Below are 70,130 nucleotides of genomic sequence, written 5' to 3'. Positions count from 1 at the left end.
TGTACAACCTTATGATGTATACAAGACGAAATTTAGAACACACTAGAGACATTATGAATTCTTGTAATGTCATTTGGGTTGCAAAATGCTCTTTGAATACATAAAACAAAATTCGGATTATCAACTAAATAGACCCTAAGCTATTGGATTATGATTTTACTATCAAATATAAACAATTAGAGAACTCAACAGTTGATGCCTTATCTCGATTACCACCATCTTATGAATTGGAGTTATTATGTGTAATTGGTGGCCTAAATACTTAGGGATAGTTTGGGCCTAAGAGTGAAGTGGGTGGAGTGGGCTATAATAGCCCATTTCATGTTTGGGGCTCCAAATATTTTTAGTTGGGGCTCCAAGATTATGTTGAAAATAAACCCTAGTGAACATTGTTCCCAACCCCACAAATTATACCTCCTTCACTATTTGCAATCTCTCCCTTTCTTCTCTCTCATCTCTTCCATCTCCTTTCTTCTCTGATCGAAAGAAATGCTCAGATCCAAGATGTTTTTTCTTCTCTCTTTAGTTCTCCGTCCATTCCACTTCTATTATAACTTTTTTGTTCTATCTTCTCTACCGATTCCACTCCTCAAATGTGGTTTTTGTCTCTTTCAGGGATATCAGTGTTGTTCTAAACTTTTCCATTCATTCTTTCCCTTACCACTCCAAAAAAATATTATCTTTTTCCGCTTCAAACCTTTGATTCCCTTTGCTGCATCACTCGATTTTCTCACTATGTCGTTTTAGCCTAATTTGTTTGGTTGGGGGACGATTGTGCTTGAAGGGGGGGAGGGGGGGATTCAAAGGTAATCGTCTTTTCCATTTTCCAGTCGATGGTAAGGCTCTAATCTTTTTTTTTCAATTTTATCTCAAAATTTTATAAATTATTCTCTCTGTTTATTGTTTGTCCATTATTTGTCCATTTTGTAAATTTTGACAAAATGGAGAAACATGTGTTTTGGGCTGTTGCTTCTTGGGTTGATTTTAATGTTACTGCTTATACTTATCATGTGGGGTCAAAATGAAGTTGAGTTTTGAAGATTCCTGTTGTTATGGATTTGCTTCTTTGTTTTTTGTGCTCTTTAGGTATTTGATGAATTACCCACCTTAGGGTTTCTTTGTTTTGATTATGTTATTTTCATTTTGTTGATGAAGTAGGATTTACTCTGTGCAGTGTCCATTGTTTGTCCATTTTGGTCTCTGTCTATCTATTGTTTGTCACTTTTGGCCTCTGTTTGTCCATTGTTTGGCCATTTCCGTAAATTTTGATATCTATTTGTCCATTGTTTGTTCATTTCTGTCTCTGTTTGTCCATTGCTTGTCCATTTTGTAACTTTTGGTCTTTGTTTGTCCATTGTTTAATTTATACTGATGGACAGTGATTGTTAAGTACTATTATTGTATTCATCATTGCCATGTCCCCTGTTTTTAGGATGGTTTATTGTATATTGATTGACAGTGTTTGTTAGGTATTGTTTATTGTATTAATCATTGTCATATCCCATATTTGTAGGATGGTTTATTATATATTGATTGACAGTGGTTGTTAGTTACTGTTTATTGTATTCATCATTTCCATATCCCTTGTTTTTAGGATGGTTTATTTTATATTGATTGACAATGGTTGTTAGTTACTGTTTATTGGGTGGGTTTTTTTTTTGGCAAAATCATCGACTTTTATTTATATATGGGTCTCACTTAAAAAATTGATGGGCCAATAGTTCACACAACTATTATTATGAGTCTCATTTCACTACAACTTTGGGCCAAACTCATTCCATTTACTTACTTAACGCAATTGGTATGTCATTTCTCTTGTCTCCACTATTTTATTATCCTATTCTTCATTTCACATTACCATGAACTTCTGTGCATCTTTTGGTTTTTATTGTTTCCATTGTTCGTCTCTAATTTTCAATTCTTTTTCCTTGAATGAAATGATTTGCCATTGTTTTTCTTTGAATTAAAATCAATTGTTGGTCATTCTATCTATATTGTTGATTTCTTATTTACCATTATTCATGATATTATCCAAAATTCAAGTTTCAATTAATAAATTTCATCACTCTAAGGCTGGACCCTATTTTGTTCATTTGTTTTTCACTTTATAATTATGGTCTCGCTTATCTTCAACTATAAGGAAAAACACATTTCATCTACTTCATAAATACAATTAGTATGTTGTTTCCCTCTTTCTCCAACATTTTGTTATCACAGGTGTTGAATAGTGCCTTCCTATCATAACTTGTTTCGTATAGTACAAATGTTCTTTATTGTAACTTGTTTTAGGGTTGGTCTTATTACGAATCAGCTGCATCAAACACTGTTACCAACTATATCTTGCTAAGGTGATAACTATCTATCATTATTATGGAATTTAAAAGTACCATTCTGCTTTATGTAATTCTTTACGGGGTTTAGGTTACACACGTTTCTTTCTTACTTATGTTTGTTGCTAATCATTACTTTTTGCGTGCTCTTGTCAGGGTGGACTATTAGCATACTCGAGTATTGTGTGAGGTTCGTTAGCATGAATTTATAGTTGTATGGATGGATATTCATATGTTCCTGTTTATAGATGTTTGTATGATGAAAATATTTGTATATGTTTGTTTCATATGTATAGCTGCTTGGATGAATAACATGAATTTATAACTGTTTGGAGGAATATTCATATACCCTTCTGCTTTATAGAAAAAAGGTACTTTGAAGGCATGTTGACTTCTATTTTCGTTACAGTACTGAAAGATGAATTTATAGTTGTTGCAAAATTTGTTATGTTTGGATGAATAACATGAATTTATAGTTGGATGAATATTTGAAGGATTTTTATATTTGGATGAATAACATGACTTTATACTTGTTGCTACGTAGGAATAACAAAAATTTTCTTTTAGGAGTACTCGATCATATTTTACATAGAGAAAGTACCTTTGTTGTATTTGTCTTTAAAAGGACATAAAAAAGAACATAAAATATCAGTGTTGTTTAACATGGCATAAAAAAAACACAAAAAACTAGTTTGTTGTATATGTTTTCAAAAAAAAGATTACCAATCTATACTATATTCGTTTTTAGAATAACATTAAAAAAACATAAAAAAAAATTAGTTTGTTGTATTATTTTCTTAAAAAAGATTACCAATATATAGTGTATCCATTTTTAGAATAACATGAAAAAAAGAACATAAAAAATCAGTTTGTTGGATTTGTTTTTTAAAAAAGAGTCGCAATCAATAGTGTAATCATTTTTAAAAGACGTGAACAGAGAACATACAAAATCAATGTTATTTACTATGGCATAAAGAAATAACTGAAAAAATTAGTTTGCTGGATTTTTTTTAAATAAAACAGTACCAATCAATAGTGTATTCGTTTTTAAAAGAACATAAAAATAGAACATTAAAAAAAATATATTGTATGACATTAAAAAAGAACATAAAAAATTAGATTTTTTTTTTTTTAAAAGAATAGAGTATCAATCTATAGTGTATTTGTTTTTAAAAGAACATGAAAAGAGAACAAAAAGATCAGCATGATAATTATTTTATGATCTAAAATTTATCTTTCAAGACCATATCCAAATTTTTTAGTACATAATGGACCTAACAAAATTAGTTACGATATTAATAGTATCCACAACTTCACAATGTTAGTTACTTTTAACATTAAAGTTATTATTGAATGACCATAGGAGGATAGAAAATACAACATACGATAATAGACATCGTATAAGACAGTTAGCATACTTTTGACTCATTCATGAGTCCGACTTATGTTGTCGTCAAAGTACAAGAATGGATAGAAGATGTTGTCATTCTATGTCATTTGCTTAAGACAACTAATAGATTAGTCGGAATTGAAGTGATGTAGAGGAGATGGTTTCCATGTTCTTGCATATCTTAGCCCACGATGTTAAGAATCAAATAGTTCAAAGAGAATTTATACAGCCTAGTGAGACTATTTCTAGGCATTTCAACTCCATTTTATTAGTTGTTACGATTACACGACATGTTGTTAAAAAAAAAAACCCTTTGTCGATCACAAACTCATGTATAGATCAGAGATGGAAATGGTTTGGTGTACAGTTCAACTAAACCAACATTAGTTCAACGTGACTTATTTGTTAGATGAATGTATGTGATATCACTGAAAATGTGCTATCTAGCTCCACTTAATTTGGGATTATTCTAGGATTTTCTGTGTTTATTATGCTATTTTATAGGTATCGAGCACTTAAAAGGTAGAATCGAACATTTGGAATCAAACGGGGTTAATTTAAAGTAATTTGAAGCAAACATTAGCATCTGGGCTCCATAGGAGGAAAAATTACCAAAATGCTTCTGACTTGAGCATAGCAACCCTCTACACAGCATAGCTTTATGCTCAAAGACAGTATCATTTGATCGCACGCAGCGTTGCAACCCTATCGCTACACTACAACGCTATGCTAGAAGGAAGAATGCTTGAAATATAGGTCAACGTCGCAACGCTGATATGCTACGTATATTGTCAAAAATTCAAGAAATCTGTGCACGCGCCTCATCTCAAGCCAACATAATGCCAACGTTGTTACCTTTGCCCTATGCTTGAGGTTCAAATGCGGTTGGAGTGTTGCAACGGTCCTATCAGCGTCACAATGTTGCAGTTATGGCTATAAATTGTTGCTTCGGTCAAGAAGAGGAGAGATTGAGCGATTTGTACACCATTAGGCTCAGTTCTAGCCATTCTTGGCCAAAACCCAAGAGATTTCTTCATATTTTGCTCTGTAATCTTTATTTTAGTGTCGGAATTCATGTATTGATGAACGGTTAAAGGTCCAAACGCCGTTTGGAGGTTTATTGGACACTTTTTATGGTTTAATGAGATTTTTCTTGTAATGTTCATGAGTTCTCTGTTATGTTCTTTTTCTATTCCTTAATTTAATTTCTAGGATGAGCATACTTGTAGATTTAATTGACAACTAAATCGTAAATACTTATATGTTCATTCGCCCTATACTATGCATGTTGTAGGTATCCTTCATTGTATCAATAGCATGCTTAATTTTAGTAGTAATAGGTTTCAATTATAGTTATGGTTTTGATTGCTAGCTTTTCTAAGATCACCTAGTTATGAAAGGTAATGAAACCTAGGAATAGAAATGCGTTATGTTAGATTTGACCAATTTGATCTAATGTTCTAATCAATCCAAGTGCTCAATGCGATTAGCTAAGTGAATAGGTTTGCATGACAACTCTTAGTTAATTTAGGAATCGACATCCGCATTGGTTTTCCTTAGGGAGCTTGTTTTGCTTTTCCAGACATTTGATTAGACTTGATAATTAGATAACTTATGAACCTTGCATGATAAATCAATGAATTAATCCATAGAAAGTCCAACAAGCTATTAATCGGAGAAGGTAATATCTCTCTCAACCTATTTTATTTTCTGCACTTTTAATTCATGAAATTTAGTTTTCCTGTCAACCCAATCTCAAAACCCCCAATTTTTACTCCTTTCCAAAGATTTATTTAACTTAGAGAAGTTTCATCTTAGGTTCCCTGTGGTTCGACCCAATCTTGCCATTGAGACTATTTGTTAGTTGAAGTGTTAGATTGTGAAAATAAATATTATTTAATCGGTAGAAAGCCTCAACAAATTTCCTCCACATCAGTATGTGCATGAATATTTCTTAGTTTATTAGATAGCACGTACATCATGGTAAATGTTAACGCAACTAATCGCCCAAAGTATAGGACGAGGAAGGGTGAAATTGCAACAAATGTACTTGTTGTTTACGATATAAATGGCGACTTCATATTCATCTTATCAGGGTAAGAATGATCCGCAGCTGATTCTCGAGTTCTCAGATATGCAATATTACGACCTAACGAGCTGCAGGTTCTGAAGAGTAACTAGTTACACATATATCTCTTTCTACTCATCATTGTATTACTAGGATAAGGTATGAAACGTTTTGATGTTCAACAGGGTATTATTACCTATGTGATGTCGGGTATCCAAATGCAGAGGGTTTCTTGGATCCATATAAAGGCGAAAGATATCATCTTTCAATGGCGTGGAGGAGGTAATGCACCAATAACTCCACAAGAGCTCTTTAATATGAAGCATCCTTATGCACAGAATGTCATTGAGAAAGCATTCGGGTTGTTAAAGGGTAGATGGGCAATCTTACGAGGAAAATCATACTACCTAGTGCAAATCCAATGTTGAACCATCATGACATATTGCCTTTTGCACAATCTTATCAATAGAGAGATGAATAACAATGAATTGACCGAGGATTTTGATGAGGTTAACTTCAATCTTGCTACAACTAGGGGGATGAAATCAATTATATTGAGAGTTCAAATGAATGGACCCAGTGGAGGGATGAATTGGTAGAAGTATGTTTTCTAAATGGAAGTTACATAATTATTTGTGCCTTTTTGCTTCTTTAATCAATAAGAACGCTTATTTTTATTTATCGTGTATATGAAAATAACTTGATTTGGATTTCTCTTACTATCATTACATTCACTAAATTTGGTACTTCATTTCACCAATTATTATAATTTGTAATTGTTTATTGTTTAATTGTATTAAAGTGTGTATATGTATACACTAGAATGTCAAGTTCCTCTAGAGCCCTAAAGCACACTTGGACAAAAGAGGAAGAAGCGAAGTTGTCAAGTGCTTAGTGGGCTTAGTCGCATATGGTGGATGGAAGTCAGACAATGGGATGTTTCGACCTGGGTACGTGGCACAACTGCAACATATGATGGCGGAGAAGTTGCTCGGTTGTAATATCCAAGGATTGCCGATTATAGATTGTCGGGTCAAATTCCTGGGAAAAAAAACTTACCAAATTATCGCGGAAATGAGAGGACTAGCTTTCAATGGATTAGATTGGAATAACGAATTCCAATGCATCATAGCAGAGTGGGAGACATTTGATGGATGGGTGAAGGTGTAATTTTGTCTAAATTGTTTTAAGAATATTGGTAACCTACTCATAACATTCACTTTATTGTTTGGGCAGAGTCATCCTGCAACAAAGAGGCATCTACACAAGTCTTTCCCATACTATGATGATCTGGCATACGTCTTCGGAAAGGATAGGGCTATGGGAGCACGATCAAAGATCTTTATAGACGTCAGGTCTAATATGCCAAGACATATGAATGATGGTGTTCCCATTGAGTCACAAGATCTGAACATCCCTACGATGTCTGGTCAGGAAATGGACATGTCATAGGATGAGATGCATGGAACACGTATTGGTTGAAGCATTGAAGGAGGAAATGCTTCCAGAGGAAGTAAAAGGAGAAGTGGATATGAATCTGAAACGGCAGAGATTATTAGGAATGCGATGGACTTTGCAAATGACTAGTTGAAAGCAACTACAGAATAGTCGAAAGAGAAGCATGCAGAAATCGTGAGCCAACTCCAAGATATTCCTGAATTACATAACCGACAGAGGGTGAAGCTTATGCAAACCATATTCCGCAGTGTGCAAGATAGAGCTTCTTATCCATTCCCACAACCCTGAAGTTGGACTATTGCAGCCTCATTCAAGAGAATGTGTGATCAACCTGTGTTTTAGACTACTTTTTTATAGTAAACAATGATTACTTTGTTTCAATTATGCATTTAAATTTGTAGTAGATTTGGTATGTAATCTTGATGATCAATATTTTAATCATGCAATTATGAGTTAGTTATTTTGTTTTAGATATTTTTTGTACCTCTAAAAAAGAGAGTTGTACATATGAAATACATGAATTGCATCCTAATGTAATGTACTTTTTTTTCCTTTTTGTCCATGTTAACCAAGGTACCTCCCAAAATGAAAAAAAAAATATTCAGCTTTTAACGTAAATTAAAATCCAATTAATTTTGTATAAATTGGTGGAACATATAGTTTTAATTATATTTTCAAAATATGATATTTCATATGCATAATTATTTGTATTATAAAAAATAATAGTAAAAAAAAATTACACACGATCTAAAATAACCTACATTCAAATTACAGGTAGTTATAATTCAAACTATAATAACTTGCACTCCAGACAGAGACTATTATAACACATTGTAAAATAATTTGCAACCCAAACACGGACTATTTTAAAATAGACTATAATAATTTGCACCTCAAACACAAATTATAATAACACACGTTTTATTATAACCCACAGACTATAATAACCATAAACCATAATAACCTACTCTGCGCTCCAAATACCCCTTAGTTTTTCGAGTAGGTAAGTGCAAACATCTTAAGTGGAATTCACTATAATTTATTAAACGGGAGTATCTCCAAGATATTCTTTGAAGGGTGAGTTACTAAGGCCCTGTTTGGTAACCATTTTGTTTTTTATTTGTATTTTTGAAAATTAAGCCGATGGACACTACTTCCACCTCCATTTTTTTTCCTTTGTTATCTACTTTTCACCAATTGTTTAAAAAATCAAGCCAAATTTTGAGAACTGAAAAAAATAGCTTTTAAAAAGTTAGTTTTTGTTTTTGAAATTTGAGTAAGAATTCAACCATTGTACTTAAAAAATATGCACATCATCATAAGAAATTGAGAAAAAAATTGACTTAATTTTAAAATACAAAAACCAAAAACCAAATAGTTACCAAACGAGATGTTAGTTATCAGGGCAAATTAATGTTGAATGTTGAAGTATTTAATGTTGGCTCTAACAGGACTTCTACGGGCTTTGTCTATTCTGACAAAGTTTGGGTGGTTATTACGATGGACTTCGTGTAGCTAAATCTAGGGGATATGACATAACTATGGTGGTGGTGGATCGGCTACCATCTAAATATGTTCATTTTCTACTCCTAAAACACATGTTTATGGTTGCTCTTTTTTATTAAGGAAATTGTTCGGCTTCATGATTGGTGACATTGTGTCGGATCGGGATGAAATGTTCGGTTTCGTCCATTGGGCACACAACTACGTCATAGCAGTACTACCTATCACTCGCAAACAAATGACTAAACACAGATTGTTAATAGAGGCATATAGATGCATCTACGATATTTTTCTATGGGCACACCAAAACAATAGTCCAACTGAACTTATTTATATAACACTCCATTCCTTACGTCTCTGACCATGTGATCACTTCGTGTTTGAAGTCTTGTAGGGTTGACTTCCACACCGTGATGTTGTGTTGACTAAGTTGAACAACGTATGACTTGCACTTCCAGTGACAAGGGACAGAATGTGTAGTTTGAATTAAATGATTAGGTGTATTTAATCTCAACGACATAAACATCATAAGCTTGTCCCTCGGTTTGTTAGGCCCTTCCGCATTAGTGTTCAGGTTAGACCTATTGCTCACCGTGTCGCCTTGCCTCCGAGCGTTGAAATACACTCCGTTGTTCATGTGTCACTGTTGCAAAAACCAGTCTGTGGCCCGACGAATATTGTTAGTTAGATAGGCTTGAGCGAGGGGTATGTAAACTGGTGTGGTTGGAGAAATTATCTTTTTGTTGTTGTCATGTAATTATGTCTCTTATTACTTGTTGATAAATAATTGAGTTTGAGACTTTCCATATACAAACATAGACATGCATATATTAGAGCTTATTTATCCACAAAGAACATTCATCAAGTCTCATATATGCGTCATTTTTCTTTAGTCAACTAATAGTCCACGAACATTTTAAAATCATTTACTGAACTTCAGAGAATAGGGATTCATTTTAAACTTTCAATGTGAAACTTCATACAAATGTGCGTTTTTAATTTTATTTTTGAAACACTATATTGCAAGTTTAGAAAAAAATGAAGCATTTTATACGATTTCAAAATATAAAAATGGTTGGGTTCTAAAATACTAACATACCCTAAATCTTAATCAAAATATTATATATTATATAAATTTTTGTCCAACTTATTAGACATTTTTTTATTTTAATTCAGGATTTATCAAACATAAAATTAATAAGTCAAAAAGACCTATTAGACAACTTTGTATGTTTGGCACAAAACTTATGAATCAAGTTACAATTTTAGTATGTTATCTGTTTGAGACGGAAAGAAAAGGAGAGGCATTCTGAAAGAAAATAGCAATTCAAAATTGAAAGACAGATGAAGATAAAATTACAACTCTAGAGTACTTGGCTAAATTGTGAACCAAATCCTTCACTCTTTAATTTACGAACTAAAACTATATATAAAAAAGAAAATAGAAACAAGAAGCTGCTTTACTACAAAAAGCTACATCTCAAAGGCTTTCTCCATGGGACGTTATGAGTTAGTTCAATCTTGTTGCTTTAAAACTATAACTATCACCGATAATCTCGTCGAATTCGCCATAAACATCTCTCGAGTTCAATAATAGAGCAAACTGATCCTATTTCCTGTTGAACCAATAGGAAAAAAAGGTGCAACTTTGTAAGAAAGTAGTGCTTGAGCCTTCATAGATGGAGTGAATTGTGAAAATAACTAATAACTAACCTTCTGCTCTTGGCAGTAGGAGCAATTATTCCTCTTTTCTCTAAGCTCTTATACCTGTCCCTCACAAGGGTGCAACAGCCCTATATATTTATACAACATAACAAACCACAATTTTCTTTTAGTTCACATCTCTATTTCAGAAACAACAATTTTGATATAGAGTATTCAGGGAGGACGAGAATATGGAAAATTAAATGAATGCACCTTCAGCTTACGTAACGATCCAGTTATTTCCTCAGATAGGAGAACTTGAACAGGTGCGGGCTCAAACCTGAAAGTAACACCATGCAATTCAAAACAAAATTTTCTTGTTTTAATATTGTTCTGGCACAAGTCATTTGATTCTTATGAGCCAGTTTGATAATGTTATGGTGGTTTCTGATTTCCTGTTTCTAGATTTTCAGACATAGAAGCATTATGTAGTTTTTTTCCTGTTTTTTTTTTTTTTTTTTTTTTTTTTAATTTAGAAACATTTCCAAAATGTGTAGAAATTGTGGAAACAACAAAACCATGTTTTTTGTCTCAGTTACCAATTTTTTTTCAAACCATAATTAAAAGTGTCACTTCATCATTCTATCTCTAAAATGCATAATAAACGTCTAGAAATAAATATAAACATAAATCTATTTATATTTAAACTTTAAAAACTTATTTTCACATAAAATTTTACATTTTGAAGTTACAATTTAAGAGAACAATCAAATAATTGTGTTCTAATAAAAAAAAGAAACGACCATCAAACATGTTCCAAATTTTTTTCTAAAAAAAAAACAAAACAAACAAAAAAAAGTTACTGAACGCAATTCCATAGCTCACTTTTAGAAAAGGGAAACAAGAAACAATTCATAGGAAACAGAAAATACTATTTAAAAGGTAATAGTAGTGACATGAATTATATCAAATTATCAATATAGTACATACTTGTGCTTCCCCAAGCGAGGTGGGCATGACCTTAATCTCTCCTGTTTGGCTATTGTTCGACGGATACGTCTATTTTCTCTCTCCTCATCCTCTTTGGCTATTTCTTGAATGATATCCGGCAAGCTACATCCACAAGAGCGAAAGCTCAGTTACATAGAACGTTTGTCTGTCTTTTTTTAATAACACCTTTCAACTTGTGGATGTTTCATAACTATGGAGGACACCAAAGATACTAATTTACCTGTCAATCTCTTTAGAAATTCCTTCCAACTTCTTTGCTTCAGCTTCCTTTCTGACCTTTTCTTTATGCCTAGCTCTCTTATTCAACTCAACTCGAGTCACCCTTCTCATCTTCAAAGGCCTGAGCAACAAGCTTAATTTATTTAAATAATACCAACTCGAAATTCACCATCATTACATTTAAGAACAATTATTATTGACAGCATAAAAACATAAGAAAAACATAGAAAGTCCAGAGGTCCAAACCCAACATAAAGCCCAGGAAATAAAATTAAAATTAGAATAAAAGGTGAAGAAAAGAAACTCTCAAACTAGTAGTTACCAAAAGAATAAGATTTGTTTGCAAAGGAAAATGACCAAGGTTCACAATGATCTCATCTCTACCCAATCCCAATCTCTCCAGTAACCTTCCTATTCTTTATAATACTAGAATGTCAGTGAATAGAATTCTTAAAGAATTTTATTTTCACTCTTACAAAAACACGCAAGTTAGAGAGATAAACCATCAAGGACAAATCTGTTCAATCCCAATCCCAATCATAATGAAGAACATAAGGTTTTAAGTTCTGATAAATCCACACAGTAAATCAATGGTGTATACTCAAATAGAGAAAACTATGCAAAAGAGAGCCAAAAAAGTCCAAAATACTTGGAAAAATCTGCAATCTTTAAAATAGTTTAGATCCCATAAACAAAACCTTTTTTCTAATTCATGATCTTCGTCCTGATCCATTTCGTCCAAATTGGTTTCATCATCAGTGTTGTTATCAACATCCAAAAACAACATCTGCAAAACAGGAAACGAAAAATAATCTCTTAAATCAAGAAAAGTAACTAAAAGGGAGAATAAGATTTTACGGATAAGTATCCCTATAAAATTCAAGTTAATGGGTCAATTTACTCACATCTTCTTCTCTAATAACTTCTCCTGGGACTGTTAAAGGAACTGGCGCAGGCCCCAGCTCATTCCGATATACTTTCTGCATTTCTTGTGCAACAGCTTGAGCAAGTACATCCTGAGTCATGAAACGGGAAATTTAGTAAAAACAGATATGGTATAGAGTTTGAAGGGGAAAAGCACACTTTTAACGATCTATTATCAAAACATTACTCAACAACATTGTTTAATTTCTTCAAGAAACAATGCTTGGAATTGTTACATCTTACCTGATGACTCTCATGCGATGGATTGAACGAACATCCTGGGTGCTCAACTTCTACTGCTGGAATAATGGATGGCTTTGATTTCTGTCCAAGATTGCATCAACAATTACATTGTTACATTCCTGCAACAAAATCCATGTTTTCCCCCTTTTTTTTATAATTCTTCTTTTCCAACATCCTCTTTTCTTCTTCCCCCCTCCCCCTCACATAAGGACATGTCTCTTTTTATAAATTGATATAACTATATTTGAGACCAATGACCTCTAACTTATGACATAAACAATATACAATAAAATATAAGACTCGTTATCAATTAACCAAGTAAAGCAGCATACCTTATTGATTTTTTTGCTTCTAACCTCACCTGCAGTGCACCAAAAACAAGTAATGCAATGTTTGATTATTACATTATTTTCAATAAAAATGGCTATTAAGAACAAAAGAGAGATACGCATAACAAGAGTAATGAAAGGAAAAGAAAAAAACCTTCATCATCCCACAGATCAAGCATGCCAACCTTAGAACCATCTTGAGAGGTTTCTTTAACTAAGGAAGCCTCTTCTGGTTTTTTCTTGGATTTCTTATTTACTGAAGAAGGCACAGCTTGGACAAACGGGTTCTTCGTTAATATGCTGTCACAGTAAAGAACTTTTTCCCGTTTCTTTTCTATTTTCCGCTTCACTGAAAGATCTATAAAGAAAAACAGAGAAATAATAATATTTAGTGCAAACAATGACAAATCCTTCCTTTATCTACGATTATAAAAATTCAATATTCTGTTGAAGGAAGTCAGCTTATACTCTTAAGTGAAACAAATATACGTTTAATCTAGGCTCAAGTTCCCAAGTCAAAGCAAACAAATACATTAGAAGGAAAAGCACATGACCAAACTCTCTGCCCATGTTTATCATAAAACCTCAATTAGGATAACATCCAATCATCAGTTATTGAATACAAAAAGGGTCCAAGACTAACATGCTTTATCTCCTATTAGAAAGAAATAGATTCTTCTTTCAAGCCTAAGTGCAAATCGATACAGAATTTAACATCTCTAAAATAATGTAATTGTTTATGCACGAATATCTTGCTTAATTTCAATTGGGCACTCAAAGTTAATGCATACAAGAAAAACTATTCAAAATTCTCAAATATATGTACTCCTTTACAACATATGGGTGAAAATATGATGAGCTCTACAGGCTTAAGCTGAAAATTGATTCAGTTCAACATCAAACAAAATCTTAAAGACCTTTAATGACTTTTATGGATACATTAGTTAACATCCTCAAAACCCGACAGAAAAAAAGCAAAAAGAAAAAAAAATTCAAAATCAACTAAGAAAGCAGAACCCAAGAGCTAGAAGAATAACAGAAACCGGCGAAGTGAAAAGAGGCATGGTTATGGAGTGGGGGAAACAGAAAGAAAAATAGAAGGGACAATACCTCGAGACTTGTCGACAACGAAAAGAGAATCGCTGGGAAGGGCAGAAAGAGAGCCACCAGAGAGAGCATCCTTTGTGGACTTCTCAAAGAAATCCTCAATTTCGGCAGTGCTTATGTTTGCTCTCCATGCCTTCTTCCCCTTCCTTGACCCCTTTGATTTCTTCCCCATTGCTCTGAAACTGAAGATCGAAGCTTGAAGATTGAACGCACTGGGAGAGAAGGAGGAGAGGAAAAAGTGAGAGTAGGGTTTTGGTTTGTTTCCTTTTCTTTCTTTTTTTTTTATTTTTAAAAGAGACCTATCTTTTTTTTTTCTTTTTTTTAAAAAAATCCTATTTTGGTCCTCTAATATCTGAATCTTATTCTATTTTAGTAAATAGAAAAATTGATAAAAATTTTCTATTTGGAATTTGATTTTTTATTTTTGACCTATTTTTGAAAAACAAGTTTTTTTTTACCCACAATTTTGAAAATTAAGAAAATTACCCTAATACCATTCACATTTCAAAACTCACTCAAACTCTCACTCTTCTTTTCTATTTTTACTCTTCTCCATTTCAAAAGTCCTCAATCTCACTCCATTTCACTCTTCTCATTTGAAATTTATGTTAAATCTATGTTTCTGAATAAGTTTGAGCCTAAAGTGCCTTTTCAGAAATCGGTCTTACCCGGCCGGGCGTCATACCATTGTGACCAGGCGGGCAAGTTTGAGGTTGCTTTGGGATAGATTTAGGGAAGATTGTGCCCAGTGGTAGACTGATCAGGTAATATGTGTATTTCGACCAGGTATGAGCGGAAAAGAGAGGAGAGGACGAGGGGGAAGGGGGCAAAATCGGGTAGGAGTATGTGGCGTTCGACCGGGCTTCAAAGCACTTGAATCGAGTACGTGACTAGGCCGTGTAAGTGGATATTCTGGAATTGGCCCGGTCCCGGCCTGACCGGGTATTGGACCGGGGAGGGGGAGGGCACTGGGTAGAGAGGGGGCACGCGTGGAAGTATTGGAAATTTGGCTCGGTCCCGGTCCAGTTGGGTATTAGACCGAATAGGGAGAGGGGACCGGGTAGAGGGGGCGGGCCATGTAGGGGATGTTTCGAAAATTTGGCCCTGCCTCGCCCGACCGGGTATTGGATCGGGTAAGGGTATTTCAACAAAGCAAGCATAAATCAAACTCCAAAAAGGTCATTTATTTTTGTCAAATTTTTCAGAAATTATCGAACTATTGAATACATACTTTTATACAGAGTGTACACAATTACAACTTCGTGAAATACAAGTTTTAGACTTGACGAAAGACTTTTCATTTTGGAAATAATTTGGTGAAGATAACTTTTTGTGGAGTTATAAATAAATTAAATTTGATGGAGAATTTTTTGTATTGGGATGTGAAAAAAATTTTGTCAATTAATTTTGGATAAAATGATTTTTTGTGAATAAATTTTTGAGGTGGGGAATTTTTTTGTGAATTAAGTAGGTTAGTTGTTGAAATTGAATGTGAGAATTTAATAAGGGGCATAAGAGTAATTGTATAACCAATATTTTCCATGCTTACATCATTTTCATCATAAGGGGGTCAAAAAAACAAACTTTTTAAAAAGGGTCCAAAAGTCAAAATCAAAACTTGAAAATTGTTATTTTTGTCAATTACCTTTAAAAATAGTCATTGTAGTCCTTAAATTTTTAAAAGAGTATTTAAATTATGTTGACTCTTAAACATAATGGTGAGATAGTCCAAGATTTTGGTCATTCATTATTTTGGCACATTGGTTGTTGATATGTTATTTTACCTTTATCTTGTTCAACTCATGTTAAATGCAATTTCACCCTTAAATAGATTTTATCTTAAAAAAGATAAGATAATCTTAACTGTAGGGATCAAAATAAATATTTTTTAAAAGTTTAAGAATTAAAACGAATATTTTTAAAATTTTAAGTACCAAAATAGAATAAGATTTAAAGTTCAATGACCAAAATAAGATTTAAATTACGGAGCTTATAAATGGATCGTTTAGCTTGTTGAAAACTTTGAAACTAGCTTAGGGATTGTCCATATATGCTTCTCTTGATTATGATATTATTGTAAATAAACAAAACTTATTTAATTTATGTGCGAGAGCAGTGAAAGTAGAAAAGAAAAGGAAAAAGGGACAACACACCCAACCCTTCTTTAAAATGTAGAATAAATCCAAAGTCATTGAATTACACACTTAATCTCAAATAACATATTTTTAATTCGCATTTGCCGTCTCTGTCCCCATGGGGATTTGTAATCTCCGTCTCTGCCTTATTCATTGTTTTAGGGAGTCGGGATAGGGAATCCTTGTTCGGGGATCGGGTCCTTGTAGAGAAAATTTCTCCATTTATATTTTAATTTTAAATTATTTGTTTATTTAAAATCAATTAAAATTTGATGTTTATAATAAAATTGTAAATATTTTAAATAACAAATTAATATTATTATTGTATTATTTATTTATATGAAATTTAATTAAAAAAAGTTTTAAAAAATAGAAACAATAGCTACTGTTTTATATTTATATAAAGTTAATTCTGTTATATATATTAAATAATAATAAAAAGTAATATATATACACATATATACATACATTCAAAATAATAATAAAAAATATTCGGGTAGGAACCAAGATTTTGGCCAACCTTATTTATCTGCCATTCATCTTAATGAAAAGAAAGTGATGGTTCAATTTTTAGGCAGAAGCGTGTTCTTTCTTTGCTAGAGAAGAACTACAAACATTGCGTGCACTTAATATCATACACCAAGGCAACTAGAACATCCTGAGTTCCGAATAAATTGAGGTTAATTATCTTAAATTGTTGGACTTTAATTTCGTTTAGTTTTTGGATTTTGGAGCCAACTTAAAACCATTGAGGAGATAATTAATTTTATGTGATTTTGAATTGATTTAAATACTTGGAAGGATTTAATTTATATCAAATGGATGGATTTTATGCCCTTTAGTTTTGATTTTTGGAATCTAATTAAAATGATGTAATTTAAGAAGTTAATTGATTTATTAATGTGAACTTAGATGGCCAAACAGAACAGAATAAATTGAAAACAATAAAGAACAAACACTACCAATTTGGTCTGTTTGAATCAATTTTATTACAAGCAATGAGGAATTTACAATTACAAATAATCAATAATAATCACCAATTTGTAATTTTGATACTCACTGATACCGAGAGATTCACATACGTCATCTCTACCTGCTACGAAACAGACGGCCACAGGCTGAAAAATATTGCCCGGGAAGCTCACCTTGACAGGTCCAAACCGGACCCTATGTGGCTAATTGGAACCCACGCGGCCGCTTCAACCGGACCGGAGACCCACCGCCAGATACAAACCCACACCGGACGCCCAGCCTACACGCGAAAAGAACCGCCTCTGACCTGCACCGGCCAAAGAATGCCCGTGGCGTATGGAGTCTGTCGCCGCTCTCTCTCTCTCCCTGCGTGTGTACCGAAACGGCTGCCTCTCTCTACCTCACGGTGGTCTGCGATTTTCGACTGCCCCTCTCTCAAAGTGTTTCACGACTTTCAGTCCTAAACACAAAGAAGATGGATTAAATACAAAATTGTCATTTGCTCATAATTACTTGTCACTTAGTTATTTTTTACAATTAATTTGATAAAATTTTTAGAGATTTTAGAGATATTGTGATAAAATATTTGATTTATCTTTTAAAATTTTAAAAAAAAAATTGGGATATTTGAAATTAAAGAAGAGTGAAAAGAGGCAGAAAATCGGAGAGAAGACAGCAGTTCCGTTTTTTATCTTCAACAAAATTGTCAATTGTCAAAGTTTGAACCATTGGATCATACTGAAATTTGGTCAGTTTGTTCCAGGTATTTAGGGTCTCGTTTTGAATGGTTGGATCGTTGTTTGAAGCTCTGGTTTGTCTATAATCGCTGCTGAATAGAATCTATAAAACTGGAAACCCCTTTTCTCTCACTCTCGCAAACCCTCCTCATGCAAGACCCACTACACTACCAGCTGCTAGCCTAAACAATTTGCGCCGTCCGACTGCAATACCCGTCGCTTTTCTATGGTTGTCGCTGCCGCCGCTGTCATTAGCACCATTGTCACGGGAATTGATATTTTGGGTAAGTTATTTTGTGTTTTATGGTTTTTCTTTGAAGATCTTGAATACCCATCAAATTTTTATTTAAGTTTTGGTTTATCCATATTGTTTTGATGTTGAAATCGAGTTTTACAGACTCTCAAAGTGCTTTCTGACAAGATTAAAATTGTTTGACATCCTTTTTTTGTAAGGTTTGGAGTCTTTGTTGAGAATTTTTGGATACCCACTAAGTGTCGGCTTAACTGTGATTTTTGGAGGTTAGATTAGAAGATCTAAAATTGTTGTCCATTAAAGTTAAAGGTTGATTTTGGTGATATAGTTGTTGGATCGTGTTGATTTGAAGCTTCAAAGTGGTTTTGGATCAAACCACATTTTAGGTAAATTGTTGGGAGACATTCAGGTTAAGTTGTGATTGGTATTGTGCCCTAAACATTGGATTTAATTTTGATTTATGTTTTTGGATTTATTAAGATTCAAGGTTTTGCGAAGTTAAATTGCTAACTATTTTGACTTAATTTCAAGGTAAGTGATTTTACTACTAGTTCGCCCTCAAACCAGTCATCCTAACTAAGTTGATGTTAAGATTGTGTATACACGTGAAATATTGTAATAGAATGATTTGCTAATGGATTGACTGTTGAGAGTGTTCCAAAAACCTATGAGTTATATTACTAAGATCATGATAACATGTTCATGGTTTGATATGAAATTTGGATGTTGTATGTTGCATATTGCCATGTTATAAAATGTACACCGATGCCCAAATAGAAAGGCTGACAAATTCACCTAATGGGTTTAGTAGTGGGTCACTTACTGAGTATTTCATATGCATCCTTTCTTATTATATGTTTTTCAGGTAAGGGCAGACTGACGAATGACAAGAAGAATCTGTAACCGTGCCATTGGGACCAGCCAGAAACTTCTGCTCATGTTTTCATGTTTGAAACAAGTTTTGATATTTGAAATTCTAGAACTTTTTATGTTAAACTTTTAAGTTCTTCGATGTTTTTAGGAGGACCTCGAACAAATGTTTTGAGTTGTGTTAGTGAAATTTTATTAATTTTATTTGACATATGAGATCATTTTATTTTTATTGGAAGAAAGAAAAGCACATGCATGTAAGCATTCCTATTATCGTGTTATATGCAACAATACCAATAATGTCATCTAAATTCTTGTTCGTGATATGTAACCAAACCACAACCAATAATAACAACTCCCTGCCAGTAGCTTTACGCAGAAAGAAACCAATTGACTGCTAGGTGATTGGCAGAGCAAACTTCCCATGAGCTATATATAAACTTAACAAGGTTGTGGGTCATAACCTTTGGTGTGGGATTAGTAGCATTATTAGCAAATGATCTGTAAAGATTGGGACAAGCAAAGGCTATGCTTGGGGCTAGTTTAATGCTCAACAAATTGAAGATCTTCCATCAACAAAATTACATTCATCAATTTAGACTTACAACTAGAACAGTTACCAGTGCGCCATTGCACTGGAGACCCATTTTTCAAACCAGAAACCAAATAGTTTGTTAGCTTTTTTTAACCTTTAATCTCAAATTAATTAATGTTTTGAAAAGTTTATTACGTAAAACTTGGATTAAAGATTTCAACGCAATTTGAATCACTCAAATTGAAGCTCAAATGAAGAAGATATAGCCGAAACAATTTTAACGAAAAAATCTCGAACTGATGGTGGTTCTTTTGATTTTTGGAGTAAATTTAAAAAGAAAATAAATTGAATATTGTTTTATGTTTATGTCTAATGACTAGTTTTGGAGACATGGTGGACATTTGTTTTTTGTGAGGTTTTAAAAAAAAAGATTTTAAAAGATAAATATTATTATATTATTTTTTGTTTATGTCTAACAGCTAGTTTAGTATAAATATCAATCATTCAGTTTTCTTTTACTAACATCCAATGGTCTAAATTGAATTTGGTTTTCACCTACCCCATCTCTTTTTAAACTATTCATCTTCTTCAATTAAAACAACAATTTCACATCTTTTTACAATCCTCCATAATTCATTAAGCCACCATTGTTATCTCTCTCCAAGCTTCAATTTTCGTCTTTTCATGTTATTCATTGAGAGAGATATTTTATGTTGTGGGGATTGATTCATTGAGTTCTAAATTTGAAGATCCGCACTTTTAGAGAGTTTGTCGAGTGTGCTATTTATGTTTCCAAACTATCGAAAGGGTTGCTTTTGATCTTGGAAAAAGAGAGGTTGTAACGGTTTGATCCTCAACCGTGAAAAAGATCGAGTTTGTTCTTGCGTCCGAAAAAAAATGTTATACGGTTCGACTCTAAGCCATGGAAAGAGTCAAGTTCGTAGTAACGTACCCAGTAGGAGCTTGGGAAGCGGATGTTGGCCGGTTGTGTCAAAACACTATAAAATTCTTTGTGTCAATTTCTCTATCCCTCACCTATTTTATATTTTATTGCTTGAAATTAATTGCAATTTTTGTTCTTCATATTAATTACTCATATTGGATTATTTTGATTGATTGTTCTTGAATTTCTATATCCATTATAAATCTTGTTATTAAAATCGAATTGGATGCTTTAAAGTAGTATTCTTAACTTCTTGATTATTTTGGGTTGAATTTATTTGCAAGAAATTATTGTTTAAATTACTTATTAACAAAAGTTTGTTAATTTGTTTATTTGGGCTCACATTAGTAAAAAGTTTTCACCACGTTAATAAACCCTACTCATTCCTGTTTGCACGAGGGTTCCAGAGAAACTTGTTTTGTGGAGTTGAACTTGAGTTTGTGTTGATGTAGATGTTGATTTGATGCATTGTGGTTCGATCTCTGACACTTGAAGAAGCGAAGCGCGTGAATGTTCTTGAGCTTAGAGTCTTAGAAGGAGACTTGTGACTTATGTCTTCTGCAGTAGTCTAAGAGTTTTCTGATTGTTAGTAAATTCTCTTTGAACTATCTGGAATATAGAATTGCCGACCCCACAAATGAAAAGAACTTCTTTATTTATAGAGCTCTCTCGTGGGCGGGTTTAGGCTTGGTTGATCCATGGGTCTGGCTCTCGGGACCAAATAGTTGGATTTAGACTTGATTGATCCATGGGTCTGGCCCTTGAGCCCATTTAATTAGATTTGGGTCGGATTTGACATTTGGGTCAAATTCAACCTATCTTCGGGCTTAGTTGGACTTTAATCCAAATAATATTAAATTGGACCAAATTAATTTCATCTTATTTGACAGTCATGATGAAAACTTCAATTTTAATTTGGGACGCAGGTCTAATCGGTCTCAAATTTAATGATTTGAAATTTCTTCATTAATTTAGGAAATGACATGGCAATTTGAGATTGACCAAAAATTTATCCTTCAACAAATGTCTTTTTCGATATTTATGCACATTTACGGGTGGGTGAATCTCGAAAAAGATGAAGTTGGGATTGGAATACAAGTAATTTATTCTTGACTTCGATATTCCCAATTTAATCAAACCATGAATTTAGTACATAGTTTAATTAAAGTTTGTGATAAAGTATAGTTAAACTTTAATTTAAGAAAGAAAATTCAAGTTTTATCCCTAATTATATTAGGAAATTTAAGTTTTATCCCTAATCAAGTTTAAATTTCGTTTTAAATTTTTTATTTTAAATTCAAACTCTTATATTAGGAAAAAAAATTTCAAGTTTTATCTCCAATTTAATTATATTTGGAGATAAAAACTAAGTTGGATGATTTGAATTTGGCATAAAATTTGGAATTTGCTTAAATTTGAATTTCTCATAAATTTGAGATTTTATCCTCCATTTAATTTGAATTTTGGATAAAAATTAGAATGTTGGCAAACTTTAATTTGAGATAAACTTGGGGCATTATCCAAAAATCTAATCCGACTTAGAATAAAAACCTACCCTTGAATGAGTTGAATTTAGGATAAAATTTAAAATATAACCAAATTTTTTAATTTAAGATAGATTTTCGGTTTTATCTCTAATTTACTTTGGAAAAAAAAAAAACCTACTTGATTTACTTTGATTTCAAATCTCTTTGGGACTGTTTGGGGGCACAATAATGAGATGGTATAACATGGGTTGGTATATCATCTGAGTGTTTGGGGGCCGATTATCCTACCTCACAGATTTGAATTATTTATGGGCCCATTTTCCTTCTGTGTTTCTTATCTCACCATTTCATTTTCCTTCCATGTAACCTATGTCACCGTTTCTCTCAACCATTCTCTGAAACCCTAGCTGCTTCAATCTCTCCCCAAGCTTGTCCTTAACTACGTCTCTTTCTCACGCGTATCATATGTCACCGTTTCATTTTCCTTCACAGATCTATTGTGTTTTTCACAGATCTAGTGTTTTCCCTTTTCCCCCTAGCCGCTTCAATATTCTTCTCATCCATGTCCTTGCCGCTTTGACGGTCCTCCGTTTACCCATAATCCGTTGTACGGTTTGTTTTTGGTCCTCGGTGTTGCTTTGATCGTTGATCGCTGAATGCATGGCAGGGATTAGTTGAAGAAATTGCAGTTTGGTGGGGGAGATTGTTGTCCACTTTAGATTCATTTTCTAAACCCTAGATCAGCCAATAATGAGTTTTTCTCTTGAAATTTTAGTTTCATGCCTTGTTTTGATTTTCCAGCTATTAAAATTGTAGAAGATGAAATCTCAAAGAAAGAATTACTCGATCATACTCGATCATTCATACTCGATTATTCGTACTCAATCATGCTTGAACATGCTCATTCATACTCGATCATGCTTGAACATACTCGATCATATTCGATCGTTCAAACTCGATCATGCTTGATCATACTTGTTCAAACTCAATCATGCTTGATCATACTCTATGAGAAACATTATATTTATATATATATATATATAAATATAATGAAAAGATGAAAATATGAAAACACGATAAAAGAACTATATAATTCTTGTTACATGTTAAAAGTTCCATATATTTTAAAACTTTTAATTAAAATTATGAGATTTCACGTGCATAACACGTGTTTTTAAACTAGTTTTTCTTAAAAGTTGGCGAATCCTAAATTATCAAAAAAGACAAAAAAATTACGCAAAATAAAAAAAATGATGAAACTAAATTTTGGATAAATATGGTTTAACATAACTTTATTGAAATTTACAATTTGGAAGTGATGTGGATACTAGTACCTCCATCATCAATCCTAGAATTATCAATCCCCAAAATCCACTTCCTTGAATAAATACCAACTTCTTAGAAGCCTAAATAAATACAATGTTTAAGTGTTAGGTTATTTAATCGTGAAATTGTTTAGGAGGTTAATCAAGAGAATTTTTCTAAAAAAGTATCCACCATAAACTTCAGGCACTCAAAATTAGTCCAAATCTACACATAACTAACTTTCACTAGCCAAAAAAATTAATCCAACACACTTTAATAGAGTTTGCCACAGTTCAAGGGATCAAGTTAAAAAATATGATGGATTTTCAAATTATTGACAAAATGGGATAAATGGGAAAGTATTTTTAAAAATAGGCGGGAATGGAAAATATTGACAAAAGTAAGTTGGTTTTGGTATGAAGGGAAATTGTGTAACGGGTACACGATTAGCATTTAATCCAGTCAGCACCACGTCGGCTGAGTTGGTTGATCGATCGAAAAGAAACTTGTGGACTAGGTCCACAATTTTTTTCCTTTTTTTTTTTTTAAAAAAATAGATTGACTAATTATTTCTTTTATCGGAGATGTACAACAATAATAAGACTTTAGGATCGGGTCCACAAATTCCTTCATTATTAAACTTAATTATATATTTAATCTACAATGAAAACATAATTATTCTGCACTTATATTAAAATATATATATATACCATGATACTAAGGAAGATTTACAATTAGTTCCTTAATTTGAAAATAGAAGTTTACATGAAATTTAAAGAGGACCCCTTGGATCTTACCCCACATGGGGTTGTCTTCGTGTGCCTCTAAATTAGCTTCACCATGTTGTCATTGTCGTCTACGACGAATACGTCTTCGATCAGTGTCAACAACATTGAGTCGTCTTGTTTGTTGAATAATACTTTTATGTTGACCAATGTTTGGTGACACATTGAACCCAACTCTGGTAAGTTGCGTTGTATTGAATATTGTTGTACATCTCCGATAACATCATTCTGTACGATGAAAAAAAAATATTAAACAATATTTATATCATATATTTGGAAAGTGTCTGATTTTAAATCCCTTACCATGCAGTAATAGTAAGTGCCATTAGGTGTGATAAATCGTTTTGTGATTGAATCGTACTAGGAAAAATAGTCATCTGATATAGCTGGCCCATTTGTTATTTCTCCCTGTGCACAACGATCAGGTTGTCCATGCCAGTAGGATATATATTCTGCATGAATTTGACGCTAGTCTTGGTTGTGCTTACCTCTCAAATCAATCTGGTGTAGTGCTGAGAGTGTATAGGACAACGAAGGTATCGTTTTGTCGCAGACCGAACTGTCTCAACACATGATCTGGATGATGTCACTTTACTATATGGAAGCATATAAGAGGGCTAATGGTCAACCAGATGGCTTCACCATCACGACAGTAATTAGGTAGTGATGACCAAATATCTTATGTATGGCGTCCAATTAATCTGAAAAAAAAAAAAAAAAAGATAATTATACATCCAAAATGTTTTAAATATTCATTTATATATACATTTGTTACCTGATTGTGCGTCAATCGGTCAAATATTTTTCGGTATACTTGCAACATATTTGCTGACTGTACAGAGGCAGCTAGTACACCATTTCATCTAAAATTCTAAAAAAAACACAATTAATTTATCTTCTTACATAAAATGACAATGAAATAAATATATAAATGAAATAATACCTAGCACTAAGTGGACGATGACCTAGAGCCTATAACTAGACTTATGGTGTTATAATTGGAAGTCTATTTTAAGCTCATACCTGTAGTAGTATCAGCGGCCCCGCTATTTCCAACGCTTGTGCATTGGTATCCCGACAAAGTTCTCTATAAAGCCATGCAAGACAAACACCACCCCACGAGTACGTACCAGTATGCTCGAATTTAGACAGTAGAGGGAGAAACATGAGATGTACTAGAGTGTTTGACTTGTCAGCGAACAAAAATCCTCTAATAAGCTGCATAATGTATGCTCGTGCATACCTACGTACGCTGATGTCGTCGGCATCAGAGGTAATTCTGGAAACTGGGATGCCAACCACGAAATACTCAATCTTGAGCCTTTCAGATCATCTAGTAGAACACCTAAGAGCTTGTCACAAACATTCTTCCAATCATATTGTAATGAACCCATCAATGGTTCTCCGTCCACTTGTAATCCAAACTAAATGGCAACATCCTGCAATGTAATTGTACATTCCCCACAAGACAGTGAAATGTGTGGATTTCTGGTCTCCAACGTTCAACTAAAGCAGTAATGAGGTGTCAATCAAGTTGGATAAATTCGATCTGTGTAACCCAAAAAAACCTACCTGTTCAATGTAGGGAATAATACGTTGGTCAAATGGGATAGTATGTTGTGCAGATGCCTCCCTTCTCCGACAACTCAAAACTACGATAGAAGAACTATCCCATATCGATTGTGAACTATGCGTATTTTGTTCATATAGTTGTATAGGATTAGAAGGACCAGACTCCATTACCTAAGAAGTTCAAATTACATTACATAATAAAATCCATCACATAACAAAATCTATTTCTTAAGAATGAATCAGATAAGATAAATTCATTACATAAAAAGTACAATTACATAAAAATTACAATTACATGTACATGAAAAATACAAGTATATAAAATATACAGGTACATAAAAGATAAGATTACATGAAAATTAAAGTACATAAAAGATACAATTACATAAAAAATTTAATGACTCGAAGAGGAAGCACCTAATGTACGTTGTGGACAAGTACGTATGTTATGTCCTTCTCTCTTGCAAATTGTACATCAAAATTTTTGGCTTGCCTCTCTGCAATCCATTTCATTATGAATGCGCGTACTTTTTGGCCGATCCTGTTCTCTTAGTAAGTCTGCATTCGAATGAACTTCTGTAAATGATAATTCTGGCCAATAATCTGGGTGTTCTATTGGATGGAAGCGACCTTCATAACATCGCTTGAAATGAGACAATTTATAGCATTCATCAATAAGAGGTATGTATGTCAAACACATGTAATTACAAACTGCAATTACATGGGAGCATGGAATCTTGAATGACTGCCACTTATTACAAGAACAAGTTCCTTTTTTCAAGCTCAAAACTTGCGTGTGTTGTCCTTTATAGGAAGAAATCATACTTATGCTAGTTTATACTTCAAAAGTTTGAGTTTCTCTGTCAATAGATGTCATTGTGTGTGCAGATGCTCATTTTTTGCACCTCTTAAGTTTTCTCAGGGCATATTCTGTATACATGTCCCCACGGTCGAGTGCTTCACTGATCTCTTGTCTTCAACGTTCAAAATACAGTATTGTGCGATAAAATGTTACCTAACCAAAGAAGTAATTGGTAACATTCTAGCACTTTTGAAAACACCATTCGTGCATTCAGCTGCATTGCTTGTCATCCACCTATAACGGTACCCACCGTCATGTGTCTGGGTCCATTTTTCCAAGTCAATATCAGAAAAATATTCAAAGCATTCAGGGTTCAATTGTTTCAATTCTTTCATGCACCGAATAAACTTGTGCCTTTGGTGTTGATTTCCCGCCTTAAATACCAAATCTTTTAGTTGCTTTGATTTGTATTTCGTATTGAAATTACTAGCAACATGACAAAGATAATATCGATGGTACGCTCTAGGTTCATTCCAATCAATTTTCTCATTATTAGTTGCAGCAAGAATGTCCTTATGTCTATCAGAAATCAAGCAAATATCATCTCTTTGGGTAACATATTCATGTAATGCCCATAAAAACCATGATCAACTAGACGAATTTTCACCTTCAACAATAGCAAAAGCAAGGGAAAATATATGCCCGTTTGCATTAATAGATAAGGCGGTCAATAATTTCCCCTTATACTTTCCATAGAGATGAGTTCCATCGATCTGGATTAATGGTCTACAATATTTGAACCCTTCTCTTGCAGGACTGGCACATCAGACGGAAGGAAATACCAATCTGATCGTGTTTCTGGATTGTAACGAACAAGAGCACTCAACCAATATGGAAGCTCTGAATATGATTTCTCCCAATCACCAAACACAGCGATCAACACTTTTCTCTTGGCTTGCCACACCCGTCTATAATTAACATTATAGCCATATTGTTTTTTTTTGTTTCTTGGAGTAGGGGCACAAATACCCCAAGATCAGCTCTAACCAAATTTTGGATTTCGATACTCAAAAAATTTGAATCAAGATGTGAATGATCCTATGTCAATTCTGAAAACAAACATGAGTGTTCCCTTTCAAGTTTGGTGATTTCAAACATCCCATGAGTTTTACACCAACATGCCCGTAACCTCCACTTACAACCATCCTTCCACTGTTTGCATCTGACATACTAAATATCTTGATTTGATTCCACTACAATAATCTCATAGTGTTCTGTCACACAATATTTTTTTACAGCAAGCTGTAAATCTTCTTTAGTATTAAATAACATTCTTTTCTGTATTATACTAGAATTATCTACACATATACTCTTTTCCTTCAAAGTTGACCCTCGTTAACATGTTGAATGAGTAATTTCCCAATCTATTTGTGTAAATATATCCGATGGTACCAACTCAAGATCATGTTCCCCACTACTACCGTTTCTAAATAATTCATCAACTTCAACATCAATATCATTGTCTCCATTATTTCCAGGTTCAAGAATAACTAAATCTTCCAGCGACATATTTCTTATGATTTTTTCAACTGTTATAGTTGACAAAAAAATATGTTAATATGTCAACCCAACAAATAGCCCAACAAAATACAATTTCTAAGTTCAATATATAAGATCTAAATATTATACATTTAAATCAACCCGATCCATAAACTATATATTTAAATCAGCCCAAATAAAAACAAAAAAGTATATCCAAGAATCATATATTTAATTCAACCAAATACAAACAAAATTATATATATATTTGAAGCAATCTTCATTTTCTTAAATCAACCCAACAAATAGACCAACATAATCATTCAAAAAAATAACTCAACAAAACCAATTTCTAAGTTAACATATATCAAAAAATTATAGATTTAAATCATGGAACCATAAACTATACATTTAATTCAGTCCAAATGCAAACAAAATGATATATATATATATATATATATATGAAGATTATAAATTTAAATCATAGATCCATAAACTATACATTTTCGAACTTGATCCTCATTTTTATAAATAAATACATATATTAGGAAAAATTAAAGAAAAAACTTTATCTAAGGTGGACGACGATAAAGATTGGAGACAGCGGGTGGTAGATTGGCTCATGGTGGCAGAAACAAGAGAAAAAGCTTACGGGCGGATGGAGGAAGAAAAGAAGCTACGACGGTAATGGGGAGGAAGAACAGAGGCTACGACAAAGAAAACACTTTGGATGGAGGAAGAAGAAGGTGTTGCAGCGTTTAAGGGACCACTAAGTCGTGTACTTAGGGTAATCGTGTACCGGGTACACGATTACCTTGGTCAATGCTGTATGATTACCACATTGGCAGCCTGCGTGTGCCAGATCATAGGGACTCGTGTATCGAGTACACGATTTAGTTCTACTCGTGTATCGGGTACATGATTTAGTTCTAATCGTGTACCGAGTATACAATTTAAACATAATCGTGTACTAGGTACACAATTAAAAAATCTAGTTTTGTGAATATTATCCGTGTAACCCTATTTTTGTTAATAATTATTAAAATAACATTATTTTTTAAAAATATCCAGTTCAAGGCATGCTAATACTGTTAGATCCATAATGGAATATGTCGAAATCCACCCAAACATAACGACACGAGAATTCTAAAAACTTAATTTGAACACATAAATCCAATTTGAAAAGGAAAAGCAATGATACTTGAGCAAATCTTACCAAGAGGCTCCAAACTTGCTGGTTGGAGTCTGAAAACATTTGAATTTGCAGATCTAAACCTTCTGGACTTTGGGTAGCTTAAATTGAAGCCAATCAAAACTTGGGTCACAAACAAAAATGATTTTGGGCTCATGTAGAGGATTCCTTCAATGCTTAAGTAACAAAACTTGCACTTTTTGGTCCGTGGTCATTTAGCTAAAATAGAATTGTATCGAGAGAAATAAGACCAAAATAAAATTCAACAGTTGGAGCTACACGATATCACATCAAAGGCATTGTGATCGTTAGCTTCACTTGTGTGATCACATAGTTGTCGTTCTACCATTTATATTGTTGGCTTTTTAGCCATTAATCTCAAGTTAATTAATTTTAATTAATTAATATTTTGATGATAAAAAATCTGATTTTGTTTACTAAAAATTTCATTATTTTGTTCATAGCGTAGAGCTCGAAAAAACGATTTCGACACCTATTGAATCACCAAAATCGGAATTCATGTGAAAAAGATATAGCAAAAAGTAGAGTAACGGAAAAGTACCCGAGGTGGTGACATGGTGGCCAAATCATTAAATTAGACCTATTAAAGAGTGCCACTTGGAGCTATGGGAGAGTGACACATGGGGCATTAAATTTGTAATTTGTGAATTTTAATTTTATTAAAGAAAAGGAAAATTACCCTTTTGGTCCTTAAGTTTTAAAAAATATGTGTGTTTGGTCTCTAAGTTTAAAAAATATACATTTTTAGTCCCCAAATTTATAAGAATAGACATTTTTGGTCCCTGAGTTTTAAAAATGTACCTTTTTAGTCTCCAAATTTATAAAAATAGGTTTAAAAAGTTCTTCAAGTATTTTTTTTTTATTTTTTTGATAATAATTATACGATATTTTTAATGAATTTTTTTTCCTTGAAGTATTTTTTGTTTGATTTTTAAAAATAATTTAACGATATTTTTAATGAATTTCTTTTCTACTTTTTTTTTTTTAATTAAACTTACCACCAATTTCCCATTCACTTTTTTTCTTTCTTTTTCTTAAATACAATAGAATGTTGATGCCAATGAAAAATTAGATTTCTCATCATGTTTTTTGAAATCCCGTCATTCTCTCTGTTGGGTTTATTGCCCTAAATCTCATAGGGCTCTATAGTTTGTAAATGTTGTGTACAAACTCATTATTTATTTAATAAAATGTATGATATTTTATTCATTTTTGTTGCATTAATCACAAACCAATGAACTAAGTTCCATGGTTATATTGTAACTTAAACATGTATGTAGAGACATACGAATGGATCATGCTTTAAGTGATAACCTAAATGGTCTGTAGTAGATGGATAAGGTTGGATACCTTATCCTGGTGACATTTATGAGTATGGCTCGCTTTATAGATGTTACAATTGTTGTAAAGTGCTATAAGTGATCTGATCCTGATCATTCATGTGGAGACATGTGAGCAAAGATATTCTATACAAAGAAATTTGTATAAGATCGGACCATGAAATGACTATTCTCATTATATAACACTGTTTCTAATAGAGACTTCCATTTCATCAGGATGCCCACAGGTAACACGACTTGAATCCTGAATGAGTTGCGAACTCCTGCCTATGAAGGCGATCCTTTGATTTGTATGGATGAGAGTGGCCAGATCGTCGACTCAACATGCCTACCATTTTGGGGATTCGTCTAACTAGGGCTTGGAAACACAACTACACAAGATGGAATTCACTCCTCCAATGTTGGGAAAAGTAGATAAATTGCTCCCTTGAAGGCTGATTCCGAGGTTTGAACACTGTGGTGCCACACCCTTTCCTAGCTCGAGAGGGGTTAGTCATAGTGAGACTATGATTTATTGTTCTTTAGAGGAATCAGTGGTACTTAAGGAGTTAGATGTAACTACAAGGGCAAAACGGTAATTTGGTCTAGCTGTACTTACGAGCAATTTATGAAAGATCATCGTACTGTGGATTGGTTATATCCAATGAACACAGAAATATATCTGTAGTGTGAAGAATGCAACCGTCGGTCTTTAGTGGAGTGCCCGATAGTTAACGGATGGTGAATAATTTAATTAAAGAGTTTAATTAATTATTCATGAACTGTTGGAGCTTCAAGCTATAGGTCCATGAGGTCCTCTCGGTAGCTCATCGGATTTTATGAGAATCAAGTTTTGGATTACTTTGAATTGTTTAAATTAATTGAGGGAATTAATTATATTGATATAATTAAGTTTATGTAATTATATATGATATAATTACTATAATGTATTTGATACATCATAATATAATTAAGTTTACTATGGTTAGTCGGCGTAGGCGAGATAGAGGAGGTGTAGGGCTTAAGGGTGATAGTGGGTCACCGGGTACGACACTCTTAAAGAGCAGAGTAGTTTATGGGTCCCCTGGAATAATCGGGTTTGTAAAGCATGTTGATGATCGTAATTAGTTTGATGTTTTGTGTGATAAGGGGGGAGACTCATTGGCATTGACACTAGTGCAGGCAGATCCTGATCCGTTGTTTGTTATGGATGGGATGTGTAGGAGTTTGGGCAAAGGCCTAGTGGGAAGTGGTAAGTGTGATCTTTTGCAAGATTCATGATTTGGTGTTCCTGGAATGTTAAGGGGTTGAATGACCCTGTCAAGTGTAGGGTGGTGGCAGACTTTCTAGCTTTCTCATCTGTTACTTTCTGTTGTTTGTTTGAAACGAGGGTTCGTTGTGAGAATTTTGGTATGGTGATGGGTAGGTTTGGTGATGCTTGGAGTTGTGTGTGTAGCTATAGTGTGCAGGGAGTTGGGAGGATCTGGGTGATGTGACGGAAGAGTATCTATGATTTTTCCATTGATGTCAGTGGGGATTAATTCATTTCTGGAACCTTAGTGGATATTGTATCTAGTGCTAAGGTACATATTGGTGCTGTTTATGCCTCTAATCATATGAGTGAGAGGAGAAACTTGTGGTCTCAGTTGATTGATGTGTGTGCATCTTGGCAGCTTCCTGGAGTTGTTTTGGGGGATTTTAATGCTATTCGTAGTAGCTCGGAGGATTTTGGTGGTTGTCCTAGCTTGAGGGAGATGAAGGAGTTTGATGGGGTGCTATTGGAGACAGATTTGGTTGAGTTGGGTGTGACAGGTAACTGGTTTACCTGGACTAGTAAATTTTAGGGGAATGGTATTTTGTGTCGTTTGGATTGATACTTGTCCAATGAGGCGTGGAAGGTAGCTTTTCCGTATTCAGAGGTTAGAGTTGGTCAGTGGGGGATTTTTTATCACAACCCTCTTCTGGTTTCTACAAGGGAGACAAGGAGTAGGCCCTCTCCTACGTTTCGTTATTTTTCTCATTGGGTAAAGGCAGAGGTTTTCTTGATACTATCAAGTCCGTGTGGAGAAGGACTGAAGATGTGTCTCCTCTAGTTAGTTTTGTGCAAAATTTAAAGATAGTGAAGCGGGTTTTTCATACTTCGTTTGATAGGCGTATCTCTGTGTTAGCTGATGAGGTATAGGTGCCTAGGCAGGTTATGGAGGCTGCTTAGGCTGCAGTAGATAGGAATCCTGATTCAAAGTTGGTGTGTACGGAGGCAGCTCGGGCCACGAAGGTGTTTTGATCAGTGGCGAGATTGGAAGAGGCATCGCTCCGGTAGAAGGCTAGAGTTAGGTGGCTGGAGTTAGGTGATATAAACACAGCTTTTTTCCATTGCTGTGTCCGTTCTCGTCGTAGCTGAAGTAGCTTGTTTACGGTCGTGGATGTTGGGGGGATTCGTCAAACGGTGCATGACAGGGTGGCAGGGGTGGCGGTAGAATTCTTTTGGGGTTGCTTAGGGCTCAGCGTATGGAGTATAGGGATCTTACTGGCCGTATTGGGGATATTGTGCAGTTTAGCTGGCCCGAGGAGGGGGTGGAGGCACTTGGTCGGCCAATGAGTCGGAAGGAGATTTAGAAGGCTTTATTCTTGATGAAGTCAGGGAAGGCTCCTAGGCCTGATGGGTTTTTAGTGGATTTTTACAGAGTTGCTTGGAGTGTGGTTGGAGATGATTTCTGTGATGCTGTACTAAATTTTTTTTAGATTTGTTTGCCTAGTGGAGTTAATTCTACTGCTCTTTCTCTCATCCCTAAGAGACGGGAAGCTGAACGTATGGAGGAGTTTCATCCTATATCATGTTGCAATGTTATGTATAAGTGTATCTCGAGGATCTTAGCTGAAAGATTGCGGTTGTGGTTGCCTGATTTCATCAGTGGTAATCAGTTTGCGTTTGTTCCGGGTAGGTCAATTTTCAATAACATTTTATTGTAACAGGAGCTCGTGGGGAACTACAAGGAGGGCAGAGGGATGCCACGTTGTGTGCTAAAGGAGACCTTCAGAAGGCTTACGATTCGGTGAATTGGGATTTTCTGTTTGGTGTGTTGTTGGCTATAGGTATGCCCCTTCAGTTTGTTAGTTGGGTGAGGGCTTGTGTTACTTTACCTAAGTTCTCTGTGATGATTGATGGTTCCCTTGAAGGGTTTTTTCTTGGTAGGAAGGGATTGAGGCAGGGGGATTCGCTGTCTCCTTTTTTAATTGTGATGATGATGGAGGTCTTGTCTAGGTTGTTGAATAAACCTCCTATGTGGTTTAGGTTCCATGACCGGTGTGAACGTTTAGGCCTAACTCATTTGGTTTTTGCAGACGATTTGATGATTTTCTGTGCAGTTGAGAGAGATTCATTGGAGTTTGTGAGGCAGGTATTGACAGAGTTTGCAGAGTTGTCTGGGTTAATTGCAAATGTTAGGAAGAGTTCCATATTTATTGCGGGTGTGAAGTTGGGGGAGGTGGAGGAACTAGCTGCATATATGGGTGTCTCTCTTGGTTTGTTGCCTGTTAGGTATTTGGGTTTACCTTTATTGGAGAGTCGGTTGAGGGCTGTGGATTGTGCGCCTTTGATACAGAGGATTACAGCTCGTATTAGAAGTTAGGCAGCAAGGTCCCTCTCCTTTGCTGGGAGGTTGCAGCTTGTTAGGTCTGTTTTACAGTCCTTTCAGGTTTTTTGGTGTAGCATCTTCGTGTTGCTTGTGTGTGTTACTTATGAGGTTAGTCGTCTATTACGTAGTTATTTATGGAAGGGTAGTATGGTGAGTCGGGGTGGTGCACGAGTGGCGTGGGATGAGGTGTGCTTGCCATTGGGAAAGGGAGGGTTGGGTGTGAAGCATGTGACCTCTTGGAACCAAACTGCTATTATGAAGCTGCTCTGGTTTATCTTAATTAAGTTGAGGTCACTTTGGATGGCGTGGGTGGAGACGTATGTTTTGCATGGGCGGTTGTTGTGGGCTGTTCGGAGTGAGGTTGGGAAGTCTTGGTGCTTGAGGGTTATCTTACAAAGTAGAGATAGATTCAAGCATCTAGTTCGTTTGATGATTGGCGATGGACGGTTTTGTTTTGTTTGGTGGGATCCTTGGCTGCCGGGGAGTGTGATTTTGGACTCATACGGGTCTACGGTGGTTCATGATGCAAGGAGTAGTTTGGACGCATGGTTGTCGGAGTTCATGTATGGTGAGGGAGGTTGGAGGTGGCCTATAGTGTCTTGGGAGCTGTTTGAGTTCTGGGATTTTATCCAGGCAGTGAGGCCTAGCGTGAGGGGAGAGGATTATTGAGTTTAGGTGTCGGATGCTAGTGGTCAGTTTTCTATCACTAGTGCTTGGGAGAGTATGCGTCCTCATCGTCCTAGGGTGTCCTGGGCTGGTATTTTGTGGGGGGAGGGTGGTATTCCGCATCACTCCTTCTGTGCGTGGTTAGCAGTGAGAGACAGGTTGGGTATGCGGGATTGGTTGAGGAGTTGGGGTGTGTTGTTTGGGGGGGGAGAGGGGGTGTCTTCTGTGTGGAGTCGCGGGATCATTTATTTTTTGAGTGTGGATTTGGAAGAGAGGTGTGGTTTAGTGTGTTGCATCAATTGGGTTCGACGCATCAGGTGGCTGGTTGGGATGTAGAGTTGAGTTGGTTGTGTCGAGTGGGGTCGGGTAAGAGGGTGTGTAGTAAGTTGTTTCGTGTTTTCTAGTGTGCTTCCATATACTACATCTGACAGGAGCGTAATCGGCGGCTGCATGGAGGTCGACCTAGGTCGGTGTCTGCTCTGGTTCACCTTATGGTCTCTACAGTTCGTGCTCGTGCTACTTCCTAGCGAGTTGACCTTTTTGGTCTTATCTAGTGTGTGTACGGATGTCTTTTCTTTTTGAACTTCACGTTGTTCTCTAGTTTGTTGTAGCCCCTAGTTTGTGGGATTTTGGGTTCTTTTCTCTGTCTTTCACCTTGGTGGTTTGCGAGTTTGCATTTTTGTGTTGGTTCTATTATGGTCTTATCCTGTTGGTTTTGTTGCCCTGTCTTTGTTTGTGCTTTGTTGCTTTGATGCCTTGATCCCGAGCTGTGGGATCCCCTTTGTTGTTGTATAATAATATCACCTATTCTTAAAAAAATATATATATATAAAGAATTTATGGGAGGAATTAAATGTTTGAATATGATTCAAATATTAGTTATATGAATTAGATTCATATAATTAAATTTTAATGTAAATATGATTTATATTAAATATCATAAGAGAGAGAAAAGAAATTATAAATTATATATCGTATATGATACAATTTTAAACTATTTGTTATATGTTATAACATATGATTACATAATATATAATAAGTTGGTTATTATATATATTTGTTATGATTTTAATTTTGAATTAAAATTATTAATTATTTATTTTATTATTAAATAATTTGTTAATTATTAAATTTTAAGTAATTAAGGGGAGGGAGTTGTTTTTTCTCTCCACCACTCATGTAAGAATACAGAAAGATTGTGGGTAAAGTTTTTTTTTTTTTGGCTTTTCTAGGTTATTCTCTAAAAATTCTTCCTTCTCCCTCAATCCCAAAACACTCTAGAGCCCACACCTTCTAAAACCAGAGAAAGAATATTGAGGACTCCTAAACCTTTTTGTTTTGAATTTATTTTTTTAGGGCATGTTATGTATGTGTTGTAAAATTGTTTTTAAAAAACGATTGGGAATTGGGATGATCCACTACCATTGCGGTCCCCTTCACAGGGTTCATTCACTCTCGACGTATGTCTTGAGAAAACATTTTTTTACTCTCAATCGAAATATCCAAATAAATTTTAAACATTGGTTAATTAAAGAAATATCGTTGCTTAGCATAGATACCAAAAATTTGGGCAACATCTCTCTTGCTTCTTTCTTATGCGACCTCAATTACATCAAGCCTCGCTTTTGTTTAATTATAAATAAATAACCATTTGATAGAAGTTCCCAGATTAGTTTGGCCTGTTCTTGCGGGAACTCTGGCGGAAGTCTAAGGCTCTTCCAGGCTATCAGGGCATATTTTTTTTAATCATGTAGATTTTTATTTTAATTATACTAACATATTTATTTTTCTTGATGTTCTCACTTTCTTGTAGCCTTTGTTATAGATTTTTTATTTGAATTAAGCTAACAAAATTATTTTTCTTCATTCACTACCTCTTTGTAGGCTTTGTTTTAGGAGTTTAAATGCGTGAAACTCTGCCAAGGAATACTTTCACCACAATGAAATTAGAATATTCGGCTAAAAGATGCGTTTAGCTATTTTTGCAAAAAGTTTTAGCTATTTTTCATGTTATGCTATTTAGATTTAACTATTCTTCTTGTTGACCACTGGATCATTAAGGACTCATCGCAATTATTATATATTAACTTATGGAGAACGCAATAAGTTACTATTCTTTATTATATGTATATATAATCAAAATACAAAATAATTATAAAAATAAGCACACACACCATTAAAAAAGTTTGTTTTTTTTGTTACCATCTAATCTTTTAATATCATACAATCACAATAAATATTTGATATTAATTTTCTGTTTTTTCATTTAATTTAATATATAGATTTTGGATTTATAGTCCTAAGATCTCTATCCGTGCCTCCAACAAATTTTGTGTACCAAAATAATAAATTAGTAAAGTAACCTATATCTATATCTACACTATTTAAAAGAGACAACAAAGGAGAAATATTTGATTTTCCATTTTGTCCCTTATAATTGATGATCATAGGATTATATAATGTAATTTCACATTAAAATCATTAAATAAAAAATCTCTCCTATTTTATGCATACATCGTAATATCCCAGATTTTTCAAATAATTTTTTATTAAATTATCTTGAAATATTTGGGTGTTATTTTGTTAAATTGAGGCTAAAAATTTAATAGGAGAGGTAAGTTAATTAATTTAAATGGTATTAGTAAAGATTTGGAATTTGAATTCGAATTTTAAAAAAAATTGGATTAATTCATTTGGAGATTTGGAATTGAATTTCGATTTGGAGGCCTAATTTAATTTGGAATTGGAGTTTGAAAAGAAGAGGGAAAAAAAGAGGGATATTTAGATGTGTTTATTTATTTCAGATTTTGGTTTTGGAAAGGAAAAGGGTGAATTTATATAGTAAAAGGAATTAGGGTTGGAATATATATATATATGTTTAGGGATGTCTCATGGAGCGCGCAAGGAAGAAAAAAATTCATCTTCATTGTGTAACCCCCGGCACTGACATCCCTTTTCCCCCTCTTCTCTTAGCCGAACCACCGCCAGTCGAGCCTTGCCTCCGCCCGTTGCCTAGATCCGATCGCCACCAGCTTCACGCCTTCGTCCATCGAGCTCGACGCTCAGCACATGCAGCCGCTACACCGCGCCCAGAACCACAGACACCACCCAAATCCACATTGGTTGGCCCCACCCCACGTCGAACGGGACCTTGTCGATCAATCTGCCACCATTGACCTTGTCTCATCGCTGGATTTTTCTTTCGTTTTCGCGAAATCTTGAGTTTTGGGTAAGGTTGATGTTTGTTTCGGGTTTGGTTTGGTTACCCACTAAAGTTTTAGCGTGATTTTTGGATTTATGGTGAATTAGGAGGTCGAAGCTGAATTACTGAGAAATTTAAAGTTGCTGTCCAGTGGGTCGGGTTCCTTTCCAGTAAGGATTTTGGTAAGATTTGGGGTTTGGTGACCCATTTAGTTTGAGGGTAATTTATATTAATCAACTTATTAAGTTTTGTGGCAATTTTGGCATAATTGAGTACTCATGAGCGCGAGCCTAAAGGATTAAAAATTTATTTTAGTTCATGTTGTAGGGTTTAATTCAAGGTTGTGGAGATTAGGTCTTGGTTACTCGGATAATTATTTGAAATTGTCTTACTACTAGTTTGCCTTCGAATCAGTGTCCTAATCAGAATGATGATAATAGGACTGTTATAAAGATTGTTATTTGCTACGCTTCGATAATGTATTAACTATGGACGTTATGCCAATTCATAGGTTATGTTACTATGAACATGATACACAATCTTATATTTAATCTGCTCATTTAATGTTATGAATATGTTAATGTGACTGGGATTATATTATGAGGTTTATTGGTTGACTGAAGCAGGCTAAATTAGATGGTAATTGTTAGCCTTCTTATCGAGCGGTGTACTTTTTATGATTGATATGTGTTCCTTCGGGATCACACCATTAACTGATATGTGTTCCTTCGGGATCACACCATTAACTGATATATGTTCCTTCGAGTTCACACCTATGATTGATATATATTCCTTTGGGTTCACACTTAAGACTGATCAATGTTCCTTTGGGATCACCACGGCTGCTATGCTATGGTATGCACACCGGTGCTTGGATAGGAAGGTTAACATGTTTACCTAGTGAGCCCAGTAGTGGGTCACTTATTGGGTATTTTCAATACTCACCCTTTCTTATAATTTATTTTTCAAGAAATACCCACCCTTTCTTATAATTTGTTTTTCAAGTAAGGGCAAGGACAACTCGACTACTGACAAGAGGGGACCATGCCATATGGGACGAGAAATCGCTTCTGCTCAGTTTATGTTTTCAAGCTATTTAAGTGTTTAGATTTAGAACTTGATGTTTGGCCGAAAGTTTTATCTGACTGAATGTTATTTTCCTTAACTATTTTTTTAGGGGACTCCGAACAAAGGTTTTATTAATTTTTTATTTATTAAATTTATAAATTATCTTGAAGTTGTTTTTTGTGTTAATCGATTATACCTCAATGGTCAAAATGCTTTGCTTTTCTTTTTCTTTTTTTATCCTGAAATTATGAAGTAACAACCCTTGTTAGAGATCTAAAAAAGTTGGGTAGTTATAGTTGGTATTAAACCTTAAGTTTTAACTTTTGTAGACTGACTTACGATGTAAGTCCAGGATATATATCCCTTATGGCCATTTACGGATCCTTTGTCCTCGCAAGATATGTATCTTAATAAGACATTTTCTTTAAAGGTAATATTAAACCGTTCCCTTGACTGAGAATTAAAAAAGGTTGGTTTTGAATTAGGAAATGTTGCCACATGGAGGTAGAGGAATGAGCAGTTGAGGAAGGACTGGTCGAAAGGGTGGACGTCACCCATCCATTGAAGATGTTGCTGAAAACGAAGGACAGACATCGGTACACCTACCCCCTAATGCACCTGTCACCCAGGTTGATCTTGCTGCAATGAAAATCCAGCTACAAGAGAGATTTAAGAGTATAGTGGAAGAGATGCTAGCCCAGCGGGCACCGCCTCGGGAGGTTCCTACTCCCTAAGATCCTATTCCACAACAAAATTTACAAGACCTATCTACCGAAGCCAAGCATTTGAGGGATTTCAAGAAGTATAATCCCTGAACGTTTAAAGGGTCATCGAAGGACCCTACCTAAATAGAGTTGTGGTTATTTTCTATGGAGACGATCTTCCATTAGATGAAGTGTCTTGACGATCAAAAGGTACAATGTTCTGTTTTCTTGCTTACTGATAATGTTGTAATCTGGTGGCAGTCTGCTGAGAGGATGATAGATGTCGAGGCTGATTTGGTAACTTGGGAGCAGTTCAAGGAGCGCTTCTACATAGAATAATTCTCTGCTAGCCTGAGGAATCCTAAGCAGCATGAATTCATAGGCTTGAAGCAAGGCTTTATGACTGTTGAAGAGTATGACCAAGGATTTGACAGGTTGTCCCGTTTTGCTTTTGACTTGGTTGCCACAAAGGTTAAGAGAGTAGAAAGATTTTCCTAGAGCTCAAAGCCGACCAACCATGCGGAGGCACTTCGTTTGGCGGTAGAGATGGACTTCTGGTCGGAGAGGGAATGTCTAAAGCCATAAGGGTCGAGATCCTCTTCGAGATAGAAGAATAAGGCAGAGCAAAAAGCCCCCGAGACCCCACAGAAGAGTTTGAGTTCAGTCGGATCATTATGACACTGTCGGCATCAAATCTCTGAGTTATGAGGGGTCTAAAGAGAAAGGCCCTTATGTAAATCATGTGGGAGGTCCCATGTGGGGCGTTATCTGGTTGGCACGAGGATATGTTATAAATGCATGCAAGATAGGCATATGACAGATAGATGCCTTGGTGGTTCTATAAGGGGTGGTCAAAATAAGCCATTGAATACTCAGTATAATGAATATAGACAACAATAGCATGGTCTAGTCGACGCCACTAATCGACAAGAGGCCAAGAAGTCAGGCATAGTGGTGACAGGTATGCATCCAATCTTGGGACACTATGCATTAGTGTTATTTGATTTTGGCTCATCTCATTCATTCATATCATCGTTATTTTTTAAGCATGCCATGTTAGAGTTAGAGCCTTTATATTATGTCTTATCAGTTTTTACTCTGTCTTGGGAAATTATGTTAGCAAATGAACAGATAAAAGTATGTCAGGTAGAAATACAAACCATAAACTAGACGTGACTTTAATAGTTTTGGACATGCGTAATTTTGATGCGACACTGGGCATGGATTGGTTGCCTACTAGCCATGCAAGTATAGACTACTCCTGCAAGAAGGTGATCTATGGAAGCTAGCTTTAAGTTTAAAGAGGTTGGGACCGTGGTCTTACCCAAAGTAATCTCGACTATGAAGGCCAACAAGTTGCTTAACCAAAGTACTCGGAGTATCTTGGCCAGTGTGGTTGATACTAAGGAAATTGAGGTTTCCTTGACCTCAGAATTAGTTGTAAGAGAATATCCAGATGTGTTAACTGAGGACCTTCTAGGTTTGCCACCGCACAAGAAAATTGATTTTACAATCGAGTTGGAACCAGGCACCATTCCTATCTTTAAAGCTTTGTATGGAATGGCTCCAGTAGAATTGAAAAAAACTCAAGATCTAGTTACAAGAATAACTTGACAAAGGTTTCATACAATCAAGTGCGTCCCCATGGGGTGCATTAGCGTTGTTCATAAAGAAGATGTTGGGTTTTATGCCCAAACACTCATAGATAGTAAATGTTATTAATTGACTGTCATTAATAAAGAGTTATAGATATTAATTCAACAAATGTTATTATTGTTTGTATTGTTGTCTATTTTGTCTTAATACTAAATCCAATAAACTAACATCCAAGACAATCTTATGAGTTTGGAATCGTATGTTGAGACATAAAGGGATCGATATTCAAGATACAGCCTAAAGGGTCTTATAGTATAGGGATAAGGCTGGGTACCTTATCCTGTAACACTATGGATATGACCCACTTTGTATTTGATACAAATGCAATGATCGAATACGTTCGTGTAGGTGACACGCGAGTGGGGTATCCTATGCAACAAGTTTGCATAAGACTGGACAGCAAATAGTGACAACTATATATAACATTGTTAACTAGTTGGGTTTCTATTTCAATAGGATGACTTAGGCAACTTAGTCTTAATCCTGAGTGTATTATGAACTCTTGTTTATGAGGGATTGTCCTTTAATTTGTATGGGTGAGTATAACTAGTTCGTCGATCCAATATGTCTATCATTTTGGGGACAAGACCGAATGGGAATATAATAATACATGATGAAATTCACTCATTCCTGCCTTAAGGGTAAGTAGATGAATGTTCCTTTAAGTGATGTGTTCGGGACTTGAACAAAGGGCCCTACCCTCCCATTGACCTGAAAAGGGTTTCTGATTATTGGTTGGACTATAAACAAATGTTCATTAAAGAAGTCTTGGTACTTAAAGAGTCGGAGTTAACCTAAGGACAAAACGGTAATTTGATCCAATTGGAGTTACGAATACTCGTGAAGGACTGACTTGCTAGTACTGGTCTATAACCATGGACACAAAAATATCTATAGTGAGAAGAGTGCAGTTGTGGGTCTTTAGTGGAGTGTACCCACAGTTAACGAATATTGATTAATTTGATTAGATCGCTTCCGCTTCAGGATTTGATCCCTTCAATTAGTATCAGAGCCAGGTTCCTTGCATCTTCGTTCTTCTTATTATTTTAAACAAAATCATTTAGAGATAGGTTTCATATTTTTCATTATGGAATGTTTGAATATTGGCTTACAAAATTGGACGTTTTCGATTTTGGCACTAGTTTACTTTTTAATTTGATTAAATTGTAAGGGCCTGTTGTATTTTTGGGCAATTTAGTTCTTTCTTCGATTCTGTAAGCATGTGCTTATTGATTAAGCAACGGTTGCTAAAGAGATTAAGAAGAAACGGAGATGTTTGAGGTAAGTTCGGAGCTGAAAACGAGTTGAAAAGCAACATTCTGCCAATCAATGTCGCGACCCTGCTATCGTTGCATTGCAACACTGAAAGGCAGTACATTGTGTAGCAGTCGCAGTGTTGCAATGCTCCGAGAGTTGACGGAACGCAGGCGGCGCACGTGAGGATCCTTTGGCTGCAACTTTAACCTAATTCTTTTTTGTATTTTTTTAATTTATTATTAATTAATCAAATCAATATAATAGTTATATTAATGTAATCAATTAAGTTTGCTTTAGGGTGCCAAAATCGGTCCAATTTTTACTGTTTAATTTAATTATGCATTGGATGGATGTTTAAACTAATATTTGAATTCATATTACATATTCTATATTATATAGATTTAAAAATACCTACCTTAGGATAAACATGTACATGCATCATAATTAAATATAAAGGGTTATATTTTATAAATGCATGATTAAATTAGCTTGCTCATGTATCATAATATAAGTGTTATGTTAGTGATATATGATTAACCTAAGCATGTCCATGCATCATACTATATATAAAATTTTTTATAACAAATAGTGGAATGATGTATGTGAATGCTTGATGATTTCGAAAGTTTTAATAATTCATTAATTTATAAAGAGCTATAGTATTAATGAGAGATTAAAATCTATAATCAAGATTGCATGAAAACATAGGTCCAAATTAATTTTAAATGGTTTAAAATTGATCAACCTAGACTTATGTTATTTCTAATGTGGTTAGGAATAGGTTAACGTTTTTTTAATTTGTTTTAATAGGATTAAAATAAATTTAAATAAAAGATTGAATTTATAAAATAATTGCCCATAAAGGACCTTTGTCTAAGAAAGGTTATGTTTAGGAGGGGTATTTAAGCTGACAAAAGCGGAACACTTCCACCTTGGAACTGACGTGGAAGGTGAATTGAGCAAATATTTTATAAGCATGCAATATATGATTGATTTTATTAAAAGAGTTTAATAAATGAAATAAAGTATTGTTAAATTATTCAATATAAATGTTATATTAAGCAAATTTAAAGAACTTAGATAAATTCATTACTCGGGTTTTAACTAAGTATAATAAAATCCTAAAAATATTAGAACTTTAGTGGGAGGAAGTTGGTACATGTGATATATCAAAATTTCAGCTCTCACTTCCCTAAGAGTTCATACTTCCTTTAGAAAGTGTTTGCATGGGTCAATAACAAGGTGAATTGGGTCAATAACAAGGTGAATAAGGAAAGTGTTTATAATAAGTGGGAGAGGGACGCATGTCAAAGTATCCTACAGTCTCCTCCATTAAATTGCACCGTGAGATTCCTACAATCCACCTGTATGTTGTCCTAGAGCGACCATCCCTTCGGAGGGCCTAATCATAGTGGTCGGAACACCGCAAACTCTAGCAATGGATATGGTTTCTTAGGTTAATCTTCAATAGTTATCTTTTCCTTTGGTAGTATGTTGAAGCATACTTCTGGGATCTGAAAATGAAAGGATCACACTTACGAGATGAATTAAGTTAGTTAATGAATCCTTGACCGAAACAACGGTAGCTAAAAACTATAGAAATTAGAGTTATTCTGGTATTAATGATTTATTGAGATCGTCTCAATTCAGGGGAGAAGTAGTTGATCACACTTTGATGGCTATTTCTCTAAACCTCTGATTAATAGTTTAATTAGGGTTCTATGATTACATGTATTTTTTTCTAAATTGATTGGATAATTAAGTAATGGGTTATGACAAATATAACTAATATGGTATTGATTGTTATATGTTTCAGCATGTCTTCCACAATTTTATATTGGGGTGCACAGTCCACATAGTAAAGTCGTGTTACATGAGCTTTCCAAAAAACTACTGAAACTTCAATAAGAGTTGTTGAAGGACCTACTTCATCAGCGAGAGTTGTTCATGATAGTTCATCTGGTAGGTCAGTTCCACCTCAAGAGTTGAGGGAACCTCGACGCAGTGGGAGGGTTGTGAACCCACCTGTTCGCTATCTGGGTTTCATGAAAATCCTAGCTATGGTAGCCGATGGCGACGTTAAGGATCCGTTGTCTTATCATAAGGCAATGGAGGATGTTGACCGGGATGAATGGGTCAAAACCATGAATCTCGAGATGGAGTCGATGTCCTTCAACTCAGTATGAAATCTTGTAGATCCGCCTGATGGGGTAAGACCTATAGGATGTAAATGGTTCTACATGAGGAAATGAGGTGCTGATGGGAAGGTGTAGACATTCAAAGCTCAACTTGTGGCAAAGGGTTATACCTAGGTGGAGGGAGTCGACTATGAGGAGACTTTCTTACCTGTTGCCATGTTAAAGTTGATTCACATCCCCCTGTCCATTGCCGCTTATTATAATTATGAGATTCGGAAAATGGATGTCAAGACAGCCTTTCTGAAAGGCAATCTTGAGGAGACCATATACATGGTGCAGCCCGATGGATTCATTGCCCAAGGTTAAGAGCAAAAAGTTTGCAAACTGAATCGGTTCATTTATGGGCTGAAATAAGTGTCTCGATCTTGGAACATTTGATTTGATACAGCGATCAAATCGTATGGCTTTGACCAAAATATTGATGAACCTTGTGTCTAGAAGAAAATTGTTAATGGTTCAGTAGTTTTCTTAGTGTTGTATGTAGATGATATCCTACTCATTAGGAATGATGTAGGCCTACTGACTGCAGTTAAGAGCTGGCTAGCGACCCAATTCCAAATAAAAATTTGGGAGAGGCTCAGTTTGTTCTGGGTATACAGATATTTCGGGATCGTAAGAACAAAGTGTTAGCGTTGTCTCAGGCATCGTACATTGACAAGATGTTGCTCAGGTACTCGATGCAGGACTCCAAAAGGGGCCTTCTGCCGTTCAGGCATGGAGTCACTTTGTCTAAGGACACGTGTCCTAAGATGCCTCAAGAGGTTGAGGAGATGAGACAGGTTCTATATGCATCTGCCGTTGGCAGTTTGATGTATGCGATGCTCTATACTAGGCTAGACATCTGCTACGCTATGAGAATAGTCAGTAGGTATCAGTCTAACCTAGGCCAGGGTCACTGGACCGCAGTTAAGAACATCCTCAAGTATCTTCGGAGAACGAGGGACTACATGCTTGTGTATGGAATTAGGGATTTGATCCTTACTAGATACACAGATTCTGACTTTCAGACTGATAGGGACTCTCAGAAGTCCACTTCAGGAGCTGTAGTGTGGCGAAGTACTAAGCAGGGGTGCATCGTCGACTCCACGATGGAGACCGAGTACGTAGCGACTTGCGAAGCTGTTAAGAAGGCCGTTTGGCTTAGAAAGTTCCTGACAGTTCTGGAAGTGGTTCCAGATATGTCTAGGCCCATCACCCTCTAAATAGTGGTTCTGTGGCGAACTCCAAGGAGCCTAGGAGTCACAGGCGCAACAAACACATAGAGCGGAAGTATCACCTGATCCGCGAGATAGTGCATCAGGGGAACGTAATCGTCACGAAGATCGTTTCGGAACACAACGTTGCTGACCCGTTTACGAAGGCTCTCACGGCTATAGTGTTTGAAGGTCACCTTCAAAGCATAGGTCTACTGGACCGCCCGTGGCTTGACTAAGGCAAGTGGGAGATTTTATTGTACTGGGCCTTAGTGCCCTAGTTTATTGTTTTGTACTAGTTTTTGTACACCTTACTCACTTTAGGACAAGTGGGAAATTGTTAGGGATGATGACCTAAAGTCTCGTGTTCTGTAGTTTGTAAACACAGTTTGTACGAATGCTTGTGATGTATAATATATGATATTTACTTCACTACTTGACTTTGAATATTATATGTTTTATTTGCTTTATCATAAACCAATAAACTAAAATCCCTGGTTGTCATTACGTAACTTAAGCTGTAGTGACATACAAATGGATCATGTATTAAGTGATAATCAAAATGGTATGTAGTATATAGATATAGGAGGGAAACCTTGTCCTGGTAATGCTACGGATGTGGCTCGCTTTGTAGAATAGTTACAAGTGTTGTGAATTGCTACAGATGGTCTGATCCTGATAATTCGTGTGGGGGCATGCAAGCGGGGGCGTCCTATAAAAAGGGTTTGTATAAGACCTGGCCACGAAGTGTTAACGTCTTGTTATATAACGCTGTTTATGACAGAGACTTCACTTCAATAGGATGACCATAGGTAACATGACCTCAATCTTGAGTGAGTTGGGAACTTCTACCTTTGAGGGAGGTCCTTTGATTTGCATGGGTGCGAGTGGCTAGGTCGCGAACTCAAACCTACCACTTTGGGGATTCATCTGATTTAGGACCTGGAAACTCAACTACACAAGATGGAATTCACTCCCTCCCCAAAGCAGGGGTAAGTAGATAGATTGTTCCCTTAAGGGTCTGATCCTGGGGGCTTGAATGATGTGGCGTCACACACTTTCTCATGGCTTGAGAGATGTCCACACATAGTAAGACTATGCTGTATTGTTCATTAGAGAGATCAGTGGTACTTAAGGAGTTAGATGTAACTATAAGGAAAAAACGGTAAACTGACCCAGCTGTACTTACGAGCATCTGTGAAAGGTTATCGTACTGTTGATTGGTTATATTCGATGGACACAGAAATATATCTGTGGTAAGAAGAGTTCAGCTGTCGATTTTTATTGGAATGCCTGGCAGTTAACGAATGGGATCTCATGGCTAAAGAGTTTAGTCAGCTTTCATGTATCGTTGGAGCTTCAAGCCATAGGTTCATAAGGTCCCCTTAGTAGCTCAATGGATTCAAGTTGAGAATCAGTTTTGGGTTAGTTTGAAATGTTCAAATTGACAAGAGGGAGTTCGATTATATATGATATGATTGAACTGGTTAATTATATATGATATGATTGACTTTATGTATGAGATACATTAATTTGAGGAAATTGGATATAAATATGATTTATATCTAGTGGAGGAGAAACACTATGGTTGATATATGATATTAAACTATAGGTTAATGAATATAATATGATTATATTTATTATTTTTTAATTAGACAATTATAGGATAATTGGCCCCCGTTTTCTCCGTAAATGTGCGTTAGTGGGAAGTTCCAATTGGTTTTCATAATTGAAGAATAAAATGAAAATTGTTTTCATTTTGCAAAGAACATGGTTAATTGCTCCCGTTGTGTTTACTTTCTATCGCTTAGTAAATTAGAGACTATACGATAGCTCGAGTTTACTACACGATCGCTTACAGGCACGCGCCATCTTCTAAACGATCGCCTACCTTTTCCTAAACGATCATTTAACGCCGAGATTTTACTAAATGATCGTATAGAAGATTATTGCCCTTTTCCTACACGATCGTGTACTTTATCTAAACGATCAAGCACTTTGTCTATTTGATAGACTTAGCTTTCTCCCACTTGCTTGATCATTGTATACGATCTTCCTCTCCTCCTATCCTCTACCAAATTCGAACAGAGCCCACTCTTTGGATTCTCACACCGAGAATACTAAGGGTTCCAAGTGGTGGTGTTGTCGCCATTCTTTGTCTGTTCATGTGGTGGCCATTCGTGGTAGACGACCAGAGTTTTGTTGAACGATAGTTTGTCGTTCCAGTGAGAGCGAGAGCATCCGTTCGTGGAGAGAGTAAGATTTTTGCTAAAGAGAGTCTTCAACCGGTAAGTTTTCTTGTTCTTGTGTTGTTTTTTAAGCATGCCGGTAATTTTACAGTAAGATGCATATCTGTATGTTTGAATGTAAATATGGTAATTCTGTCACAATGTCTTTGGAAAGATCCGCTTCCGCTCATAGGTACTCTTGTATAAGAGTTCCTTCAGTTGGTCCTTCATTAAGAGTTAATGAATGAGCCAACACTTCATGTTAGTCTCGTTCTTCTCAATAGTTGAGAGTGTCTCGAAGCAGTGGGATGGTTGTGATACTTGTATGGGAAAGATACAGATTTTCACAGACCACAACAATTTGAAATATTTCTTCACTCAGACGGAATTAAATAAGAGACGGCGTCGATGGTTGAAGTTAGTGAAAGATTATGACTATTTTGTATCATCCAGACAAGATGAATGTGGTAGTAGATACTCTTAGTAGAAAGACAACTCATTCAACGATTTTGATTACCAAAAAGACACATCTACGCAATGATTTTGAGCATGCTGAAATTACAATAGTTGTAGGGGAAGTCAATTCATAATTGGCACAACAGGGTGATCCTTACGTTGTTGAGAAATCCTGCCAAGTAGAGACATGACATGATAATGAGTTCTTAGTATCTTCGAATAATGGTCTCTATTACTAGGAACGCTTATGTATGCCAGCTGACAATAATCTTAAGAAAGAATTATTGACAAAGCTCATAATTCCCCTTTGATACATCCTAATAGTACCAAGATGTATCAAGATTTGAAGTGATATTATTGGTAGTGTAATATGAAAAGCGAAATAGCTAAGTTTGTCAGTAAGTGTCTAGTATGTCAGCAAGTAAAAGCTTCAAGACATAAGCCAACAAGATTGTTACAACCCCTAAGTATACCAGAATGGAAGTGGGGGAATATGTCGATGGATTTCATTGTAGGTTTTCCAAGAATAGCGAAAGGTATATAATGATATGGGTTATAGTGGATAGACTTACAAAGTTAGTGCATTTCATCCCAGGAAAGACTAAGTATTCGGTGAATAAGTGGGCATAGTTATATATGTAAGAGGTGGCAAGATTGCATGGGGTGTCAGTGTCTATCGTGTCTGACAGGGACCCTTGCTTTATATCTAGCTTTTGGAAGAGCCTCCAGACGTTAGGTACTCGATTAGATTTTAGCACGACTTTCCACCCACAGACTGATGGTTAAACTGAGCATTTGAACTAAACCTTGAAGGATAACATGTGCATTGGAGTTTTTAGGGAGCTAGGATTCTTACTTGCATTTGATGGAGTTCGCTTACAATAACAGTTACCAGGCTACCATTGGCATGGCGTCATTCAAGGCCCTATATGGGAAGAGTTGTAGGTCTTCTGTTTATTGGGGTGAGGTTTATGAACAAAAGTTGTTAGGGCCTGAGTTGGTGCAGGCTATAAATGAAGCCATACATAAGATTAGAGCACGGATGCTAACAGCTCAAAGTAGGCAGAAGAGTTACGCTGATGTTAGGCGTAAAGACGTGGAGTTTGAGGTGGGTGATAAAGTATTTTTGAAAGTGGCACCTTAGAAGGGAGTGTTGAGGTTTAGCAGTCGTTTCATTGAGCCATTTGAGCCTGGAGTCTTGTAGCTTATTGGTTAGCCTTATCACCGTCTCTTTTTGCAGTTCATAATATTTTTCATGTCTCGATGTTGAGGAAGTATATTGCGGACACGTCTCATATTGTTGACTATGAGCCCTTGCAATTGAATGAGAACCTGAGCTATAAGGAGAACCGATTCAAATCCTTACAAAGAAAGTGAAAGTGTTGCACAACAAGGAGATAGCATTAGTAACAGTTTTATGGCATAATCATCAGTTCAAGGAAGCAACATGGGAACGAGAGGATGAGATGAGAGCACAGTACCCAAAAATCTTTCAGGATTAAAACTTTCGAGGACGAAAGCTTCTTAAGGAGGAAAAATGTAACATCCCGAATTCAGGTAATTTTCATTAAATTATCTTGAAATATTTGGGAGTTATTTTGTTAAATTGAGGCTAAAAATTTAATTTGAGAGGTAAGATAATTAATTTAAATGGTATCAGTAAAGATTTGAAATTTGAATTTAATTTTAAAAAAATTGGATTAATTCATTCAGCAATTTGGAATTCTTTAGGGAATTGAATTTCGATTTGGAGGCCTAATTTAATTTGGAGTTGGGGTTTGAAAAGAAGGGAAAAAGAGGATATTTAGATGTGTTTATATATATGCGACGTTTTGGTTTTGGAAAGGAAAAAGGAAAAGGGTGAATTTATATGTTAAAAGGAACTAGGGTTAGGATAGAAAGTGTATATATATATATATGGGGTTGTCTCGTGAAGCGTGCAAAGAAGAAAAAAAAATTTCTTCATGTAACTCCAGTGCCAATGTCCTCTTTCCCTCTCTTCTCTCATTCGCACATTTCAAGGGCGAAACGTTAAAATCACACGTGGATGATACAAGTAAAATGCCACTTTTCATTTCTTTTTCACCCAACGGTCATTTTTCATTTGAGCTTCTAAATTGAGGTCATCCGTACAAAGAACCCGTTTTTGCATCTACCGAAAAAGAAAGTTTGCTAGTTATTTAAAAATATATTATATAAACATGATAAGTTTATTGCTACTTGGTTGACTTTGAAAGAAAGATAATTTATTGAGGTTATTTAAAGTTTATTTATGTTCAAATAGTTATACATAAAGATATCTAAATTGATTTATTTATAAAATATAAAATAATAATAATAAATAAAATAGCATTTAAATTGATATAACAAAAATTTATAGTACAAATTGACTTTTCGCCAAAAACGAAATGTAAATTACAAATCATGCCCTCAATTTTAACTTTAAAAAGAGCTTCAAATTATTCTCTATTTCTTTCTGTTTAATCATTAACAGAGTTACTGAAAAAAATTGCATTGGGCTTGTTTATTTCTGTTTTTTAAAAATAGAAACATATTCATTGACTATTTTCTGTATTCGATATTCTAAACTGGATAGATTACATATTATATCAGATTTAAAAATAGGTAGTCAGAAATTTTTGTTAATTAAAAAATTAAAATTGAAGGACAAATGATCAAAATGAATATTTATAGTACTAGATCAACAAGTATGGACTTAAAATTAATATACAAGTTAAGAATCTGAATCAGACTCTGATTCTTCATCTGGTTGTAATATTAATGGTTTAGCTCTGTTTGTGTTGGCTTCTAAAGGGGGAAGGCCATCATCGTCACTCGAGTCGACCTCAGTGACCTCATCCTCTTCTGGTCGATTATATTCATTTCGATCTCCAACAATTGGATTCTTAAAGATTTCTGGCCTGCAATAGAGATTCATAAAAAGTAGGGAGGTAAAGGGATCAGTCAAGCAAGACATGAGTTTAACCTACCAGTTTAAAAAAAAAATCTAGGGTTCAGGAAAACACTCCCCCATCCCCCGTGGGAATTTTTCACCCCCATTCACAGATCGGTTCCCCATGGGCTACGGATATCCAAAGCAAACCGATCTAACATTTTTTATTGTTTTATGGTTTAGGAAACCAAATCTTCGAACAAAGATGTCCAAATCGATTTAACGGGTTTTTTTCTTTTCTAGATATCCGTGTATATCTCGATCAACTTGTGTGCACTTTAACTATTCTCATGAAACAATTTAACTCTACTACAATTTTAATTGTCAAGGTAGTTCATAAGATATTAAATTCTATATAGATGACCACCATGAATTGAACTTATTTTCACTAATTTTACTATTAACATGATTAACCTTAGATGGCTTGAAGTGGTAGGTTTATTTTTAGTTTGAGCTTACTCTTATAGGTGGCCCTAGCTAGGTTAGGACCAACATGAACTAAGCGTAACTAAGCTCATTTTACGCTGCTCATCATGGAGGTTGCCCGAACATTTTTTTGCCTAAGACTTTGTTAGGATCTCTCCTAACAAGAACACGCAAAAACACAAAGAACAAATAAAGAAATTAAAAGATAGACTTATATTGCAATATCAATGAAGAAATTACAATATAACATAACCTTTTAAGAGGGTTACTCTCTCCCAATATCTCCCGAAGGAAATCCCACCAAATTCTCCACACCCACCACTCAACCGCACTCCTATTTATAATAAAAAGTTTTAACCAACTTACTATCTATTTACTAATTTGCCCCTTCTAATACCCATACTAATATTCCACTAATTATCTCAATATATTCCTAACTAGGGGCTTACAAACTTTCAATCTAACAATCAGTCCAGAATCCAACAATTTAAAAAAAAAAAAAAACAAAATAGACAATGTCGTACAGAAAAGTGTTAAGGTGAAACTGTGGTATGGAGGAAGGGAAAAAAGCAAATAAACACGAAAACAAAACAAAACATTGACATATGTACCAGGAACAGCGATACCAACGAGCAACCTTTCTCGTGCAAGATACAATTAAAATAAAAGTGTTGCATATATATCTGGTCATTTTCACCTTTTCTATAATAGTTAAAGCCAAAGTTATTTTTATTTTCATGCTTCGAAATGTTTGTACAGGGACATCTGTTAGATCATAAGCGAGACCCTGGTATTAGTTTGATCAATCAATAGATTTGGCAAAAATTTACCAAACATTGCCTAATCCATTTTAATGAATAGGTTGAATTTGATATAATGTAACATACCATTCTGGGGATTTTTGAAGCTCGCGAACTTGTTCAAAATATAGAACTCGAGAAACAATGCATGCCACCTTGCTTCCAGATTCAAGAGCATTCTTCTTTCCACTTTCATCAACTACAACGAAACTCCCTGCAATGATGGCAAAATAAACAACAGTTCTTTCAAATACCTATTTCCAGTACTACAAAAGTGACCAATAAAGGCAGGATCTAAAGTTATGTTCGAGTAGTAATCTTAACTGCGGCATAATTGTAGTTAGGTTAAATTACAAGTTTAGTTCTTATTCTTAAGCTTTCAAGTTTGTGCCAAAAAGATCAATGAACTTCAAAAAATGTCTAAAAGGTCCCTAAACTTTAAAAATACCTAACAAGTTATTTTTTAATTTTGTGCCTAGTAGATTCCTAACATATTTTTTAAAAAATTGAAAAATTAACTGATACATGTCAAAGGCCTATTAGACACAAAATTAAAGTTCAAGAACCAAATAAACAAAGCTAAAACTAAGAGTTCATAGACCTATTAAACACTTAGTTCATGGATCAAATAGACACAAACTTAAAAGCTTAGAGACTAGACTTGTAATTAAACATTTTAATTACTTGAGGAGTGGTTATAAATAGTGGGAGTTAGGGAGTTCAAATATTAGACAGAATTTTGGAAAATCAGTCCATTATGGATTGTGGGAGAGAGTGATAACCTCTTGAAAGGCTATTAGCAATATGATAGCCTCTTGAAAGGCTATGAGCAGCAAATATAACTTCTTTATATCCGAGTATAATTCCAGTTGTTTTCTTAAGATTGAGATCCTAATAAATTATCCAAAATAATCTAAAAGAAACTGTACCCCTATGTTTCAATGAATATGGTCAAAGATACTAAATCAAAGAGGGAAACGGCCATAACAAACGGTTAACAGCTGCAGTCTATTAATTCCGAGAACACTGAAACTGAAAATATGAAATAGTATAGTTTCCAGACGATCACAGTGAAGCTTACTACGTAAAACCTTGATACAAAGAGCGAGGCAAATGCGAATACGGATCTCTTGTTTTTGTAGATTTTTTTTTCAGGGTGAAAAATGAAGCTTGCTTGCTTAAGAAGGAAATTTAATGCGATGGGAACTTTCAGTAGAATGGGTAATAGAACATACCTCGTTTTATCCACATACTCTTTTGAAACTTGGCAGGAAATAATGCCAGTGATTTCTCACCTTGTGCATCCATTACCTAGAGATGATGAAGGAATACAAATCAAATGGTATTAAAGATTTTCCAAAATACAGTAGAAAGCAAAGCGATAATCAAAGCTTAAAATACTTGGCAAATAATATAAACCCTAGTTTCCTACAAAGTAACGAAATGGACAAATTATTGTGCAGGAAACAGATAACTGCACAGATTATGGTTTCCTCCATATGAATGCTCAACTAGAAGTCTGATTTTCTACAAAGAAATTGCAACACAACAAGCGTAACACAATCATTTATATAAATAGCCTGCAAATATCTCAAATACACGATGTAGCCCCATATTCAAACCTGTAAAACTTAAAACCTACAATTTTATATTTTGAAAACGAAAAATCGATGGATAATTTACTGCAATTAAAGAAGTTTGTCATTCAGGTCGATTGGTGCAACGCAGTATGCAATAGCAGAATCGCAAGATTGTGAAGGTGACAGAAAGTAGAAATCAGAGTGAGCGAGCATAATCGATGAAATAGAAAAATACCTCGATTAGATTGGAACCACGAATTGAGACAACCTGCATAATGCTATGACCATCGTCGAGGCTTGCGATGTGTTGCTCCGATGCCCTCTGCAAGTTCTTTCTTCCACCTTTCATGCTCTGACAGAGATTCACCTTCAACTAGGGTTCTTCTTCTAATAAGTGACGATAAGAGATTAGAGTTGGGGGGTGAGGACCCGCCGGCTGGCGGTCGAGGGAGATGAGGATGGTGGCGTACGTACAGTTGGGCGACTGAAGTGAGATGTAAGAGTTAGGTTTGTATATAACTTTTAATTTTTTAACTCTTTTTTAACCATACTTTCATATTATGTCTAAGATAATGATAATGAATTTCTTTATTTTAAATACGATGAACATGTTCTTATATTATTGGATCAAATTCGACAATCATTTCAATTAAAAAAAAATCATTATTTTCTTGATAAAATCATTACTTCCTTGAAATGCTAAATTATTTTAGCAAGATTTTTAACAATAGCAATAATTTGTGTTAATACTTTATTTCAATGTTCTTTTTCTTTTTTAATTAATTCTTGAACCTTTTTGTCAATTATTTTATTTTTTAACAATCTACTTTGTAAATCAATCCAAGCATTCATATTAGATATGTGTTCATTACTAGTTTCATGACTTTTAAGTTGAGAACTAAGATTTTTCCAATGATTAACTCCTTCATTAGCCAATTAAACTTATTAGATTTAGTATCAAATAAATTACAATAAAAACAATAAACTTTATCGAAATCCATTGAGTAAACTAATCAATTTCTATCATGTTTTTCGTCATTATAAAATTTGTATAATGAAAATATTAGGGGTCTAGAATTTTCATCTTTTAGAAAAATTAAATGACTTTCTCTAATGGAACCTTTTTCTACCAATAAGTTAATTACTTTAGAATTAATATTTTTCTATCTTTATGAATCATATATATTATATTCGGAATGCACCATACATGTTTCATTATCATTACTAATATCATCACTGTTTTCTCTTTTTTTCACTTTCCTCCTCGCTCTACTAGTTTTTTTTTTTTTCCATTCAAGTTTATTTGATTACATACTTTATTTTCAACCATATAATTATCTACTATTTTTGTTTCTTTTTTGATTTGTATATACCTATAATTTCTTCTATTATTTCATCTCTTTTATTACTTTTACTTCCAATAACAAATTTATGGAAAACACCTTTTTTTAGATTCAATTAATTTTTCTACTTTCTTTTCTTCTTCAGCTTTTCATATACAGATTCATATTTTTCTAGTAGACATGTTGATATTCTAAGTTTGCAAATATATATAAAAGTTTAGATGTTAAGGTATTGAACAACAAAATAATTTTTTTTTTTTTTAAAAAAAAGTGAAGTAATTTGAATGAAAAAACTTGAAACTTTGAAGCAACTGGATTGAGTTGAGGAAATTATTCTGCTCTACCAATTGATAATCAAACTAAGACTCATGAGGCCATGTGTGAGTTGAGAGAGATTTAGAGCCGGAGAGAATTCAACTTAAAATGAATATAACCTACCATACATAATATATTTATGTGGGGAACTAGGATGATTTTAGTTTTGAAATAAATAAATATGAAATATGAAAGGTCTTCAACTCTTCCTACGTAAACTTATAAGCGTTTTGAGGGAGTTATATTAATGGTTGAGATTTTTAGAGAAATTTGAAAGAAATTATGAATAAAAAGATAAAACATTAATAAATATGAAATGTCGGCCAATCAAAATTGAGAGAGTTTATAAGCTCATTCATTTTAGATTTTTTTTAGTAGTTTGTATTTTCAATATTATAAGAAAAATGTTATAAAAAGTAATACGTATATTATTTTATATTTTAAATTTAATTTTATTAAAAACTAAATTAAATAGATACCAATATTCTAATACATATATATATATATATACAAAATATGAGGACTTTCTAAAATGGGGGCTTTAGGCGATCGATTCACTCGCCTGTAGTTTAAGCCCACCCTAATTCTTCACTATAGTACCTAAATAGAAGTTTTGAAAAATGTTAAAACTCTTAAAAAATCTATAAGGTTAGAATATAAGATAAACAAGATAGTGTAATCATATACCTCGGATTCAAGGAGTGTGCTAAACAATGAAGTGGAGTATTGTTATTGTTCTAACGATCAATGACAATTTTATATACCATGTCATAAAAAGAGAAAAAGTCACTATGTTCATTTGGTTTCACTCATTCATGCTTATAAATAGTTGCCTTCACCTTTACAATCATTTTATCCCACATATCATACACCAAATGTAGACAAGGTGCATATGTATCACAAGTTCTAACCATGTCATAGATAGGTGCAAGGAGACAAGAATATAATTAATTTTGTCGCACCATAAGTCGTTAAACACCAAATCCTTCACATGTCTTGCCTTTACCACATCATCTTTTCTATAATTTGCCCATTTATCACTGATGACCATGGCTTGTAAACCACTTATAATATGTTTAAACCTCTTAAGCATGGTGATAACAGATACAAAACGTGTTTCAGCCACAGAAAGCAATTTTAGAGATACAAAGTTATTAGACATGACAAGCCTCATCGAATTATTCATAATAAAAATTTTCACAAACATGACTTCACTAGCAATATCAAAGATCCAACTGCACTCCTTATACACAAGTTGGTTGTTTTCAATATTCTTAGCCGCACATTTATAAAGGGAAAACCATAGAAGGTTTACACAGCGGAATGCGAGATCGATTCAAATTTTCGTTTTTCACAAAACTTAGAATTATATAATTAAAAGAGAATGATTATGTATTAAATTTAAACCTATAGCATGCTTTTCTAAAGAAAAAGGAAAGAAGAAAATACCTTTGAATAACGAATTTCTTCAAGAACTCTCTCGATCAAGATCACGATCTGGAAACCCAATTGGGACACCACCAAACTAGAACTTCCTGTATTCTCCTTAGGGTTTGAGAATGGGCAGGAGGTGTGGGCTCTATCTTTAGGTTTGGAAGAGGAAAGGAGAAAGAGAGGAGGAGAGGATTTTTCTTTTCCGTAAACTTTTTCCAAAGAACATTTTTTTTTAGAGAATTAACTTAGAGAGTGAGTTGTGGAAGAAGATGAATGAGCACCATTCATTCTTCCACAAATCCATGTTGAAGACTAGGAGATTGAGGGGAGGGAGTTACTCCCTCCCTTTAATTAAAATTAATTTTAATAAATTAAATTAATAATATATATATAATATATGTTATATCAAATATTACATATAACCTATAGTTTTATTTTCTCTCAATAATACATGGCATAAATTCACTTATATGAATCTCATCCATATAATTGATATTTGAATCATATTCAAATATTTAATTCCTCTCAATTTATTTATGGTATTTAATATAAATTATATTAAATTTAATTACATGAATCTCATTCATATAATTAGTATTTGATTCATATATTAAAAATCCTCTCATATTACCTTATATTATAATGTATCAAATACATTATATTAATTATATCATATATATAATTAATTTAATCAATTAAATCCTTGTTGAGTTACAGATGGACCTTATGGATTTGTAGATTGAAGTTCCAACGATACTTGGATAATTAATTAAACTCTTTAATTAAATTACCCAATATCCATTGACTATCGGTCATTCCATTAAAGATCGACAGTTGCACTCTTTGCACTACAGATAAATTTGTGTGTTCATTGGATATGAATTAACAGTGCAATGACCCTTCACAAATTGCTCATAAGTACAACTGGCCAAAATTACCGTTTTGTCCCTGTAGTTACATCTAACTCGTACCACTGATTTCTTTAATGAACAATAAGTCATAGTTCAACTATGACCAAATCCCTCTCGGGCTAGAGATGGTGTAACCACTATGTTCAAGCCCCAAAATCAATCATTAAGGGAGCAATTTTATCTACTTATCCCGACATCGGGGAAGAAGTGAATTCTGTCTTTTGTAGTTGTTGTTGGGATTGGTGCCCTAGTTCTCTTGGTAGTCTCATAGTTTGTAAACACTTTGTGAACATATCGTTATTAATAAAATAAATGTTAATTTATAAGCATTTACTCAAATCCAATAAACTAAGATCCGTGATTATTTCATGTAACTTAAGCATGTATGTGGAGACTACAAGTAGATCATTCCTTAAGTAATAACCTAAATGGTATGTAGCAAATGGATGAAGGAGGGATACCTTATCCTGATGACACTACGGATACGACCCGCTTTGTAAATGTTACAAGTGTTGTAAAGTGCTACAAAGGGTCTGATCCTGACCATTCATGTGGAGACATGAGACATGCGAGCGGAGGTATCCTATACAAAGAATTTGTATAAGACCGGACCACGAGATGATTAGTCTCTTTATATACCGCTGTTGATAATTGAGACTTACATTTTACTAGAATGACCATAGGTGACATGACCTTAATCCTGAGTGAGTTGAGAACTCCTGCTCGTGGGGGCTTTGATTTGTATGGGTGAGAGTGGCCAAATTGCCAACTCAACAAGCCTACCATTTTGGGGATTTTTCTGATTGGGGAGCTGGGAACTCAGCTACACAAGATGGAATTCACTTGTTCCCCGAAGAATGGGTAAGTAGATAAATTGCTCCCTTAAGGAATGATTCTAGATCTTGAATATAGTGGCCACACCCTCTCCTGGCCTGAGAGGACTTAGTCATAATAGGACTATGACTTGTTCATTAGAGGAATTAGTGGTACTTAAGGAGTTAGATGTAACTATACGGGGCAAAACGGTGAATTGACCCAATTGTACTTACGAGCGATTTATGAAGGATCATCACACTGTTGATTGGTCATATGAACATAAAAATATATTTGTGGTGCAAAGAGTGCAGTTGTCGGTCTTTAGTGGAGTGACCAATAGTTAACGGATGATGGATCTCGTGATTAAAGAGTTTAATCAGTTATTCACGTACCGTTGGAGTTTTAAGCTACAGGTCTATAAGGTTTCCTTGGTAGCTCAATGGGTTCAAGTTGAGAATTGGATTTTAGGTTAGTTTGAAGTGTTCAAATTAACAAGAGAAAATTTGATTATATATGATATAATTCAATTATATGTAATATAATTGATATGATGTATTTGATATATTATTTGATTGGAGGAATTAATATAAATATGATTTATATTGAATACCATAACATAGAAAAATAGCTATGGTTTATATGTTGTATATGATGCAATATTAAAACTATAGCTTATAAATATAATATAATAAGTTAGTTATTATGATATATTAATTATGTGATAATTAATTTTTTTTCTTAATAACCGACTTGAATGGGAGGGATACGACATTTGTATTTCTAAATCATATGATGATTCATTTGTATCGTCTCACAACAGAAAAACTATCGAGTAAAAAGAGTTCTACTAAACGATAGTATTTCACAGCCTAAACGATCAAGTATCGAGTATTCTATACGATAGTTACTCGTTGCTACACGACCGAGTATCAAGTTTATACGATAGGCTTCTTCTTACTACATGATCGAGTATCAAGTCTATACGATAGACTTCTTCCTTATCCCACTTACTTGATTGTCTACTCAATCATTTACTTCCTCCATTCCTCTATCCAAAATCATACAGAGGCCACAACTCCTAGATTTTTATACCGAGAATACCAAGGTAACCTTTGTGGTGATGTTCAGTTTTGTTTGAGGGTTGAAATTCATCTAGTTGCTCGTTGAGATCGAGTTCTGATTGTTGCATTCGAGTTCTTGATGTTGGACGCGTTGTTGAACGATCGAGGGATACTTGAAAAAAGGGTTCTTCAAAGATATGACATACCCTATCCCTTGTTTGTTCTTAAAAGAAGCATACTGTAATTTACTCATTATGCATAATCTGTTCTCCTAGACTGTAATTATTTGTGTTCTTTCTCAATGGAGTTTGAAATGATCCGCTTCCACTCACTGATTCTTTATTTAGAGTTCCTTCAGTTCTAGAATGTTTAAGTAGAGTATATTTATGGTATTCGAGTTGTTTTTGAAGCAGTATATCTTTACATTCTCGTTTGTATTTAATTTTGTTGTTTTTGGGTAATTTTGTCATTTACTAATTAGTATTTTCAATTGTATAAATTCGTATTGCTATTTTTATAATTCTGAAACTTTTTTGCCATTTTTCCAAATGATACTTTAAAATTTGTTATTTCTCTTGTCAACCCTAAAATTAATTAATTGGGCTATTCCTATTGTATTGGGCTATGGGTATGGCTTAAAATTTAGCCTAAAGTGTAAATTGTTTATGTTGTCGTATCCCTTTCACGTATCTGAAGGGGATACAGTGTTCGAAACTAAAACAAAAAGAAAAAGAAAGAAAGAAATAGATACTTCATTTCACATGTTAGATACATATCTGCCACATATTTAGACGTATCAGTATCAGATACCGATTCTCTATCCCTTTTGAAGTATTTGTATTCATTTTGGTCATTTAAAATCTTTTTTAAATCATTTTCTTTTGATTTTCTTTCTTTAAGATTTTTTTTTTAATTTAAAGAAAACCAAAATCCACTTCATACAATTTTAAGACTCATGTATTACTCACTCTATAGCTTCAAGTGACACTCTTTAATTGGTCCAACTTGATAATTTGGCTGCCACGTCACCATGTGAGGTATTTTTCTATTATGTTTTTTTTTTTTTTTGCTATATCTTCTTCATTTGAAGTCCGATTTGAGTGATTCAAAAAACGTCAGAATCGTTGTTCCAAGCTCTATGTTATGGACTATTCAAAATATTTAAATTACTAGTAACTAAAATCAGGTTTATTATCATCAAAACATTAATGAACTAATTAATTAAAATTAATGAATTTGAGATTAAGAGCCAAAAACAAACATTTACATAATAAAAAGTTCAAAAAAACGTATAAAATATGTTATAAAGTTCAATGACTTATATTGACCACAAGCTTAATTAAAACTTCTTAATATAAACTTGTAGTTTGGTACTTGATTTATTTATATGAGATTGTATTATTTGAATCAATTTATGTATAAACTCAAGCATCGTCTTCTTCTAAAAATAAGATGTGGGAATCTCCACCCAAACTATTAAGAGAGAGGGCAACTTAGTCCCTTAGTATTTAATCCCTCATTCTTAAAAAGTAGGTTCAAAAGGTCTCTCATCCTATTTTCTTACCAATCAAGTATTTTTTTAAAATCATTTTAAATACTTATTTAAATTAAAAATTGAAAAAAAAAAAAAAATCTCTCTCAATCTCAATCCCTCTCTTCACTCTCTTCACTCTCTCCTCCCCTCCCTCTACCATTCTTTACGGTAACTATGTCGTAATTGTGCTTTCCCAATTTTTCTTTAATCTTTTTGTAGGGCACTTGTAAAAAGGGCAAAACAAACTATATTGATTAAACCTATAACCCAACCATTTATTGTTTGCAAAAGTGACAAAAATGAAGTCCATCTCACATGTAAAAGATGTAAAATGTCGCAAATGTCCTTACTATTGATATACACTTGATACACACTTGATACATCTAATACACCTAATACACTTGATACTCCTTGATATACTTGATACCCTCAATACTCCTAGAATGTAACACACATGCTTTTACTCTAAAATAATTTATTGACTAAATGTTGATTGTTGTAAGATACTATTAATATACTTGAAATGTTGATTAATGTTAGATATAAGTGTTGATACCCTCATATGTTACTTCAAGTATTTACTGATTGATGTTTGATACACTCGTGTCTTAAGTTTGATATACTTTTGATACACTTGGAATATCATATTTATAAAATGAATAATGTATGCTTTACTTCAAAATAAGCTATTGATTAAACGTTAGTTGATGTTAGATATACCACTAATACACTTAGAATGTTGATTGTCGTTAGATATATTGTTTCTACACTCATATGTTACTTCAAATATTTATTGATTAATGTTTGTTACACTCATGTCTTAAGTCTGATATTATGCTGATATACTTGGAATATCATGATATACTTGGAATATCATGCTTATCAAATGAAACACACTTATTGATATATGTCTTGTACATTCATGTTTTAGGTTTGATATACTTTTGATGCATTTGAAATATATTTTTGGTGTCAGATTGGCCAAGACTTAAAACTTAAAAGAAAAATACATTTCTAATTGAGTTTAAGCTATCTCTATGTCGATTCATATGCAATATGCATTGACAGTGACTTTTATGTTCAAGCAAACTCAAGCCCATTCAAGCAAACTCCAAAGTTTCATGGTCCTTGCTATTTATTTACTTTAAAACATATAACAATCGTTTAGATTTTCTATTCCAGCCCCTTTTTTTTTCTTCTTCATGGGTGAACAGAATAACTCAACATAAATCAACAAACAAAATTTTAAAAATTCAAAAATAAAATAAAATCAAGGACTAGTGTTATTTATGCCCAAAATAATAGAATATGTAGTACAAAGATAAAATAATTACATATATAGATCAAAAGATGGTAAAAGACTAAAAAACCCATGCTTAGCCACCATTTTGCTCGCTTCTTCCCATTTTTCTCAAATTAAAAGCTATCAGTAATAGCAAAAGCGATAGCTTCTATCAATTGCTATTGATGATAGTTGCTATCAACGATAGCTTTCAATTTGAGAAAAATTTATACAATCTTGAGATATTAGCTTTTAATTTGCTATCAATTATCAGTAGCTATCATTGATACACTTTCATCAATTGGAATCAACCTTGAAATATTAATACTTAAGACTATTAGTGGCTATCAATATAGATTTATAAATAGTGATCAATTTTGAAAGAAAACCAACAACTTTGTGTCATAGTAGCTATCACTAATAATATCTTTTATCATGGTTATCACTGATAGCAGATACCAGTCGCTATCACTGATAGACTTTCATCAATTAGAATCAACCTTAAAATATTAACATTTAAGGCTATTAATGATAGACTTCTATAACTGGTTATCACCTTTGAAAGAAACTCGATATATAGATATCATCTAAGTTCTATCACCAATATCACTAATATCACTCATATTGTGGTTATCAGTGATAACTTCTTTCACTGATAACATTACTGATAAGATGCTATCAATGATCTCACTAATATCATGCTATCAGTGATAGTTCTCTATTACCGATAATGTGGTATCAGTGATAGCTTCTATCACCGATAACGTGCTATCGAATAGCTTCTATCATTGATAACATGCTATTAGTATTACCTTCTATCATTGGTAACATGCTACCAGTAGTAGCAATCATAGTCACTGAACACCTTTTTGCCCCTTTCTTGTTCTTTCAAAACATTTATAAGTCTTTTTTCTTTTCAATGATAGCTTTTATCACTGATGAACATGCTATTAGTTATAACTTCTAGACATTCCATTTACATTTTAGTCTGAGATTCAACTTTATCAATTAAATTCACTAAGTTGGCTATCAATGATAGATTTCTATAAGTGGCTACTAACTATGAAAACATAATAAAATATTAAGCTATTAATGACAGAAAATATTAGTGGTTATCACTGATAGACTTTCATTTGCTATTTATATTTATTATTTGTTATAATAATCAAACTTCATGATTGACTTGTTGGTGTTAAGTCACTTATGAATTGAGTACTTTCAAGTCTTGGGTAAGAAAGAGAAGAAGCAAAAACTTTAAATAGAAAAAGAAAAAGCAAAAACTGGAGAAGTGAAAGAAAAATTTTAAAAAAGAAAAGAAAAAGAAAAGGAAGAAGCGGAAAATGGGAGAAAGAAAAGAAAAGAAAATAATAAAAAAAGAAAAGAGAAGAAGCAAATATCGGAAAAAAAATAAAAAAAAGAAAGAGAATAAGCAAAAAGAAAAGAAGAAAAAATCGGATAAAGGAAAGAATAAAATAAAATAAAAAGAAAAGGAAGAAGTAAAAGCAGAAGAAAGAAAATACAATAAAAAATAAAAAAAATAAAAGAAAGTGAAGAAGCAAAAACCAGAGAAAGAAAAGAAAATGAAAAATAAAAAGAGAGGGAAGAAGTAAAAATAGAAGAAAATAAAGAAAATAAAAAGACTTAAAAAAAAAAGGTGTGCAACAAGACAAAACAAATGAGAGCGAAATCGAAAATTAAAAAAAAAAAAAATTGACTAGTCAACTCATACATATTTGTAAATATTTGTAAATATATAATATATTTTCAGATTTTTTCTCTTATTCTACTTTCTATTACAATTATCCTAAAAACAACAAATAAAAACCTTTGGGTCTGAAAAATGAGAAGCTATAAGCGTAAGGTGATGCGATCTCACCGACGGGGGGCTGAACCACTATTTCTATTTCTATTTTATCTCATCAACAACAGCTTATCTTATCAATGGGATGCCTACAACTATGCTGCAAGATAAATCACCCGTCAATGTAATGTTTGGCTCTAACATTGATTTCTTCAATCTCAAGACATTTAGATGTACTTGCTTTCCCTATCTAAGGCTATAGCACAGTCAGAAATTTCAACTACATTTAGAGAAATGTGTGTACAATGGTTCCAGCTCACACCACAAAGGATACAGATGCCTAAGTTCATCGGGCCGAATATATACCAGCAGACATGTGAAGTTCAATGAGAAAAACTTCCCATTTGTATCCCCATCGTTTACCACGATCGCCCAGACGACAGATATAACGATCGATAAGCTCCCATCGCTTAGCAAAATCGCCCAGACGACGGACACAACGATCGCTAAAATCCCATCATTTAGAATGAACACCCAGACAATAGACACAACGATCGCTAAGTCTCCATCGCTTAGCACGATCGTCCAGACGATAGACAACACGATCGCTAAGCTCCCATTGTTTAGAATGATCGCCCAAGCGACAGACATAACAATTACTGAGCTTCCATCGCTTAGTAAAATCAGTGAGACTCCATCGTTTAGAACAATCACCCAAACGAAGGACCCAACGATCGTTGAGGCTCCATCGTTTAGCAAGATCGCCCAGGCGATAGCCCCACGATAACTGAGTCTTTAGTCCCAAGCCTCCAAACAATACTTAATAGCCTACCTCAGTCACAGCCATCCCCACAAATGAATTCTATACCTCTGTCCATTTCCGACCATGCTCCAACCACCACAAACCACATATCCTCTCCAGGCCCTACATCCTACCAGAGTCCAAATCCCTCTCCATCATTGAATTCTGCCCATCACTCACCATTGCCCCTGACTCAAACCAGCCCGGACCAACATGTCAGCCCCAATATACCACATATGCCATATCCTTCAGACAACCCGTCCTTGGCCACCTCGCCAAAAACTGTCATCTTCTCCCGCCCCTCACCAGTTCCCATTCACCCCATGATAACCAGAGCTAAGGTTGACATATTTAAACCCAAAGCCTGAATGACAAGCAAAGCTACTGATTGGTCTCAAACAGAGCCCACACGAATCACAGTTACACTTGCGACTCCTCAGTGGAAGAAAGCTATGGATGAGGAAAACTCATCTCTTGTGAAGAACAAGACATGGGCACCAGTCCCACCTTCCCCATCATACAATATAGTTGGCAACAAGTGGATATTTCGACTAAAAAGGAATATGGATGGTTTAATACAACGGTATAAAGCCCGACTGGTTGCAAAGGGCTTTCATCAGCACTATGGTGTGGACTTCTTTGAGATGTTCAACCCCGTAGTTAAGTTCTCAACAATCCGAGTAGTAATCAGTGTTGCTGTATCACAAGGCTGGTCCCTCAGACAACTTGATTTCAACAATGCATTCTTAAATGGCAAGCTCACAAAGGATGTATATATGTGTTAGCCATTGGGGTATGTTAATGCTCAATATCCGAACCATGTCTGCATACTTGATAAGGCCATCTACGGCCTAAAACAAGCTCCACAAGCATGGAACACTGCCCTCAGCTCTGTCCTAACACAGTGGGGATTCCATCAGTCTCGATCGGACACCTCACTATTTATCTACCGGAGGATGGCATCAATAATCTTTCTACTTGTTTATGTTAAAGACATCATCATCACAGGTAACAACCCAATTTGCACTTAAGGATCTGGGACAACTCCGTTACTTCCTAAGCATACAAGTTCACTACCTAGAGTCTGGTCTACTGATGAATCAATCCAAGTATGTGGATGATCTACTGCACAAACTACAAATGACTGATGTGAAACCAATGCCATCACCAAGTGTACAAGGCAGAAAACTATCCAAGAACGATGGGCAACCTATCTCTGATCTATACATCTATCGCAACACCATAGGCGCTCTTTAGTACCTAACACACACACGATCGGACATCACATATGCAGTCAACCAACTAAGTCAATTCCTTCAGAAACCAACTGATGTACACTGGCAGGAAACTAAGCGAGTACTTCGGTATGTCAGTGGCACAAAACATTATGGCCTCTACTTCTAACCAAGCCCGAAGTTAACCGTCTCTGCCTACTCATATACAGATTGGGCTTCCAATCTCGATGATAGAAAGTCGGTTGCTGCCTATTGCATATTTGTAGGGAATAACATTGTCTCATGGTCATCAAAGAAGCAAATGGTAATTGCACGGTCGAGTACAGAATCTGAATACAGGGCACTAGCTCAAGCTACATCCGAAGTCCTCTAGCTTCAACAACTACCCAGTGAGATGGGCTTAAAAAAAACTGCTCGACCGACCATATGGTGTGACAATCTGGTGGTAGAAGCGTTAGTAGCAAATTCGGTGTTTCACTCTCGAACTAAACATGTAGAAGTTGACATCCACTTTGTACATGACCATGTCCTAAAAGGAGAAATTACCATCCGCTATATTCCTTCGGTAAACCAACTAACTGATTGTCTCACCAAACCACTCAACCTTCCCAATTCTACACACTCATATCCAAACTGGGAGTACTTGAAGTACCCTCCAGTTTGAGGGGAGATGTTAGGGAGGAAAATAAAGACAAAAAAAGAAAAGGAAAGGTGGAAGAATAATAAAAAAATATGAGTCACGAAAATCTGTTATGAATTAGTTAGAATCATTCCACTCCACCAACCAAAGTAAGCCATGTGTACCTATTCTTTTATTCCCTTTTGTATTGTTGTGTAACCACATTGAAGGACAATGTGTATATAAGTATAAAGGCGGTATATACTAAATATATTGAATACAAGAGAAAAGAAGAAGCTAAAAAGGCATTGCTCCAAAACAAATATTCTCGTTCTTCAACTCCTCAGATTCAAGGAGTGTGTTAAACAATGAAGTGGAGTATTGTTGTTGTTATAACGATCAATGGGAATTTTATACACCACGTCATAAAACGAGAAAAAGTCACTAGGTTCATTTGGTTTCACTCATTCATGCTTATAAATAGTTGCCTTCACCTTTACAATCATTTCATCCCACATATCATATACCAAATGTAGATAAGGTGCATCTGTATCACAAGTTCTAGCCATGTCATAGATAGGTGCAAGGAGGCAAGAATATAATTAATTTTGTCGCACCATAAGTCGTTAAACACCATATCCTTCTTGCCTTTACCACATCATATTTCCTATAATTTGCCAATTTATCACTAATGACCATGACTTGTAAACCACTTATAATATGTTTAAACCTCATAAGTATGATGATAACAGATGCAAAACATGTTTCAGCCATAGAAAGCAATTTTAGAGATACAAAGTTGTTAAACATGACAAGCCTCATCGAATTATTCATAATAAAAATTTTCACAAACATGACTTCACTAGCAATAGCAGATATCCAACTGCACTCCTTATACACAAGTTGGTTGTTTTCAATATTCTTAGCCGCACATTTATGAAGAGAAAACCATAGAAGGTTTACGCAGTGGAATGCGAGATCGATTCAAATTTTCGTTTTTCACAGAATTTACAAGAATTATATAATTAAAAGAGAATGATTATGCATTTAATTTAAACCTATAGCATGCTTTTCTAAAGAAAAAGGAAAGAAGAAAATACCTTTGAAGAATGAATTTCTTCAAGAACTCCCTCGATCAAGATCACGATCTGGAAATCCAATTGGGACACCACCAAACTGGAACCTCCTGTATTCTCCTTAGGGGTTGAGAATGGGCAGGAGGTGTATGCTCTACCTTTAGGTTTGGAAGAGGAAAGGAGAAAGAGAGGAGGAGAGGATTTTTCTTTTCTGTAAACTTTTTCCAAAGAACATTTTTTTTTTTAGAGAATTAACTCAGAGAGTGCATTGTGGAAGAAGATGAATGAGCACCATTCATTCTTCCACAACCCACATTGAAGATTAGGAGATTGGGGGGAGGGAGTTGTAACTCCCCCCCTTTAATTAAAATTAATTAAATTAATAATATATATATACATACATATACATACACATACACATACACACACTATATGTTATATCAAATATAACATATAATCTATAGTTTTATTTTCTCTCAATAATACATGACATTTAATATAAATCACATTTATATTAAATTCACTTATATGAATCTCATCCATATAATTGATATTTGAATCATATCCAAATATTTAATTCCTCTCAACTTATTTATGGTATTTAATATAAATTATATTTATATTAAATTTAATTACATAAATCTCATTCATATAATTAGTATTTGATTCATATATTAAAAATCCTCTCATATTACCTTATATTATAATGTATCAAATACATTATATTAATTATATCATATATATAATTAATTTAATCAAACATATAATTGATTCCCTCAATTAATTTGAACACTTCAAATTAATTCAAGATTAATTCTCAATTAAATCTCTGTTGAGCTACAGATGGGACCTTATGGACCTATAGATTGAAGTTCCAACGATACTTGGATAATTAATTAAACTCTTAATTAAATTACCCAACATCCATAAGGTCCCCTTGGTAGCTCAATGGATATGATGTATTTGATACATTATTTGATTGGAGGAATTAATATAAATATGATTTATATTGAATACCATAAAATAGAAAAAGAACTATGGTTTATATGTTGCATATGATGCAATATTAAAACTATAGCTTATAAATATAATATAATAAGTTAGTTATTATGATATATTAATTATGTGATAATTAATTATTTTTTTCCTTAATAATCGACTTGAGTGGGAAATTATTTGCTGTTTA

At 34.3% G+C, this 70,130-nt stretch overlaps 2 protein-coding genes and 1 long non-coding RNA gene across 3 annotated transcripts; 1 reads left to right on the top strand and 2 right to left on the bottom strand.

Moving 5' to 3' along the window:
* Positions 1-10,059: 10,059 nt before the first annotated feature.
* LOC120070685 (Nop53 protein) lies at positions 10,060-14,518 on the bottom strand. The gene is made up of 11 exons (XM_039022532.2): positions 14,230-14,518; positions 13,274-13,477; positions 13,123-13,151; positions 12,791-12,871; positions 12,529-12,639; positions 12,322-12,410; positions 11,625-11,744; positions 11,384-11,506; positions 10,667-10,733; positions 10,463-10,542; positions 10,060-10,365 (listed from the first exon to the last, which is right to left on the bottom strand). Exons 1-11 carry the CDS (start codon positions 14,396-14,398, stop codon positions 10,359-10,361), a joined length of 1,080 nt encoding a protein of 359 aa, XP_038878460.1. The 5' UTR covers positions 14,399-14,518; the 3' UTR covers positions 10,060-10,358.
* A 23,314-nt stretch (positions 14,519-37,832) lies between these two features.
* Positions 37,833-38,747, top strand: LOC150038611 (uncharacterized). Its single transcript, XR_016524597.1, has 2 exons — positions 37,833-38,223; positions 38,304-38,747. It is a non-coding gene; the product is annotated as an uncharacterized LOC150038611 (long non-coding RNA).
* Positions 38,748-51,582: 12,835 nt separating this feature from the next.
* Positions 51,583-55,305, bottom strand: LOC120071522 (uncharacterized). Its single transcript, XM_039023849.2, has 4 exons — positions 54,951-55,305; positions 54,371-54,446; positions 53,223-53,349; positions 51,583-51,877 (listed from the first exon to the last, which is right to left on the bottom strand). The coding sequence occupies exons 1-4, from the start codon at positions 55,062-55,064 to the stop codon at positions 51,691-51,693; spliced, it is 504 nt and encodes a 167-aa protein (XP_038879777.2). The 5' UTR covers positions 55,065-55,305; the 3' UTR covers positions 51,583-51,690.
* Between the last annotated feature and the right edge of the window lie 14,825 nt (positions 55,306-70,130).

This window comes from Benincasa hispida, chromosome 1, assembly GCF_027475165.1.
Source record: "Benincasa hispida cultivar pf3 chromosome 1, pf3_genome.v1.1, whole genome shotgun sequence".
Taxonomy (NCBI): domain Eukaryota; kingdom Viridiplantae; phylum Streptophyta; class Magnoliopsida; order Cucurbitales; family Cucurbitaceae; genus Benincasa; species Benincasa hispida.
Note: the sequence above shows the minus strand (reverse complement) of the source record. Positions and strands in the feature narration are given on the sequence as shown.

Coding starts and splice junctions, on each gene's coding strand:
- LOC120071522 (XM_039023849.2), bottom strand. CDS start 55,064: ATGAAAGGTGGAAGAAAGAACTTGCAGAGGGCATCGGAGCAACACATC. Junction 54,447..54,950: donor GTGGTTCCAATCTAATCGAG/GTATTTTTCTAT, acceptor CATCATCTCTAG/GTAATGGATGCACAAGGTGA. Junction 51,878..53,222: donor CTTCAAAAATCCCCAGAATG/GTATGTTACATT, acceptor TCTCTATTGCAG/GCCAGAAATCTTTAAGAATC.
- LOC120070685 (XM_039022532.2), bottom strand. CDS start 14,398: ATGGGGAAGAAATCAAAGGGGTCAAGGAAGGGGAAGAAGGCATGGAGA. Junction 12,411..12,528: donor AAGTTATTAGAGAAGAAGAT/GTGAGTAAATTG, acceptor CCTGTTTTGCAG/ATGTTGTTTTTGGATGTTGA. Junction 10,734..11,383: donor CCTCGCTTGGGGAAGCACAA/GTATGTACTATA, acceptor TGTTACTTTCAG/GTTTGAGCCCGCACCTGTTC.